The sequence below is a fragment of the Haemaphysalis longicornis genome, unplaced genomic scaffold (genome assembly GCF_048455015.1).
Source record: "Haemaphysalis longicornis isolate Haplotype H1 unplaced genomic scaffold, Haemaphysalis longicornis Haplotype H1 scaffold_12, whole genome shotgun sequence".
Classification (NCBI taxonomy): domain Eukaryota; kingdom Metazoa; phylum Arthropoda; class Arachnida; order Ixodida; family Ixodidae; genus Haemaphysalis; species Haemaphysalis longicornis.
Window position 1 is genome coordinate 54,771,936 of NW_027526225.1, and position 71,882 is coordinate 54,843,817.

Consider the following 71,882-nt stretch of genomic DNA (forward strand, 5'->3'; position numbering starts at 1 on the left):
CGGGCGAGAACCGCAACGAGGCGGCGGACCGGGCGGCGCGCGCGCTCACCAGCCGCGGCGCGAGCCCGAGACCCCGACCTGCGGAGGACGACGACGAAGCGGTGCCGATCGCCTCGTACAAGGACGTGTTGGACTGGTACCGGGAGGGCAGGCGGACGTACCCGCCGCCCCACCGTAAGCTCACGAGACAGGAGGCGGTGACGCTGCGGCAGCTACAGACGCGAGCGGTGTGGACACCGGTGGTGGCGAAACATGTGTGCCCAGAGGTGTACGCCAGTGACGTGTGTGCGGTGTGTGGCGAGGACCGAGCCACCATGGCGCACATGCTGTGGAAATGCAAAGTAGAGGACGGTGTCACAGACGCGTTGCCGCCGCGCCTAGCGAGTGCGGTGGCGAGTGTGGACTACGATGCCCAGCGCGAGGCCGTCCAGCAAGCGCTGGAGGCTCTCGAGCGCCAGCGGCCGACAGCACGTTCTCCTCGGAGGCTGGGTGCGAGTAGGTAGCGAGCGCCGGGTGGCCGTCCAGCGTGACGTTCAGGCCGCGTCTTTTTGCCGGACAATAAAAAACGTTGTTTCTCTCTCTCTCTCTGGAGCTCGTTCCCGAAGAAGCCCGACACTGTGGTGGAGCACCTGGCCATGTCGCCTACAATGCCCGCATGAAGGGCGCCTGCAGAGCCCTCTGCAGCAGCGGTCAGCTCCGAGCCACGCTGGCAAGTCAACAGGAGGCGGTCGCACGCCTCCCCCACCTCACTGTCAAAGTTGTCGGCCGAGGCCTTGGCCTCCTGGGCCCGGCAGAGCAGGGCCTCTGTGCCAGCAGAGACTGCCTGGGACACGTTGCCGACGCAGTCTGCAAGCCGGCTCTCGGCGCTGGCTTTCTGAATGGCCAGGGTCTGGAAAAATGCACAGGTGGAAGGCTAAAGGCTGCACGGCCCAATGCTTCTAAATTAAAATAAAGTTTCCAATTTATTCCAAATGTAATCTAATCTTTTCTAATCTAAAGTTCTAAATAAAAATAAACTAACTTTTCTAAAATAAAATAAGGGGTATGTCCATGATGTGAAGGTAAATGGTCCAAATTTTGATGGCCAGCATGAGTTGATGCTTTGTGGTGGCAAAATAGGGAACTAACTTGTGAAAGGCAACACTTGGCACATGCCATTACAAGTGCACCATGCACAGCTAGGTATGGGCATGCACGTTGCATGTCCATTAAAATGGCATGCAAGCGAGACTTTTTTTGCCTCTTGTTTACTCCACATTTGCGCACCACAGCTGAAAAGCAATTGGCTGTTACACGACTGAAAACAGTGGCAGTGGGGCAGGGGAGTGCACCAATGCTGAGCTTCACAAAAGTTAGCAAGCGCGTAAAGGCCCCATGTACTATCGCGACAAATTGAAATACAAACGGAGCGCGTGGCTTTCAGTACGTGCTACGCATTCTGGCGACAAGCCACATATGCGCAGTAGGAACTAGTTACGAGAGTTCGTGTCCAACCGTGATATTGAAAGACCATCATATTCCTACCATCCGTTGGGCGCTCAGCACGAAATAATAAATAAAGGAATATAGCTGCGTGTGCTGTTTTCACTCATTGCACCAACAAAGATAATGCTTGCGTTAGCAGGCACTGAATGCGATGGGAAGACAAACCAAACGCTAAGGCGCCGAACAATGGTGTTTCCATATCAATGTTGGACACAAGGTTGGGAGAGTCGCGACTGGTTTAAGGTGAAAAAAAAAAAAGTGACTAAAGAGAACGCAAGTTGTCTCTAGCCTTGTGCTCTTGTGTCACCTGCCAAGCAGACTTCTCAATTTTCAATCAGAAAGGTAAGGTAAATGTGACGTTACATAAGGAAGTTTCACTGCACTGATCACTTGCACAAAAAGACCTGTCATATCTTCAAATGAATGTACAACAACACACATTATATAGCAGCCCACTGGGGCTACAACAACAGCAGAGAGGGGATCGGGAATGTGGCAAAAACTAAGCAAAAACCACCTGCGAGAAGCGAGCCACTTCAGCAGTCACACTGTCTTCGACCATTGTTTGGATGCTGGAGAGGTCCTGGAGAGACCCCTCTGCCTGTAAAACAAGGATGGGAAGCACACCACAGTTCACACCACCACCACCGAACCCAGCTGTGTTCCTTGCGACCAAGAGGCTGGGAAGTTGCTCCCCAGCTGGTCGCTTCCCCATAAAACTAGCAGTAGTGTATGCTTTGGTACTTCATTAGCACACCTAAGCTGGGTACCAATTTGTTGTATAGAAACAGCAGAAAGCTCGCAATCACGCTGCAAACTTATCATTGTGCTTCTGCATCACAGAGCAAAAATCCCTGCTACTGGACAGGCTTTACCTGCATCTCCACTAATGCAGCGAAAGGGTCGTTTGCACACCATATGCACACACTCACAGCTGGATGCATAATTACAGACACAAAACAGCGTTGCTTGTCATTTTTTGCACTCATTTTTAGGGTAACCCATCACATGATTTCTATTTTTATCAACATTTTATTTATTTATTATTTATAAACTAACTATTTATTATTTTTATTTATTAGCTATTTTATTTATTTACATTTATTTAGTTAGTTATTGTTTATTTATTGCATACTGTAGAGGACCATTCAAGTTCCAGGCAGGGTGGGTGTTGACACAGTAATCAAAGCAAAGAATACAATGCAACCGATACATATATGCTCTTCAAGGGAATTCCATGCGGCTATTGTCCGAGGGAAGAAATAATTTAAGTGTGTCAGTTCTAGCGGAATACAATGTTAGGGAATGAGGGTGGTGATGGCGCGTTTGTCGAGTCATTAAAGGGGATAGATACTGTGCGAGGTCAATGTCCAATCGGTTGCTAACAAGTTGCTTTGTCACACAACGTGCACCAAGTTGGAGAGAGAATTTCCTCCACTGGTTGCAGACGTGCACGTCATGTCCAAACACAAATGCGCTATTACTTCGCTATTACTTCGGACACAGAAACAAGGACCATGCTTTCCCTATGCTTCTGGCCTCAATTGTGACAAGCTACTATGCACCGAACCTGTGTGTTCAGACACGCGCAGCGTCAGCGTTAGCACCACAGCTGTGCCTCCCAGCGCAAGAAAAGAACAAAAAGAGCGGCGCCACGACACTCGCCTTTCTGTTCGAGTCCTCGTAAATCTTGAGCCTCGAGGTGTCGTCGTGCGCGCTTAGCAGGTCGGAGAGCTCCTCGTTGTACAGCTCCAGAAAGGAAACCCGGATCGTAAACTCGAGGTCCCACGACTACAGCTCTTCGAACAGTTGCTGCAGCGTGCGCGGAATTATCCCCGCCGACGGGTCCTCCGCCCAGCAGAGGTTGGCGTTGGACCGCTCCCCTTCCATGGTGAACGTCTTGCCTGTGCTCGTCTGACCATAGCTGAAAAAAAAGAGGAAAAAGGAAAAAGTTGCTTCGGTCTCTTGGAAAAACTGCGACGCATGCCCGCGGGGGCGTACCCTGTCTTGTTACCACAACCAATGCACTCACGCGAACACGGTGCAGTTGTAGCCCATCATGACCCCGGCTATTGTTGGTCCCATGACCACCTGGTACACGTCAATCTGGGGAAGTCGTAGAGACGATAAGGACAGTGTTAATGGCGGGACAGTAACACGGCAAGGGCCAGTTGCGGGCTTTCCTGCTTCGCTTCAGGTCCGAACACCTTGTCAAAAGTAAACGACTTGCGCACGGCCCGCTCTTGCGCAAGCACGTCGTTGACAAGGATTTCCTTCTTGTCTGGAACGGCATCGACCGCCCTTGTAAAGCCCATCTTCATCTCCTGCGAGTTCGGAGGTCTGCAGAAATTGAGGAACAATTAAGCTACCGCACCTTCTCCCCTGTGAAGCCCCAATGGAGCGCACAAAGAAATGAGTCGTGAAATGCGACGCTGACAGGCCTGCGTACGCTCGATAACGCTTCAAGCATTATGACAAGTGTACCAACTCACCGGCATCGCACAAACACTTGGATTTATTGGTTTGCCAACTTTTTTGAAGCCATGGCGTTCGGGAAAAGAGGAAGCAATCCACTCTTGAAAATGGCCCGAAGAAATGCAGGGAAGGTCCGCACTTGATTCTGCCAGTGCCGCCACAGGTTCGCACGTGCCTCAAAGCTCAAAGCTGTTTCGAATTCTGCGCTTCTGCGTTCCGGTCCGGTGCTTTTGTTGCTTTTGCTGAAGGAACCGGAAGTTGAGAAATCATACTAAACATAATGTGATGAGCCAAAACAAACCCTCTCGCTTCCACCGTCACTACATGCTTGCTACGAAGTTCTAAACAGTCCTACAGTCCTGAGGAGTCTGTACAACTTCGTAAAAAACATTGAACTTCGCCTTATTACATAGCAAAAAAAAAAAAAAAAGAGCCAGAAGAAAAAAAATTAACGCCAATCCACTCTGTGAATGTGTTTGGAAAGCAAAGTGGTAAACGGTACCCAGAATGCTTACCAATGCGACGTCACATAATTCAATCACTTCGCTCCACAAATATTGAAACCAGAGAGAAGTGAAATTCACTTTGCATACCCTCTACCCTCTACTCCTTCAAATAGATATTCTTGGTAAGGTTAAATTGATGCATGAAGGATGAACGGTGGTTGGTTGAGTTGTATTGGTATAGCCCATGAGTGGAAGCTTCTTTCACGAAATTAAAGCTCAAACCCGGTGTTAGACGATCTCACTTCTCCGTCTCTGCCGTCGCGAACGGAGGCGACGAGATGAGCGGCAGAGACGGAGCAGGAGCCGAAGGAGGAGTAGGAGGTGCAGAAGGAGGAAATACTTCTATTCAGATTCCTGAAAGGCCCAGAGTGTGGTCCAGGGGAGTGGTTCCTCCTTCACTGTAGCCCATATTCAGTCCGCGCCAGCTGTGCTTTCTCTACCAGCTGAAGTTGGGTAGGCAGAAAGGGGCTGGACAGCAGCATCTCCCATGGCTCTTGTTCGATAGTTGACGGAAAGAGAGGAGGGTGGTCAGGGCTAAAGTCGCACACCCTGATTATGTGGCAGAGTGTTCCTACTTCTGAGCAAAATTTAAGTTTACATTCAGCGTCGTAGCGATTCGGGTGCATTAAGTGAAGACGCGTCGGGTGTGGGAAGGAGCCGTATTGCATGAGCCGTAGGGTAGGTTGTTGTTCTATGGAAAGGTCAGGGTAAGGCGAAGGTAGGGTCTGTCTCAGAAGGCGATAATGCTGGGTTACGTCCCTGAAGGAGGCAAGCGGGTGACTGCCATCATGCAGCTTCATAGCAGGGGGGCTAAAAGTACGGCTTGGTGGACGTATTCGTTGCCTTGCATGGAAGCATGAGCGGGCGTCCAGATGAGCTGAATTGAACCATTTGGGGAGTGGTTTTTAGCACACGCAGTGCGGGTCGGGACACCCAACTCGACAGGTAATTCCGGTAGGCTTGTTGGGAATTGGTGACTACTTTACGAACCCATGGTTGAGTGAGAGCCAAGGCGATGGCTGCCTCTTTTGCTGCCTTCATGTCTTCGGTCTTGAGTGAGGCACAAGCAAGGAAGTTGGTTCTGAAAGTAGCCACGATGATGGCGTACTGCTGCCCTCGATGTTGGGAGGCGTCTGTGTAGCTAACTGCATGATCCCCACCGAAGGTGGTGTTGAGTGCTTAAGCCCGTGCTTTTCGGCGACCCGCGTAGTCTGAGGGGTTCATATGTCTATGCAAAGGGAGCATCTTTGTTCCTTGTCGCCAAAAGTCCAGGAGTACATCAAGCGTAGTGACATTCTGTGCTGCCCAGCGAACCTCGTGAAAGATAAGGCGACCCGCCGCAGTTCTGCTCATTCGGAGCTTCTGGATAGAAAGATGGCCCTTTAACAGCTCTTCCACCGTGTTGTGGAGCCCCGTGCTAAGCAGGGTCTCTGTGGACGCACTCATTGGAAGACCAATGGCTTGCTAACCGCCTTTTTAATCATTATAGAAGGCATGTTTGCGTCCTCCTTGCCGAGAAGAAGAGAGGGGGTTGACGTAAGTGATTCTCGAAAGGACAAAAGCTTGAACTAATCGAACGGTATGGTATTCCTTGAGGCTTCGCTTCTTGGTGGCAACTCGCCTGATCATCTGTATGATTTATTGATGGTGTGTTTGAGGCGCTGCAAGGATACGTCACTCTTGGTGTTGGCCTGAAGATGGAGGCCCAGGATCTTGATGCTGGGGCTTGGAGTGATGGCCTGGCCATCAAGGAGTATTTTAATGTGTTCCTTGAGGTATCGATTGGCGTGAGGGGGCACGACAAGGAGCTGAGATTTTAACGTGAACACTGGAAGCCACAGGCCCATTGGCGTACTAGAAGTGAGATGCCATGGGTTGGTGTGAGCTTCGTGTAATCGCTTTCGCGTAACATTTAGCAAGAATGCAGGGGTTGTACCCCTAGATGTGCTTGGTGAGTGCACCACTTGTCTTCCCCGACTCCGCGTGGGCTCGTAGCTTAATCGGTAAGACAACGGGCCCTTGCTTTGTTGCTCTGTTAGTTCCAGGTTCGATCCGTGGCGGTGCAGTAAGTTCTTTTATTAAGTGCGAACACTTTATAAGCGACCCTGAATTCCGGTGACCGCCGTCCGTCCACATAGCAACAGCTGCGGGTGCGCGCGCTCCTCGTCTTCCTTGGCAACGGGGGGAGATGGGCGCGCGATGCCTGGCCGCTGACATGGCACATACCCACGTGGGGGATTGGCCAGGAATCGGGCGTGAGAAGGGCTAATGTACCCGCTTAAAGGAGTACTGACACGAAATTTCAAAGCTGAGATCCGCTCTAGCAATCAAGTACAACGACAACACAAATAGGTGTCTGTGAATAAATGCATCTTTCTTTCTTTGTAGTTGTGTGTGTGTGTGTGATCTCTCTTTCGCGAACATTACCGAACCGCGCAAATTCAACTCCTGCATTCGCACTTTCACATTCTTGCCCTCGGGGAAATGCGGGGAATTTTTTCTCCGCGTTTTCTGGTGACAGCAACGTGGAGTTTTCAGGTGACACCAACGGTAGCGAAAGAACTCTTGGGGGGTAGAGGTAGAAAGCTTTGCTTTAAAAACGATGCCAGTTCAACCAACGACATCGCTACCAACACTTTGTCACGTGCAATCTTCTGGCCAATCACAGCGGAAACAAAATTTTTTTCGCTCTTACCCGCGGCCAATCATCTTGCGACGAAAATTCAAAACGGCAGGGTACGTTTCTGTGCGGAGGAGCAGGTGGGAGCAGTTACAAACGGTGGTGCCACTTGCGAGAGCCGGTGAACGGAAGGTAAACATAAATGGTAGCGAAGCTTCGGGCGAGAAGCGGTTCAGTACCTATTGCCAGCGATATCAACAGGGGGGGGGGGGGGGGGGGGGTTATGGGAGTGGTGATTAAAGCGCGACTACGTGAGGAGGGAACAAACACTAATAACAAAAAAAACCAAGTTTTATTAAACAATAAAACAATATTCATATTTTACGAACGATATTTATTTCTCAGTCACATTTATTGAGGCACAGTGTGCAAATAATTGATGAAAATGTTGTTCATTCTCAAAAACCTTTTTTGTGGAGCCCTCTGAAGAACGGCACATGTCATTACTCTGTGATGCAGTCCTTTTAGCAAGTTTCGGTTTCAAAATTGGGGCGATCCTAGCGGCAGGGTGCTGCTGCTTTTAGCATGGAGCCCTTTAGTGTCCGGAAAGGCGCGCCTAAAGTTCGTCTGCTAGGAAACGCCCCTCACATGTTTTGGTGGTGCGCATTCGCATTCGTTTTTTCTTGTTAATTTGGTGCGCAATTAATTCTTGCTGTGCGTGCAGTTGCGAGGTGCGATGTATCATGGATGGACACGTTTAATACCGTGCCCGGCGGGCATGGTGTCTTACGGGACGATGCTGCCAACGAACGGTTGGAGCGGAGCGCTTTCCTCGGTACCTACGGAAACGATGTGCTGTACAAGGTTGCAACAGCAACTCCCGTACGCCTGGCGTTTCACTGCATCATTTTCCCCTCATTTCCACAGGTAGCGAGAAACTATACCACTGTTAATACGTGCACGGGCGGGTTGTGTAAGGGGACGCGGTGGTGCCTCGAAAAAAAAAAAAAATGGGTCTAAAACTTTGTTATATCACAGTTATCTCTTGATTTCACCTCAGGTTGGCTCGGAGCAAGTGGTGTCAATTACTCTAGGACTGCTCAGCGTATTCAAATAGCGCAAATATTGTGTGCCACTCGAATTCAAACGATTCGCTTTAATTGTCTATCTCAGTGCCTTCTCTATCGCATTACAACGCTTGTAGTGATCGCTGCTTCCCGCGCTTGTATGCGCAAGCAATATTTCCATCGCAGTACTGTGTTATGCTGCTTCGTGCTGCGCTGCTCCCAGATCTTTCCTGCTATGTGTTTTTACTTACTGCCGTCGCTTTCTTTTGCATTGATCCATTTGTTCTCTCTTTACTTATCTGTTGCGACACTTGCCTAAACAATGCAACCAGGAAATTGCAGGCGTGAATCTTTTGTGAAGCTCTGTAGAAACCCATGTCTAATTGATAAGACGCTGGGACAGCAGCGGTGTGCTCGCTGCACTTTCTTGAATCGGCATCCATGCGGCCCGGTTTTCTGCGTCAAGATGCAGTGCCTAGTTCTTTTCTCTTTTTTTGAAGTAGTTCTGCTGTTGAGGCTTTTATTGCTGATAATGCTATGCGTTACGGGTAAAGTCAATTTTTCGGCGCGTAAAGAAAATCCTAATGCATGTACTGCCCACGAACATTTTGTACTTATTTGTATATACGTGCTGATTTTGTACAGTGTGGTAAAGTTGTTTTATGTTTATCCTGGAATATAATTCAAATGTCTTGATTATAGCATGACTATGCGTTATATCTTCTCTTAAAACTGAAGTACACAAGCCGAACAAGCATTATATAACCTTGATCTATTCTTAAAGGCGCCCATGCAACCTGCGTATGTGCGACGCAGTTACACAACCCAGCAGTGGCGTTGGTAGAAATTTGTATCGCGGTGAAGAGAGGGCATGTTTTAAATGCAGAGCATTTCAGTAACTCACGATGTCACCCGCGTTGACGTCCGTAGTCCGCACCGTCGTTGTCCATATAAAAAAAAATACTATCCGGCGCCCGGTTTCGATCCCTCGACCCTGCGGGCGGAACGCTATGTACATGGTGCTCTACCCACTGCGCCACAAAGCCGACACAGAATGGGGCGCTACGAACGCGCCTTATATCGTTGACTCATTCAAATTACTGCTGACGAGCGCTCTCTCGTCAGCAGTTGCCACAAGTGCAACAACATTAACGTAACGCAAACTACTTAACGTCGTGCGCCGCCGGAAATGTTCTGCATTTGATCGTGCCCCTCGCGAGGGGGATGTTTCACTGCGTCTTCTCTCGGTCGCGGGACCCGTGGCGCCATCTGGCGGAGGCGCGGCACAACTCGTAGCACTTTGAAAAGATGCGGCGCCAGCCAGCTGTGTGTGTGTGCGTGCCGCACTTGTACAAATGGCGAGTGCATTGGCTGTCCACAGAGCAATGCATTCGTGCAAGTAAGCCGTTGCAGTCAGTCAGTCAGTCAGTTAGTTAGTTAACAACTCCGCAAGCATTTGCGTTTCTTTCTAAAATTAATTTTTTTGATATGAAGGGGGGGCCGTGCAGAGTGGAGTGTCATTTTGTGCTGTGTATCCCAGGGCAGAAATAAAATTCCGGGAGGAGGGGGGGGGGGGTACGTTCCTGGTTCCCGGTTTGCCACCCGCTGCAATCAAGGTAAACAACTGATTGTTTTTATACAGCAGTGGAAGTAATGAATACAGAATAATGTTTCAGAGAAAATGCAAGCCGTTTTTATCAAAACCGAGGCGAATCATACGACGGTATGCTTAAGTACGTTTCTCTAGTCACGAGTCTGTCCTGGGGCCCTAGGCTATTCTCGACTGCACAAATTGCCGGCAATTCAGGCAATTTTCCGGAAGTCTTTTCTGATTGGCTTTCAATTTTGGTCACGTGCTTCCGGTTGACAAAGCGGTTGTGTGTGCTGTCGTCATTTTGACGTTTCATGTCGTTTACGGACACCAGTTCTAAAGTTTGCCTTATTTCTCGTACTAAAGGCGCATAATTCTTGGCCGGGAATGAAAAACCAGACTAAATGCAGCGGACATGACAATGTAAGCCTGTCTTTGCTATTCAACAAAAGTACTGCTTGTAATACACACCCCCTCTGTGATTGGCTGAGAAGGCGTGACGTAATTTAAACAGTTGGCGGGAACGATTACGTCCTGCATTGGCAACTTCAGCCTGCGTAAAAGTGACGTAATGCTACGTAACAGCTTGAAAATGGCGGCTGTTTTTGTCGCAAAATACAAGCAAAATAGGGCACAATATTGCCCCGGCTTACGGCGCCGCGAAATGTGCGGCAATTTGCAGCAGGCGCAGTTTCGCATGCGCGCTGTTTAAAGCATGTTTCCTACCGAAACAAATTATAGTTTCAACTGCTTCCAAGTCAGCGATCATGGATCATACAAATAAAATGCAGTATTTTGCTTTTATGTTTGGCAATGAAATAAAAATTCTTTGTTTGGCGTAACCACAACATAAGAGGGCAGTACGGGCCTCTCCATGACAGAGCCTTCTATACGCTGCTCCATGACAAAGAGAACCCAATGCATGACATTTGTGCATACTTGTCCTAGTGAGCTGTTGTGTCACATGATCGAACTCAAGAGATAAATAACAATGAAAAGTGACTATTTAGTTCATTACAGCGCTGATTGCAGTCGAGCTTCACGAATGAGTGAATCGGCGACATCGGTGCGCTCCGCGGTTATCATGCGTAGCGCTTCGCTGTTCTTCTGTGTAATAAAAGCGATGGTCGCGGCCTTCTTTTTCTGTGATCACGCCACAAACTTGTAACATAGCAGCAGACGATGGCGTGGCAGCGGTGGCGGCAGGGAAGGTGATAACGCAACAAAGCTTGCATTGAAGCAGAGAGCCCAGCTATGTTAAAAAAAGCGATTGAAAGAAATAAATAGATACGGTAAAAAAATTGTGTGATGTTCTTTAGCTCGACATCCGCCTTTCGCTCGCTTTTGGATCAAAGTTACTCGATCGCCTTGTGGTGTTGGCGCCAAATTTGACCTCCAGAAATGTGTTTTTCTTGTCAGCCTCAGCTACCGCCTTAATTTTTATAGTACATGCCAAGTGTTTTTATATCTTTCTTGCACAATATTTGATACCTTCGTAGCGATCTTTATGAGTGATTCGTCAAATTACACTGCATGTCGTCATAGCTATAGGTGCAGCACGTCGATGATCGCTTACGTCGTGCTAGCGCAAAAAAAAAAAAAAAAAACATGGCGAATTGCCGGCAATTTGTGCAGTCGAGAATAGGGCCCCTGGTTAAGCTAGCGTTGACTTGAAGCACACACGCCAAAAGCTCGCCAACTTGCGTCAGATGGCAATGACATAAGCCCTCAGAGATCAAAGGCTTGGTAAAGCTATTTTGAAGTCAAATTTTCGTACTAATGCCACCACAATGACGACACTTTTTGACCGGATCTTGCGTCACGTCTGGTTTACTTTTTGTTCCGCGCAGGAAGTGTTCCCTCCTCACACAGATGGCGTTAAGCCCCATGAGCAGCTTAAAAGCCGCCATTTTCTGAACGTATGGGCTTCTATGGAAGCTTCGCTACCAGTTACATTTACCTTGGTGAACGTTTGATGCATGTTTGATGGTTCTTTTGTTTTAGTTTCCTGAAAGCATTTTAAAGGGTCGGTGGCGTTCTGTTTCTCCGGCGTCATGGGTTCAAAAAAGTCCGGAAACCAACATATTCAAGTGTTCGTGCGATGCCGGTGAGTGGCAACCGTAATGTGTACGAACGAACGTTATCTCATGATAACAACGTCCGCAACAGTCAACGGCGCTCTTCTTTTCCAGCAGCGTGCCGTACTCACGGAACTTACACGCGCTTTATTGTTCATGTTTCTTGACCGCATTTTGGCACGCGTAATAGGTTTTGGCCGCCTGTCACTCTTTTTACATTGCAATATATTGTATTTCGGCAGGCCGCAAAACGCGCTGGAGAAAAAAACGGGCTTCGCGAAAGCGGTCGAAGTCGTCCCGGATAGAAAGGAGATCCTTATCAACGACCGACTTATGCCAGAGCGGTCGATGCGCAAGTCATTTACGTTTGACAAGGTGTTTGGCCCAGATACGAAGGAGGTAAGCTTGCTTTGTCTTCGTTTTTAGCACTGTCCTTATCGTCTTCTCGACTGCGTGTCTGCAGATTGATATGTACCAGGCGGTCATGGGACCCACAATAGCTGAGGTCATGATGGGCTACAACTGCACCGTGTTCGCGTGAGTTCAACAAGGCGAAACTTCTGTTTGAACTCTCCGCCTGTAATGCTATTGTAGCAGGAAAGACTGTTGTCGACGTTTCATCTTTTCTCCAGGTATGGTCAGACAGGTACGGGCAAGACGTTCACTATGGAAAAGGAGCGCTCCAACGCCAACCTCGCCTGGGCGGAGGACCCTTCGGCGGGGACAATTCCGCGCACGCTGCAGCAGCTGTTCGAAGAGCTCCATTCGCAGGACCTCGAGTTTACGATCCGGGTCTCCTTTCTGGAGCTGTACAACGAGGAGCTCTTCGACCTGCTCAGCGCGCACGAGGACACCTCGAGGCTCAAGATTTACGAGGACTCGACCAGAAAGGCAAGTGTCGCACGGCCGTTCTATTTGTTTTTTTCTTGCACTGGAAGGCACAACTTGAGTCAAGGGTGGAAGTTCTGCGCCAATCCGCTTTTCCTGTGCCATCCTCCTCCAAACAACACTGTTGCGTCAAAACTGCTCCCAAGCGGTACCACTAGATATGAGGCATGCTGCGAGATGATTTCCAGTGCCAGTTGCTTTGCGCAGGGAGCAGTAAATGTGCTCCGAAGGTCTGTGACTCGGAGTCGCTCGTAGCGATTTACTGGTCTCTGGGAGGCTGTGCTGTTTCACGGGGCTTGGGGGCCCGCTTGGGGTGCGGGCAAATGCACAAACTTTTGCCCCTAAATGCAGCTGCATGGCACAGCGCACTGCACCGTGAAGCCTGCGTCGTCACCAGCAGTCGTTGCAGTCATCCATCTTATTGTAAAAGAAAAAGTTTTGATGTTGCGTCGGACCCCCGCCATTTTATTTTGTCGCGAGTGCGCGCGCCAGTGCAAAGCTTGGATGCTGCCGTGCGGAGTCTAACAAGGTGAGATGACAAGCGCAGCCCTGGCATAAGCGAGAGGGGAGATTCTGTTAAGCGAGCAGCTATCTGCAAAGTGATCAGCTCGGTAGGTGTATCTTGCCGTACGGTGCGTGCCAGGCTTGTCTACGGCAAAGCGAGCGCGCAGCTTTGGAGCATGCTGGTGACGTCTGCTGATAGCGGCTGGGTTGGAGATAGCTTGCTATTGCATGTGTGTGGATCTTGGACAGACTCGGGCTGGTTGCCGTTTAGCATGGGCCACTCAAACTTCGATGCCACGCCCCACAAGGAACGCTTGTGTTCTGCAGTGCCAGCCGTAGGCGGTGACACGGGGGTGAACACGCAATTTGATGCAGTGCATTATCAGCGCTGCAGTGCATTCTTGTTGCGTGCAATTCGTTTCCTAACCGTGAGATTCAGAAGATTAGCGCAGGTCGTTCTGTGTGATTGCATAACTGTTTGCGGGGATAGTGCACTGCGTCGAACGGCGCGTCTATCTGGCCTGTCAACGCTCACGGCTGGCACTTTGGATGACAAGTGCCACCCGAGGGAGGTGGCGCGCAATTTAGAGTGGCACATGCGAAACGACGACCGGCCGGAGCCTGTCCGAGATCCACGCACGTGCAATGGCAAGCTATCTCAAACCCAGCCACTATCAGCAGATGTCGCCAGCATGCTCCGAAGCCGCGCGCTCGGTTGCCCTAGACAAGGCTGACGCGCACTGTACAGCCTCCCAAATTTTTGATAGAATTTGATAGATAGCGGGAGCGACAACCGACCGGCATGTCAGCGCCTTATCACGTTGTTCAGCAGCAAAATGGGCACGAGTACGCGCACGCGCATAGGGCTATCTACTGTATGAGTGTCGTCTGCTATGCTGTTTCCTTCAGAGTGGTACATCTCCTGCCACTGCATCTGAATGACTTTGTGCCCCACGCTGCTTAGCTAACTTCGGCGGTAGCGAAACGGCCTTGCAAGATAAGAAAAACGGGGGGTGCGTTGCACTGAGAAGAAAAGCAGAGCAGACGACGATGCCACAACAGATAGCTCTAGGCGCGTGCGCGTACCCTCGCCTATTTTGCCGGTGAACAGCGTGATAAGGCGCTGACATGCCGATCGGGCGTCGCTCCCGCTATATTAAAAATTTGGGAGGCTGTACAGCAGTGCTTCTTTTGTTTATTTTTAGAGGGGGAGAGGATGCGTCCCCCACCCTCCCTCTGGTAAGCTTGCTGTTCTTGCTCGCAAAAAATTTACTAGTATGTTCGTTATTTAAGTAAACACGACAAAGTTGCACGTATTTTTTACTTAGATAAAGGCACGCATTACTCCGTCGATGCATTGCTTCATCGCTAAGGTATTTTTTCTCTTGCAATTTAAGAGCATAAACATTTATTGATTTCATTAGAGTGTAGGCTTGGTTATGCAATGCATCGAATTATCCCTTGTTTCTTAGTTTCATCTTGTTTTAATTTCATTCTCCCTTAGTTTCTCTCTTTTTTTCTTCTAAAATTTGTGTAGTCTCGTTAGGCCGGGTAGAATGAAGTTAAAATTGTGACTGCTCAGGTGTAAAAGGGGCCATTTTGCCAACCTGTGGTCTCCTGTGAGTAGTTTCTCACGTTTCTGGTGTTATTGTGATATCGCGAATATGTTTATTTTTCATTTTGTCTGAAGTCTTTGTAATAAGCTATTCAAGTAATTGCTTACCTCTGCTTTTCTCTTAGGTGTTGCTCTGTCAGCTGTTATGACAGCTAACAGAGCAAAATATAATTAAAACGTTTTTATTATGGGAACATATATTTTCTGACTTATTGGAAAATTAGTCGGCTCAGTATTGATTGAATGGTGAGGAAGAACAATTGGAATTTTTGTTTTTTGTGCTTGTGAGAAATAAAAAAAGCGCGAATAAATGATGCAAATAAATTATTTGCACTGCTCCAAAACTCATACTTTGGGGCTCCAAAGCTGCTCCGAAACAGCATTATTCGTGCTCCCTGAGCTGCTCCGGAAGGCTCAAGCCCAGTTCCACCGGTATCGCCCTTATTTAGCCTAAAAGAAGCTATCAGACTTGCGTCGCCCGACGACACAAGCCGCGGCAGTTGGGCCGGGACGTGTTTCGCTTGCTGCTTGAGCTGTCAGAATCGCGCGGATTTCACTTGTTTCAACCTCATATTTCTTAAACGATTTCATATTTACAATCCGTTCGACTAGGCGTGAGCCAATCGTACGTCTCCCAAACTCTTCCAAAGCGGCCGCTCGCTTTCGAACCCCGGACACGCTATACGTCTCGGTACCGTCCGGCCAAGTCGCTCCGGTATACGGTAGGGCTCTGCGCATGCGCGGTGGCGTCCAGACGGCAGACGTTACCGTACCGGAACTGTTTTTCCGATCTGCTATAACTCTCTGATATTGTCGTTTCGATGAGTGGGTACATACTTGAGAACATCTAAAAACGCTGCAGAAACGCGAAGAATCAAAACACGCGTTGCACCGTGTGTCTTTCCGCTTCCACGCTTTGCAATCCTTGCAAAAAAAGGAAGCGGAAAAAGAACAATAAAACTGATTTTGTCACACGCAACAAAAAAAAAATTCAATATTACTAAGGGAGACAAAAGAACGTAGTCCAGCGAACAAAAATTATTTTTTTTGCGCTGCGATGTGCGGCACACGGAGGAAACAGAATATTACCACGTAGCCAAGAACGACGCAAAGCTTTTCTGAACGACGTTTATTAAAGCGACCTCCTGCTCTACAAAAGACTAGAATGAAACACAAACGTCGAAGAAGCAGTCCGCAGTGGGACGTGCACAGATGAACGTCGATAAAGTGAGTTGCGCGGCGTTTGCTATGCATGCATTACTCTCGGAACGTTATTAATTTCACATCCACGGAAATTGGATCGAGAACACTGTCGAAAACAAAAAAATCAAGTTAGCGACAAGGTGACACCCTTTCCATATCAAACAATATTGCCCGACGGGACGTACGACAAAAAGAGCAAACGAGCGCTCCGGTTGAAACGCCAGATGAGAAAACCAGAAGCGGCCACGCGCGGTTACAAAACAAACAAAACTAACCCTAGCGTAAATATGACAAGTCAATCACAAGGACGTCCCAAAGCTTCTTTTACATGTGAGCCTGAGCGCAATGTACTACAATTTTGCAAACAAGTAATGAAGCACCGCTACAACCTGACTGATCTGACAAAAATCCGGCTTTAAGTTAGCCTTGTGCAATTCTAGGTCTAGGATGCTCTCAAAAGGGTACATTGCTTTTTCCATTCTCACATACAGTGCATTTCCACACACTGTCACACACTTATAATCGAAGCTGAAATCTCCCGTTTCTTGCCTTGGAATGGCGCGCCTCCATTTCTCACGCAGCTCCCCGTCGCGGTAAACAGAACAAGGAAATATTTTCTGTTGTATCGTTGTACAAGGAACGACATCCCGGGAAGCAACACGTGTTCAGCATCGTCGTTGCACCACTTAAGTCGCATCACAGCAGTGCGAGATGCACGTTACATTTTCTTCCGACAAACACAACTCGCTGCGTCTCCGCCGTTCAAGCTAGCGCAACGCCGCCCGAGGAGTGACGTCAGTGAGATGGTGGCGCCACCGCCCGGCGGCCAAACGCAGCATATTAAGCTCTCCCATTGAGTTACGGAGCAGTTTCGTGACCAGTAAAGCATTGAAGGACTAAGGACTCTGGTGAAACACTCGGTCATACTGGGGTAAGTATCCAAACTAAATATGGGCGAAGCCAGCTATAATTACGTCAGGGACTTCCTCACGGATCGAATGGTGGAACTCCATGCGGGGGACCTCAAACTCAAGGAGAAGCTCGGTGGTATAGGAACACCGCAGGGGTCGGTTGTCTCGCCACTGCTCTTCAACCTCGTCATGATCGGAGTGGTGGAGGCGCTGGCAGAGACGAACGTCCGTCACACAATCTACGCCGACGACATCACCCTGTGGGTTGCCGGTGGTAGCGATGCCTATATCGAGAACCAGCTGCAGACAGCGGTCACCGCCATCGAGCAGCATCTCAAGGGCACGGGCTTGGTCTGCTCGCCAAGTAAGTCCGAGCTTCTAGTGATATCACCGAGACGCAAAGGCAACATCCCCCAAAGAGACTGCGACCGTATCAAGATCGTCACCGCGTCGTGACAGCGAATTCCCGAGGTGGCAAGAATCCGGGTCTTGGGTATGCTAATCAGCAGGAACAGCTGCAACGGCGAAACCCTGGCCAAGCTCAGCGGCAAGGCAGCGGAGGCAACCCGAGTCTCCACGCGTAGAGCGGGCATGAAAGAGGACAGCCTCGTGCGCGAAATCCACTCATTTGTCATAAGTCATATAATGTACGTGGCTGCCTACGACAACTGGTGGGTCACGGAACGCAACAAGATCAACGCTCTAATACGCAAGTTTCACAGCACGGTGCTGGGCCTCACGGAGATCACGAGCTCGGCACGCTTACTTCAACTCAGCTTGCACAACAACCTCGAAGAGATCGAGGCGGCGCAGCTGACTGCACAGCTAGAGCGCCTCTCAACAACCAAGACGGGACGCCAGATACTCAAGACCCTGGGTTACAACCCCGAGCACCGGACCGGCAGTCGAGCGACATCGGCGAGGATGCACGGGCCCACATACGAGTGGACCCGATCCCCAAGAACGTCCACCCAAAATACAACAAGGAGCGGCGCGGGCTAAGTCCCTCGTCGAACAACGCGGCAAAGACGAGCACGCGCTTACGTCGACGCGGCGGAGTACCAACGAGAAGATTTCGTCGCGGTGACCGTCAAGGCTACCACGGGTACCACGACAGCGGCGCGAGCGTGCGGTGCACGGGCGCCACGGACGCCGAGGAGGTCGCCATCGCTCCGGCGATCTCCGAGGCTCAGCGACTCAAGAACCGCCGTGTGCAACTTCGCCAAGGGTCGAGTGTGCGCCCAGGCGGCCGCCATTATCGGAAAGACCAAGCTTCAAGACAGAGAAGTCCGCATCAAAATGTTCCCGGAGCACATGGGCGAGTGCGCAACTACGTCCAACCACAACGAGACGACTACTGTGCCCGGTATCACGAGGAAGGAGTATATTCCGGCTCCCGCACTAAAGTTCCTCGCCCTGGACTACATGTCGCCGATATACAGAGACCACACTCATGTGTACACTGATGGGTCGGTGTCATCAACATCATCCACTATAGGGGTGTGGATACCGTCATCCCGTACTACCATCAGTGTCATGCTCAGTCACAGAACGTCAACTACGGCTACCGAACTTGCAGGTCTGAGGGTGGCTTTTGCTCATATCGTCAAGCAACCCGCTCGAGAGTGGGCCATCTTCACAGACTCAAGGGCTGCCCTTCAATGTCCAGCGTCTTTTCCAAAAGACCAGCTTGTGTCTTACATACACGCTTTACAACTCCAAGCTCTACAAGCGCACCATCACATTGCAGTTCAGTGGATTCCAGCCCATTGTGGGATAACTGGCCATGTGAAGGCGGACATTGCTGCATCCGTTGCGCATAAGCATCGTGCATCGGCAATAGCTATATCATCCTCCAGGAAAGATGCATCTATACTTGCATCCAGCGTGGCATGGTAAATGCAGCGTGCAGCCTGGGATGACGTATCACGTCATTACGCGCCGCTATCTTTCATCGATCCCAACTGCAAATTTAAAATGCCACCAGGACTCTCCAAGTGGGTAGAAACAATTCTACATCGCATGCGGTTGAATGGCGAATACACGCGCAACTTCCTCTTCAAGATAAAACAGGCTACGTCGCCACTCTGACCACACTGTGATGTGCGAGAAACCCTGCAGCACCTGCTCTGTGAATGTGCTCGATTCAGTGCTCAAAGAGTATCCCTCGCAGTGGCTTCGGGACTGCCGCTTTCCTTGGACATGCAGCTAAAGGACGTTTTAGGACCATGGGCTTGTCCCAAATGTGCTTTACGGGCTACCAAAGCTCTGATAAAGTACCTGCAACACACAGGTCTAGACCAGTCACTGTGAATAACTCGCCGTATCTGTACGCATCAACTTCTTGAACATCATCGCCATCATCTTTATCACTTCATCAACTGGCGTAGCAAGTTAGGAATTTTAGCCCAGCTAACATCTCCAGAGTTCATTAAAGATCTCTCTCTCTCCCCCCCTCCCTCCCTCTCTCTCCCTCCCTCTCTCTCTCTCTCTCTCTCTCTCTCTCTCTCTCTCTCTCTCTCTCTCTCTCTCTCTCTCTCTCTCCAAAAAATGGAAAGATTCATGCGGTTTACAAACAAAGCGAAGTTAGAACTCCCATGCTGTAAAGAAAGAAAGTGAGTTGGAATGTGAATTGGGGGGTGAGTGGGTGGGGGGCGAGTGTGGGGGATGGGAGTGGCGAATGCGTGTGAGTGGAGGAAGCGAGTGCTGATTGTGAGTGAGTGTGAATGCGAGTGGTGGCACCGAGTGGTGAGCGTGAGCACGGGTGAGTGTGATTGGTGACGACGACCGGTGAGCGTGAGTGAGTGCGAGTGGTGAGGGCGGAGTGGCGAGCGTGAGTGCGAGTGAGTGGGAGTGGTGACGACGAGTGGTGATCGTGAGCGGGAGTGTGTGCGAGTAGCGAGACCCGAGTGGTGTGCATGAGTGCGAGTGGTGACGACGAGTGGTGAGCGGGAGCGGGAGTGCGTGCAAGTAGTGAGACTCAAGTGGTGAGCATGAGTGCGAGTGAGGGCGGAGTGGTGTGCGTGAGCGCGAGTGAGTGCGAGTGGTGGAGACGAGTGGCGAGCGTGAGCCCGAGCGAGTGTGAGTAGTGAGGGTGGAGTGGCGAGCGTGAGTGCGAGTGAGTGCGTTAGGATAAATATATTTTTTCAGTGAGTGTGAGTGAGTGGCGTACAGTTTTGCCGAGCTATGGTGGCACAGACTTCAAACAGCAACCGGGCGGTCGTCAACAGAGGCGGTAGCCGGGCGGTCATCAACTGTTTTTTTTTGTTTTCATTTCAAAGTTTCAGAAGGAATCTAATGACCGTATTATTAGTATGTCCTCCACTTAATGTGTTTTCTCGGCTCGGCTGAGTGGAGGATACCGCAATGCCTTTACGGGCAAAAATCGCTTTCAGGATTATCCTCGAGTGCACGCTGCAGTGGAGGAGGAATTCATAACACCAGGGCAAGATTCTAGGCGGTCGCTACGCACCAAAATAGGAAGACAGCTTGAATGGGACTACAGAACGAAGCCACGAGCGAAATGGCTTGAGTCATAGCCATTTGAGTCAGTTGGACGAATTGGCTTGAGCTATGGCTTAGTATTTCTGTCCTTTTTAAACCTCGGGCGCTTTAAAAGACAAGCGGTTGCGTGAATAGACTGGGGGTTCTACGACCGCCATTGTAGTCTCTAAAAGCGCGGTCACAGCTCCGCCGCGACACTGCGAGAATCGCCGGCATCGGTAAGCCGCAAAGCAGAGGCCGTCCTTCCAGACGCGGCGATGAATTAAGCTTCTGCGTCGGACGATACAAGACAGCGCCACCGGCTAAAGTGTACCCCCCAGAGGCTCCCCCGCTGCGTGAAAGCGCGCTACAATGCCTGGGGAAAGAACAAACGCACAATGGAAGAGTAAACAGGCGAGCGGTTATCTCGCATATTCATAGGTAGCCGGGAATTAGCCATTGGTGGGCACTGCAGGCGGGGGGGGGGGGGGGGGGGGGAAGGGGGGTGGGGGGGGCTACCGGAATGGGACAGAACAAATGCTTTCGCCTCTGTAGCTGCTTTCTTATGCAGGCGTCATGGAGGTGAGAAGGGGGAGGGTTCTGGGGATTTGGAAAATTGGATCTAAAGCGGGCGTAATGAGCCCCTCTACCAGCCTCGACTCTGCTTCGCCCTTGCAAAGCCCACTTCTCCTCCTCTTGCCCTATTTGCTTCCAAACGAGGAGGCGGCCCTCTCGCCCTGGACGTGCAATCCAGCTCCCTTCGGCGACGCTCTCCGCTGACGCGTTGCTATTCCGCGAACCGGCAGACGACCGCGCGTCATCTGCTACGCGAATATGAGCGCAGGCGGTAAGGCGCCGATTGAAATTACCTAATGTGTTTCTCTTCTTTCGCTTTTCTCTTTTTCGCTCCCTCGCGCAGCAGTGCTGTGGTTGGTCTCTCTCCGCGACTGCCGAAGCGCGCTGGCCCCCCCCCCGTTCATTGTTCCATTGCTGGCTTCGCGGTTCCCTGAGGCTTTGTGCTCGCTAAGCCTATTTCCGCTCGCTGCGGAGCCGTTAAGTGGATATATCCTTCCTCCTTTCTTTGTTCTTTGCTCATTGTCTGTGCGGCGTGCGTTGGGGGATTTGTTCCGAGCCACTCGTGCGGAATTCCCGGGCAGTAAAAAAAAATAGTCGCGCGAATTCTTTTGTTATTGCATATCGTTCGCGTTTTTAAAAGCGTCGCATCTCACTTATATCACGCGAATCATCACATTTAGTAACACCTGTAAACGCAGGTGTTACCATTTTGCAATTGTGAAGGCGTTCTCGGGTTTCCCCGGTTCTACTGGCCCGGTAATATATTTGTATTGAAATTTGTAATGTCTGACAAACTCGGCTGCGGCGATTTCACGGGCACACACAATTGAGGTTTATGCCGCAATCGGAAGTAACGGCCGTTATTTTGAGAGATTTTATTATATATCACCTGGGCCTGCATGTGGGGTTTCGGCTTTTTTTTTTTGCTCATGTTGTATCAATGGCCGGGTCTTTACTAAATGCATGTGCCCACCCCTTCTCCGAGCCGGCTTGTTTTTCAAAGGTGAATGCCGACGTTATGAAAATGAACCCTTGGCGGAACGTTCTGCGGTGTTATTACTGCACACTCTTTAGATCCGCCGTACCATCCACTCATACCGTGAGAGGAGTCTGGAGCCCCTCTTTTTTCGCCCATGGAGACTTCTTACGCGGTGAGGTCTTTCTCTAGCTGGCTTTAATATTTGTAATAGCGTCCATTGCCATTAAAGAAGGAAGCGCCGTTGTAGTGGGAACTAGCCAGGTCATACTTGCCGTGTTTTGTGCATGTAACAGGAGAACATCTATGGAACAGAAATGCCTTTTTAAGCCTGTGGACCTGTTTCGAACGGGTACTGCTGGTTTGCCTGATGTAAGTGGTGTCAAAAACAGCATGGCTGAAGAGATCTCGTTTTAGAGCAATATTTCGGGAATGCACGGGAGAAAGGAATATTTTTAATTGCCTTAATTACGTTTAGGTTACACGAACTTAATATATATTTCGTCGATAATTTTTGCTGTTGCCTGTATTTTTATTCCATTCATTTTTGCTCATTGTTGTCTGCGCCTAACCGCCACTGTATATGTTTGCGTCAGTGATCTTGCGCGTATGCGTTAACCACAAAAATATTTATCTCCGCAGCCCAAAGTATCTGTGAATAAACATAAGAATAAACATACATAAGTAACTACGCGAGAAACCAAGCGGAAGCATTCAACGCAACTGCGGCTTTTTTTCGCTCTTTGCAACCGCGACAGTTTTGACATGGCGGTGTAGCTGTAGACGGTAGCAGCTAGGCGTTTCAACACGACAGCATGCAAGCGGGGGCTGCTCGCTTTTTCTTACAACCCTGTACCCACGAAATCCAAAGGCGCTACACAGCTCTGTCTCGTAACCAGCGGAAGCACGCGCGCACTTGAATTAAAGATGTCGGCTCATTTCCCGTTAAAGAGCCCGCGGCTGTTCGCATCAATTAGGGCTTCTTGCGCGGGAGAGTTTCGGTTACTCCGTATTGCGCCGCAGGGCCGCTCTCATTTAAAAGCGCGCGAAAAAAGTGCGCGCACACAGAAAAGCGCGCACTTTTTCCGTAACCCTTGCGAGAATTGATTGCTGCCGCTGCTTCCTGCTGCTATTGAGACGACTATACGCGCGGTTCATATAGAGCCGAGAGGAGAGAGTTTCGAGAAAGAGCGAGGGCTAAAAAAAAATACAAGAAATGGAGACGCAAAGAAAACAAAATTTCACCATCTTCCCGTAGGGGAACCCAGAGTAATATGCGAAGCAGCCATGGTGACGACTCAAGTTCCCATTAGTTTTCTGTTCGAATCGCGGCGTTGCGGGAGGAGAATGAGGGGAGCGGAGCGCGCGCGCGCGTCATTTATACCGCGGAGCTACAGTGCGCCCCCAGCGGAGTATGCAGTGGCTACACTGTAAAAAAAATGGCCAATTTTATGGAGAAAGCTGCTGGTAAAATGTTGCCGGACACATTTCCGTAATTTAGACAACGGAAAGAATTTTGAGAACGGACATTCCGAAGTACAGAAAGGCCGTAACAAAACAAACACTCCGTTTCAAAAAGCACGTTTTTCCGTAATTGATAGAACCTTGAGAAAAGAAAAAAAATACTCCGACGAGGAATCGAACCGGTGGCGTTGATCGAATGGGCATGATGCTCGAGACCACTGCACCACCGCACTTTTTTTTTTGTCTTTATTTCCTTTTTTTTAAACATTTTTACAAGTCAGCGATTTAATAAAAAGCGCCTGCCATGTTTTGGCTGGCGGAAACTATTGTAAACATCAAATGATGTCAATTTTTGAAGCACTGGCAAAATTCCCGCGTCAGGATTTTCCACTTCGTACAACTCGCACAGATAGTTCACTTTTTCCCTGAAATATGCGCTCACAGTTTGCGCATTGACATCCGCATGGCGCACCGCCATTCGAGAGCGCCAGATACTATACAATCCTAAAAGCATGATCATATCATGCGGTACATCGTCTTCATTGTTTACACTGAGGAACCTGATTCCATAGGGTGTCACCGGATACTCCTTCTTTAGGGTTCTCATGAGGACGTCCCAAAAGAAAATGGCATCCCAACAGTCTATAAACACATGTTCTGTAGTTTCAGGTTTTTGACAAAGAACGCACAAGTTGTTCCAAGCAACAAAAAGACCTCGCTCTTCCATCCACGTTTTCACAGGGAGTGTGTTGGTGTGCAATTTAAAAAAGAAGGTTTTCACAGAGGCTGGGATTACCATAGCTTTCACCCTGGACAACACATCCTGTCCTCGGCCTGCAGAGTACACTGCTCGGTACAGAGGTACAGGAAAGAGAATTTCATTCAGATCTTTTTTCAAACCCTTCCTGGAAACATTTGAGAGATAATCCAAAGAAAAACGCACAGAAAGGAATCTAACTGCGTCAACTACTTCTTTCAGATAACCTCTAATTGTAGGCCGTTACTCGTTGCATGAAGAAACGATGAACTGCGGTAAAGCATTGGCAAGTGCAACTTGGAAAAAACTTCGCAAGAAAGGGTCATTTGAGTCCCTGAAGAACATAAAACGGTTAACAATTTGTCTTACGTATATATGCGATAGCCCGAGCCCTCCCAGCTTCACTCTTCGAAAAAGAGAACTTCGGCTCGTGCGTTCCCATGTTGAATTCCAAATAAAGACAGCAAAAATACGATGCAACTTATTCACATGAACACGGGAACAGTGAATAGCTTGCATAACGAACCACACTTTCGCCAGAAAAAACAAGTTGCAGACAGTGGCCCTTGCAAAGACGGACAATGCACGGCCTCCCCACTTTGTGGCTTTGTCACGCAGTCTCTGGGTTTCGCCTTGCCAGTACTGATTGCTGTCCAAATAACTCTCCATCGGTACTCCCAGGTACCGCCCAGGCGTGGTGGTCCAGTTTACATGTTCAAATACAGTCGGTGTTGATTCCCAGGTTCCGTGCCAAAACCCGGCACATTTCTGCCAATTGACTGAGCTTTGGGTGACGTCACAAAATTTTTTGGTTATCATGACAGCTCTACTCACACTTTGTTCGTCTGTGCATAATATGGCCACATCATCAGCATACGTTAGCAGCTTGACTTCGCTTGCATGCAACACAAAACCTCGTACATAACTATCATTGATAATCTTTAAACAAAAGGGTTCTAGAAAAATACAAAACAACAATGGGGAAGCAGGGCACCCTTGCCTCACTGATGACAACACTGGAATGTACTCGGTAACACTTTTGTTAATTATCAGCTGCGTGAAACAATCATGATACGCCATCTTAACGCCCTTTAAAATAACATCTCCAACGTTTATATGCTTCAAAACTGAAAAAAGGATCCCATGACAGACGCGATCAAAGGCTTTCTCAAAATCTACTTGTAACATGGCTACTTTACGAAAAAACATGTCACAGCACTGCAAGACACTTCGCGCTACGTGAATGTTTGTTACAATACTGCGACCTTTAATGCCACATGTCTGATGTGGCCCGACAATCATACTGATCACACTCTGAAGTCTTTTGGCAATAATCTTCATTAATATTTTATAGTCTGTGTTGGCCAAAGTAATGGGTCGATATCCTGTTACAGACTGCCTTTTCAAAAGATCCTCAGATTTTGGAATAAGAATGGTGTGCGTGCGGGTGAAAGTTTTTGGCAGCGCACCATTTTTGAAAGCTTCCTCGAATACAAGAAACAAAAAAGGGGCAACCTTATTTTTATACATCCTATACAAGTCGGAACCCAGACCATCCGGACCCGGCGCTTTCCCATGTTTTAACTCATCAATTGCTGTTTCCACTTCTTTCAAACAAATGGGTTCTTCGAGTATTTTCCTAGTCTCTTCATCTAACACTGGTAACAGTGAAAGAAACTCTCGCTCAAAAACATCTACTTTGGGACTTGCAGGGCTGAAAAGTTCTGTGTAAAACCGCACAAACTCTCTTTTTATTTGTTCCTCCTCGCGCATAGCAACACCCTGACATGTTATTTGTTCAATTTTGTTGGCCTTCACATAACGCATCTCATCTTCTAAAGCGCGCTTTGTGGGCGCCTCCCCTGCCAGCAACCTTTCTGCACGTGCTCAAATTGTTGCCCCCCTGTAGCGTTCCTGATCGATCGCCTCAAGCCTGCTTTTGATGGTTGCGATATCGTCGCCGAACAATCCTGGCATCTGGCACTCTAGCTTCACCATACGACTGAGATTGCGACGGAGGGTATCCTCTCCCTCCTTTTCAGTTCTTTTAATGCAGACCGCTCTTTCAATGGCCTTCATTTTTATGTCCTGCTTGAAAAGCTCCCATTTTGCTCCCCACCCAATTTCAACTTCATCTCTGCACTTAACGAAAATCTCCTCCACTGTTTTATTGAAAGTGTTGTCCTTTAGTAACTTAGCATTTAATTTCCACAACTCCCAACTAAATTTCTTGCACCCCTTCCCCTTCCCCCCTAGAAAAAGGGAGACAAGACAATGATCACTAAATGATACGTGGTCGACTGCATAATTATTGCACGTCGACAAGAGCTCCAGGGAGACGTATATCCGATCTAGGCGCGCATGGCTGCTTCCTTGAAAGTGCGTGTAGCACACCGTGCTCGTGTTACCCGAGCAGTGGGCCACATCTGACACGTCAGACTCATTTAGCATACGAATAAGGGTCTCTACACTCTTATCGTTCCAAGTCCCCGATCCTACGCGGTCTTCCCGTGCGCACACGCAATTAAAATCACCCAAAAGAATGATATTCCTATCACACTTCAGATGGTTAGAAATACTTTAAAAAAACTGATTCCTGTCGTTCACAGGATTAGGGGCGTAAATGCACATTACTCTAAATTTACCACCAGAAAAAGAAAAATCACAAAGAACTAGCCTGCCATTGTCGCTGGACATGACACTTTCAATTTCAATGCCTATGGCGTTTTTAACAAAAATACAGCACCCTGCCGATGAAGCGACCGAGTGACTGACACACACACTGAAAAGATTTGCGAAGGCGCGCACCATGCCATCAGTACCTTCCTCAGTCCCAATTTTGGTCTCCTGCACAGCCAAAATATCTAGTTCCTTTTCATTTATCAGGCGATTCAGCTGGTACTGTTTTCGCCGACTACCAAGGCCTCTTACATTTAAGGTGCCAATATGAAGTGGCCATTCAAGTTTAACCATTTTTTTAAATTGGTACTACTCCGAAGGCGTGGCAGTAGACCTCCAATAGCGCTCACATTGTTCATTTTCGTCATTACCGAGTCCCTTGGACGGGGTACACGAGGGCACGCTGCATTGCGCTCTCCAGAATGCGGTGTAGTAGCTCCCGGGCGGTAGCTTGGTACAGCCTTCATGCTTTAGCAGGTACACCAAACGCGCGTTGCCCCGCCATCACGCCACCACCACACACACTTTAGGGACACTCAAGTCAGCTGAACGGTTCCTTTGTGCCGCTCAGTCTCAACGCTGGACTTGAGCTTTGTCGTCTGCCGTCGCTGAGCGGCCGCCTTTGAAGGCGGTTCTCCCAGCCCCGGCGTTCCGTTGCCGTCCCCGTTGCCGTCGCTGTCACGCAGACGCTTGCTCACGCCCGCTGATTTCGCATCCATGGCGTCTGTGTCATCCTCAAACTTGGTGACAGGGGTTGAGCTGACGTCTCCCCCGTGGCCTTGCCCCGGGTCCGAAACACCAGCTACGCCTGGACGTTCCTCCTTATTTTCTGGTGGCCCTTGGTCCTCTTGCCGTTGGAGATTCTCTGTTGGCTCCGGCAGCACCGGAGGACGCGTCTCTTCCTCCATGGCGTTCTCCGTGCCCCTGGCCGCGTCCTCGGCGTCAGCTTCATCCATAATGAACTCGGACGCTATCTCTCCTTGAGACGCTGGTCCCGTGACCTTGGCGTACGTACGCACGCAATCGCTGGCCTCGTGACCAAAGCGGCGGCAGGACGTACACCGCGGAACTTTGCATTCGCGCCGGACATGCCCGGTCGAGCCACAGCGCAGGCACTGTGGTGCGCGTCCCGGGACTACTAATAGGGCTAGCTCTCCAGCTACTCTCAACTGGTGAGGCAAGTCATCCACCTTCAGCCCAGCCTTGAGCGTTATGTTGACCGTCCTGGTTGTCGAGCTTTTCTCCTGAACTCCAGTGACTCGCCACCTCTCTTTGCACACTTCCCCCACTTTCCCGTAGGGAGCGAGGGCGACGCGGACATCTTCGTCAGCTGCGTTGTAAAGTAACCAGTGCAGCTTCAGTCGTACCTTTTGGTTTGACGGGTCGACGACAATGCACCGGTGCCCCTTCACCTTGACTTCCGGGTTTTCCAAAATCTTCTTCATTCCGTCCGGGTTCTTGAAAGTAACCGCCCATAAGTGGCTCATTTGATAAGCCCCAAGGGCGACTACTTCGGAAAGCAGTCCCAGTTGCGCCAGCGTATCGCGAAAATCTTCGACGCGATACGGGCGGGCACGCAGATCGCCATGCAAAAACACGGTGTTCAACACACTTCGTCCTGTGGGCAGCGTGGGCAGCAAAACCTGATACTCGTTGTCATGCTCAATAAACCTGTTACCGCGGGCCGGCTGGCCCGCTGAAACCGCTCTAAAAGAGCCCGTCATCTCACGTCCGCTCACTACGGTGGCCGGAAGTGGACTTCGCGGAGGGAGCACCACCGCACGAACGCTGCACTTGTGCCGAACAACCTGTATACTACATGGATGCCCACCCTGCGTGCGGCATACATCGGTGTTTACTAGCTGGCTTACAGATTTCCTGGCTGATAAAGTGCGATTTCTTAAATAGCGCTTCCGCAGTAAGGTTCCGCGAAGCCCCCACAATAGTTGATCGCCATCAATTCCGCTGTTTCGCGAAAGCGCTCGCAAAAATGTGTGTTACTGGCTGCGACTGCGATTTAGCACTGCATGAATAGTGCTTGCTGTGTTTTGGTTTTAAGCTTTAGGCTAAATACCTCGGCAGATATCGATTCCTTAAGAACTAAGTTACCTTCCGCAACTCTGCTTCTGCACGCAAATGACCTTATATTTTCTACAAGTGTGCCGGTCACACACGCATGTGCAGTTTGCAGGTCCGGGGCAGCGACGTCGCCGGAGCGTCGTAAAGACAAGATACAGCGCTCGTGTTGAGCGGTATGGGCCTCATCGTCCTCACTAAGTTTCTACACTTTAGACACCAACGAAACAGAGCCGCATTCATTACGCCACGAATGTTGTCGGGGCGCAGTTAGCGCTTCACGATCGATTCCCGACGATCGACACGACAATATATTTCTTGCAGTTATTAATAAACTGATCTGTTTCTGTTCTGCGTCATACAGAGGAAACGTCCGTATTTTGCAAAGCAGAAAAAGATTCCGTTTGACATGTAGCGGAGACAGCATCCGTATACTGAGGGACGGAGCGCATTTCCGTTAAATTACGGGTGTTTTCTTTGTTCTGCATCAAACGGAACTCGGCTCTGTTTTATTACGGCCATCTGGTCCGTAATTTGTTCGTGAAATAACGGATCGTTTTTACAGTGTACCGTCGCGTTTGTAACCCTAAGCTGCTTCGCATTATCGCGCGCGGAGTCGCAGGTGTTGCCATCCGTTGTGCAATCCCGGAGAGGAGAGGAGGAATGCCGGAGAGAAGAGGACCGTCGGAGAGGAGATGAGGAATGCCTCGCATACTACTCAGGGTTCCCCTACGGGAAGATGACGGCGGTGGTTGAACGCGAAGCTATCTCGTGATGGATTCTTTGGTTGGCCAGTCCCTAGGGGCATCCTGCCACAATCATCATCAGCGGTGCCTGGCCAGGCATTGGCAGTGGGGGTGCGGACGCCGCACAACGGCGCCCACACAACGGCGGAGGGAACAGGCTCGACCATAAGCTACTTCGCATCTAAAATTGCAACTTGTCCTAGTGGTGCAAGGCTTGAGAAACAGCAGAGCTAGCGACCCTTCGACCCGGCTGTTGCATCTAACATGTATCCCCGAACTTGCCGCTGAAAGTTCTCCGTGACTAGCAGGCCCGGATCGTTTCGTCCGCAGGCTTTCACATCTATCGCAAAGTGGGCCGCGTTAGCACGCGCTATAACCCTCGACCAAGTCCGAATTAAGCCAGCGCCCGCGCTATGAACCCAAAGGAAATGCTGCGCGCCCGGAATGCGATGATGGCTCAATTGGACAGACGCCGGTTTCACAACCACATGGGGACCCAGGTTGGATTTAGACCACGGGGAGCAACATTCCCCGCCCCTGCGAATCCCTCACCTCTCGGGCTCAGTGCTTTGGTGGCCGGCTTCGCCACGTGGAGGCCCCGGGTTCGCTTCCCGGGACCTCCCTCACCATTTCCTGTTCTTTGAGCTGCGCAATCCCAACGTGCCATTGGCCTCTTCATGCTATAGACCCTCAGTGCGATTTCCTGTATCCACGGGGTCTGCCAAAGCGCACCGCGTGCTACACCGGCTGCGACTTAATGTTGCACACACCCGAAGCTTCTTGTTTAAGCTGGGCTGGGTAGAGTCGTCATTGTGTACAGTGTGCTCTACTACAGACAACATCAGACACATTTTAAGCCACTGCTCGCGACATGCCAGTCAGCGGGCAACAGCATCGAAGGCACTTGTGCGACTACGACGCGGATGTCCTCTAGAACCCTCACACTTCCTTGGACCCTGGCGAAATCGTGAGGAGGCAGTGCTGGGTACAAAAACACTGCTTACTTTTCTTGCGGAAACAGGGCCTGAAGAGGTTCTGTGGACCCTCTGAGCATGTACATTTTGTATATGTGTGCATTTCGCCTCTTAGTCCCCTTTCTTTCTTTTCTTTTTCTCTGTCTCTATTTCACCCCGTCACCTCACTGTATTCACCCCATCTGGAGTAGCAAGCCCTACCGTTAGTTGGGCTGACCTCTTCAGCTTTCATTAAAGGCGTTCTCTCTCTCTCTCTCTCTCTCTCTCTCTCTCTCTCTCTCTCTCTCTCTCTCTCTCTCTCTCTCTCTCTCTCTCTCTCTCTCTCTCTCCCCCCCAACGTGGCCTCCTTGCCTGCTCGCCACCTTCCCTCACACTTTGGCGTTTCTGGACTCGACGGGCGGATATCGCTCAGCCTAAACAGCTCCACTGTTAAAAAAAATCATTTACGCGAAAATTTGATCGTTGTCCCCAAGCGCGTAAAACCTGACGGCAATCGAACGGCACAAGTCCTCTTTTAGCGCACCGACCACTCGTCTCTTTTATTGCGTGGACGCTGCTTCATGCTAGCCAACTGTTTTTTGAGTCGGCTGACCTTAGTACTCCGCACTACTATAATGTTCTCATCTTCTTCATCTGCCTCTGCCTCTTCCCATCCTCTTCAAAGCGCTCGCACATGCCTGAGTGACCGCCATTCTGTCTCCCGCTGTTCTCCCACGCGCATGACTATGCGGCATTTTCACCCGTTTGGCTCTGGATTTTTTTGTTCGTGCGCGTGTGTCTTCGCTTCCACCCTTATTGTCCTTTTTTTCCCGGGACTGTCCGAACGTCCTTTATTCGCACGCCACGCGAGATAATGCAGTCACTAGTAGCTGCTTTATTTTCTTCCCCGACTGGCGCCGTGGTGGTCGATTCCGTATATAACAGTGTCCAACCTGCCCTCTTATTCGGTTAAGCGAATTAGTTTCGCCCGTTTGTTTCGTTTCATTCCGTCGTCACGGAACGAGTGCATTGTTCCTAGTTTTTGTGTGCATTTATGTCCCCCCACGTTCCTATCGTTCGTAAGTTCTCGTTCCGACAGTCGTGAGTGCTTTTCTCGTTTTCCGACGCACCGATTACTTCATTAGCGTTGTTGACCTCCTTCTCAAAGAGTCCTTTTGGTGACGTTATGACATTACGGCTGATGACAGCCTTACCGTTCTTTTGCTTGCCGGAATTTATGACAATGTCACTACGTCGTTACTCAGACATCAAATCACATGGCGAAGAGTGCTCTGGTTTGAAAGGCGGTGCATGGCCTGTCTGTTATCTCGGCGGTGTTTTTCTGTTCGCGCATCTTCCTTTTTCCGGACCCGTGTCCACTGTGGTGAGCGCGCGCCGTCGGCTTTTTATTGTGGGGCATCGCTGGGGGTCGGGCCCCGCAAAAACGCCCTCAAGAGAAGAAGGTAGTCACCGCCCTACGTCACGATATTCGGCTAACGACGGGCCTTTTGCTCCTCATGTTGACTGAGATTAAAACGATACATATCGCTACAGTGAGATACGTTGCACCCACTCACGTTGCGAGAGAACAGAATGGCGGTCGCGGAGGCGGTCGCGGAGGCGGAGACTTATCTAAGAGGCGTTGTTCGCAGTCGCTGATGGCGACGACGACATTTACTGCGTCGGTGCGCCTAGCAGCCCGCCCAGGTTCCGAGCAGGCTGAAAGCAGGCTCTTCGCAAGCGACGGACTGGGTCTTTGTTTTTTAAAGACGATAGTCTTTCTTGGGCTACTTAAACCCAGAAATTTTGGTCTGTCTGTATGTCTGTCTGTCTGTCTGTCTGTCCGTCTGTCTGTGACTCGATTCAGCCACCCAGCCAAAGTAAAACAATGCCTGCGCAATAGTCTTATATTTATTGTTTTCTCTGTATTTATTTCCCTACACGGGTGCCCTTTACACAGAGCAGCCGGCTCTGCTGACTGGACGGCTCACTTTTGTTTGTTTTCTCGCAGCAACGCGGCTTACGTGTGAGCTTTGAAAGCGAAAGCTTCGTTTGTCGTTTGACGTTCCAAAGGGCATGCGCGGCAACTTCTCGCAGCACCGTGTTTTGATCAGCTTGCGGTGCATGCTAATAGCCCCACTTTTTTTCTGATTCGAACTTCTTGCTCTACGGCGACACCGTGGATGCGAGGCTAGTTCGGTTTCTCAGCGTTCAACGACCGACAAATAAAACATTCTGTAAAGGGTACTTTGCTGCAGCTATACCTTCATCGATGGAAAGCCAACTTTGTGAAGGGGGTAGCCCTTCGATATGATTTGATTGATTGTAGTTTTTAACGCTCCGACGCAACACAGGCGATGAGGTGCGCCGTAGTGGAGGGCTCCAGATTAATTTTGACCACATGGGGATCTTTAACGTGCGCCGAAATCTCGTCAACAGGGGCGTTTCCGCTTTTCCTCTCCATCAGAAAAGCGGCCGCCACGGCCGGGAATCGAAGCCGCGTCCTTGGGCTCAGCAGCATAGCGCCTTAGCCACTGAGCCACCCAGGTGGGTGGCTCAGTGGCTATAAATATGATTGATAAGGCACACATCATCGTTTCGATTTCGAGGAGATGTCTCAATCAATCAATCAATCAATCAATCAATCAATCAATCAATCAATCAATCAATCAATCAATCAATCAATCAATCAATCAATCAATCAATGAAAATGTCATATGCCTGCATTTTAAATGACCAAAACCTTAGTGACGGCATTTCAACGAATCAATCAATCAATCAATCAATCAATCAATCAATCAATCAATCAATCAATCAATCAATCGATGAACTTTTCATGCCTGCATTTTAAATGACCAAAACCTTAGTGACGGCATTTCAACGCAGCTACCTGTCGGTGTTGATGTTCGTAAACAGGGCATTTATGTTCGGTGTTTGTTTTCGTAAGGCCTCAAGTGGCCAGTGGCTTGCCACATAATGCGCGTGAACGAGTTGGAAGCGACAGGCTTTCCTGTTATGGTCGTTTTCGCGTCAACTAGCTATTTCAGCTTGTGAGGTGGCAGACGGTGGTTCGTGGTTTGTGAACTGTTCTTGGTCGAAAAATCTTCCCGTGCAAAGCAGTTTTAAATAACTAAAACGCGATCTTTTACGTTAGTTACGGATAAATTTCAACTTCAACGTTAGGGTCGAATCACATTCGCCATGGAATACCCAAGGGCAGCACGACACTCGTTCAAGACGTGAAGCTCAGATGTGTCATTAGTCATGTTATGAATGTGCTTCACAGGACCACAACTTACGGAACGAGGTTTTTTAACTTTGGAAGCAACTTTCTTCTGTACTTTTCTCTTCTCTGTCCTAGTCCTCGATTACACTGCTGACCGCTTTTGTAGCGTAAGCTGCGGGCCTCCTCGATTATCAGTCCCGAATCGTCCGCGGACTGCCCGAGGCGCTATCCGGCGCTCGATTTTCCCATGTATTCCTATGGGACTTCCGGTCGGAACACAGTCCTCGGACTGTACGCGGATCGTCCAGGACCGGTAAATCGAGGATGCCCTGCACTGGCCGAGGTTGAGCAGTTTCGCGTGTGCCGTGAAGGGCCGTTCTGCGCAAGCGCGAGGAGCATTGGATTGGTTTGGATCGGATCGGATTGGCTTAGTTTGGATTGGATTTAATTGGATTTGGATTGAATTGGATTAAATTTGATTGTGTTGGATTGAAATCCAATCCAATTGGAGTACGGGTGTGTAGAGAAATGAGTCTGCACATTCGCCGGTCTACGCATTCCAGAGGAGTGACGTCATAGCCGCGGCAGACGCACTGGCGTCTGCGCGAGCCTAGCGGTGCGCCTCCGTTGCGCAGTAGCCAAGTCTGACGCTGCGCCGGAGCCGCTTGATAGCCGTTTCGTGAGGCTCCTGGAGAGCCGTGCTGCGGGAGGAGCCATGGGCGAGGAGCAACGACAGGACTGGACTGGACTGGATTGGATTAGAACCCGCCGCGGTGGCTCAGTGGCTAAGGCGTTGCGCTGCTGAGCACGAGGTCGCGGGTTCGATTCCCGGCCGCGGCGGCCGCTTTTCTGATGGAGGCGAAAAGCAAAAACGCCCGTGTGTACGAGATTTCGGCGCACGTTAAAGATCCCCAGGTGGTCGAAATTAATCCGGAGCCCTCTACTACGGCGCGCCTCATTGCCTGCGTTGCGTCGGCGCGTTAAACCCTACAATCAGATCTGGATTGGATTAGATTGGATTTGTTTAGAAATCGCTTTAGCAACAGTAACCACGATAGTCAGTTAATCCCAGACAATCAGGAAACCTAAGAATAACCAGCTGAGCCTTAGCTCACGCTACGTATATCCTGGTAAGCCGCTGCTAATTTTTTACTAAGAATTTCAGGCTCCTTGCATAACGCTTCTCTGCATTTGTATATTCTTTTCCCGCACGTACTCTTAACCCCTGACGTAAAGTTTGTATTTCCCTAATATTATTAATGTTTAAGCATCGCTCAATCATTCCTTGGCTCAGCCTGCGATAAACGCGTCGTCCCCAGATCCCTGAAAACCACAACGTGAGCGCGAAACGAACGCGGGTTTGTGCTGGTCTAGCGTCCCCATTGGATGCAACACGCCGTGTGTGTGAAGTAAAAAAAGTAGACGAAAATGTGCTAACAGTATAACCAGCCACATATACAACCAAATATGGTGTCGTTAAGTATTTCCCTCTGGTTTATCGTGACTAGGACAGCACTTCGCGAATTCGGGCCCCACTGCGCAAGTGTAAGCACACAAAGTGTGAAGAGAGTTTTAAGTGCAATGCACTTTATAAGCGACCCCAAACCATCCACCGCCGGCGGCGGCGGCGTCGGCGGCGTCCGCAGTGCTCTTCAAAGAAGAAACAGCATCCGGCGCCAGGTTTCGATCCGAGAACTTTGCGGCCGCAGCGCGACGCTCTACCGACCAAGCTACGGACGCGACGGTGATATCAGTGTTAGACGCGCCTTATATCTTTAACGCATTCAAACTACGTCGTCAGCGGCGTGCGTTGGCGACTCAGCGGCGTTATAGCGGCTTGATAACTGCGTGGTGTACACGTGATACTACAAACCCGATGGAAGAGATGGAAGAGAAGGCGGTGGGCTGCGGGGGCCGAGCGCAAGCGCCGCAAGCGGGCCGACAACCGTGCATTCGCACTTTCACATTCTCCCCCTCGGGGAAATGCGGGGGAATTTTTTTCCCTCCTAGTTCTTTTTTTTTTTTTTGCAAGGTTTCCGGCTAATTAGCCTCGCGTACGCACTACAACACTCATAAACACCTATCCCCCCTTTTTTTCTTTTTCCAACTTGCGCAGCGTGCCAGAAAAAATCAAGGAGTAAAAAAGGGATTAATGTCGTGTTGGTTGTTTCACTAGGGACCGTGGTTCCCTCATCATCTCCAGGTCTTTATCTAATTACAGCTCACTATTCAGCGGCGCGTCGCTTGCAAACGACGTAGTTGCTCACTCAACAGAGTGTCGTTTGTCAAACGCGCTTGTCGCCTCACATTTTGTTGTTGCCAACTTGTTGGCCGCTGTTTCACTTTCGCCTGTTGTCTGTGCGTTGTGGAGTATAGCGGTCCGTCGTGCCGCGCCAAAACTAGTTCCGTACGCAACGGGAGACTACAGGCTGTTTTGTTCTCTTAGCTTTCAGTGCAGGTGGGCGACTGCTTTTAAGACGCGGAAGGAAGGCTCTAAGGTCCCTCATGATTGCGTATTTAAATTTTGAGTGGTCACTTCTGTTCTTTACTCAGAGAACAACTCAAGCGGTCACATTTCAGCCACTTCCCCGCATTTTAGGGAGACAGCGTCAGATTGACTGATGGAGGAGGTTTGGTTGAATTGCACCGGATTAGATTGAATTGGATGGATGGAAGGATGGATGCATACATAGATATGGACTGAGAGAGCGAGATACGCAGTGCGAGATTACTTTCGTTGTGAAGCCTGTTATTTCACAGGCCTTTTATACCGAAAAGCAAAAACTACAAAAAGACAAGAAAAAAAGAGGGTGCAGGCGGCTATGTGTCGTCATTCTTTACGCATACAAAAAAACGTATATACGCTACATAATGACGTGCTTTTATGACGAAAAAAAATTGATTTTGTGTTCAACGGTGGAAGCATGCATTCATGGCTTGACAAACGGGGATGAGCCTCTGCCTTGGGAGTAATTTTGTCCTCCGGGCGACTCTTTAAAACATGCCGCTAAACGGGCGTCCCTTGAGTGGCGGAAGAGCTTCAGAAACTGGGGAGAGAGAAAGCTTGAGTGTGAGCAGTTTAAGACGCTTTTGTGGATGCGTAAAAAGAAAAAAAAAACAGCACGTGCACATAACTTTGTCGTGCGTGTGCTTCTTTGCTGTTTTTCCCTGCAGTTTTTTATTCCGTTACTTGATATTCATTAGAAGCTTAGAAGTTACGAAGGCAGAGAGACTTGGAAGCAGCGCGTGGGGTTTGCTTGAGCAGTTTCGGAACTTCCAGTCGCGGTCAGCTCAGCAGTATAATATTATATCGCTCATGTGGAGGCTAAACTATAATATTGAACATGGGTGGGTGATAAACTCCGCGGATAAACTGAAGTCTTAAAGTCGACAGTTGAACTTGACTGCTTGGTTTGACTTCTGAGCTTCAATGGTGAGCTTCTCTCCGGAGCTTCATTTCTGAGCTTAACCGCTGAGCTTCAAGCATTGCTTCACTATTGAGCTTCACTCGTGAGCTTTACTGATGAGTTTCACTCTTTCGCTTCACAGCTGAATTTCACTCCTGGGCTTCACCGATGAATTTCACTGCTGAGTTTCACCGATGAATTTCACTGCCAAGTTTTACTGCCGAGCTTCACGCCTGAGTTTCACTGATGAGCTTCACTGCTGAGTTTCGAAGAGGAAGAGTTACCGCTGAGTTATCATCTCTCTCCGCTATTTTCGTATTACTGAGCATGTCATGCAATTACGTAGTATTTCAAGCGTCGGATATGCTCCCTGCGACGGGCGCGGCTTTATGTTTGCCGCCGTCAACTTCGATCACGGGACAACCGCTCGATGGACCACCAGGCTCAGGCGTGGAGTGGGGATCCCCGGCCGCTTCGCTGTTCGCACCCTCTTCTGGACCACCTGCAGCTACAACAAGCCCCCTGCAGCACCCATCTTGGGTCCTCCGGGTCCTCGCTGCCCCCGGCACAAGTGAGTCCTGTAATGAATCCCTCTGACTAACCTCTGCCGCATGACATGGATGACATGTCAGAACTCACCGACTCTGCCTCCGAAACTGTCATCTACTTTAATGACTTCACTTCATTAGCTGAGAAAACGGAGCCATTTCAGCCTGTGCAACCCCCGAAGCACCGCCGTGCCTCTAAACGTTCATACAGGCCTCTCGATCTCAGCACAATCGCGAACCCCTGGAGACATGGCGTCGTCGTAGTCATAAAGCCAGTCGATGCCTCCAAAATCATTACGCGGTACAATCCCCTTGCTGTCAAAGACGGATAGAATATCTGGCTCCAAATGGCGTGCTGCAAGTGCGTCCAAACTATCGCCTCAACCTTCTCGCAATAGACCCACGCAATGCCGACGCCACCGAGCGTCTGTTGAAAAGCTCTTCTGTTCCTGGAATTTCCATGAAGGCATATAGGAGCCACGGCCCAGCAACTGCGGTGTGGGTGTGATCAGGCGACTCGCCAAGGGCCTTTTGGATCCTGAGATTCTCAACGCGTTGCGCCTCAAAGTGCCAGTTAAGTCCACTCGAAAACTGGGAAAAGCTTCAGAGAGTGTCCAAATCGTGTTCTCCACAGAAACTATACCTGAATACTTCGTCATCGGTTACACGTGCTACCATGTGTAGGATTACGTGGAAACACCTCGGCAATGCAAAAAAAAAAAAAATGCCGGCTCTTCGGACACGTGGCAGAAGTATGCAATTTTTCGCTTCAGTGTTCCAAGTGCGGTGACAGTCACGATCGTGCATCCTGTTCTGCTGACAAGCTAAAATGCCCTAACTGAAGCAAAACGCACGAATCGACATGTCTTCACTGCTCCGTCCACCGCGATCTGAAGGCGATTTTGAAATTTAAGGCCGCAGACCATGCTGTCTACAAGTCAGCAAAATCCACCCTGCTAGAGCGGCGTCACGATGGTCGCAACGAAGACGCGGCATCCAGAACAGACACCTGCATGCGAGTCTCATCTCCATGAACGTCGAGAAGGAGTTCCCGGAGTTGGCGGTCTTACAGCTCGAGCCGCAGCAGCAGCATCCTGCTGCAGAAGCTCTGTCAGAGCGGGATCCTAGGGCAACCCACGAGTCTTCCCCAAAACTGCGGCATCGCCTCCATCGACACCTTCGCCTGATCCGTCACCAGCTAGGACTCCTACTCCCGTTGCACGGTCTTCAAACTACGTTCGTCGAGCCGCGCCTGATTCGTCACCAGCTAAAACTCTTACTCCAGCTGCACGGTCTTCGAACTCTGATCGTCGGGCGTCTATGCCAGCGCAGGGTGCGAATAATTGAAGCACCGAGGGCTGGCGATCTGTGCGGTCCTCTCTTGTGGAGGCGGTTCGCATTTTTCTCGTCCCCCTCACTTCCCCAGTAGCCGTGGCGCTCTTAACTCTCCTGAACTTTGTCTCTCCTTTCTTTGCACAATGACGGTAGCTGCTACGACTTGAATCAGCGTCTAAAGGTCCAACGAGAGGAAAGATGCAACGAGACGAAAGGTCCAACAGTGGATATTCCGTCTCGATGGACCTTGCATCTCGTTGGACATTCAGGCTCGATTGGACCTTCCGACTCAGTGGATCTTTCGTCTCGTTGGACATTTAGGCTCTTACTATTAAATGAGTGTTCGGAGCACTCTAAAGTTACCTTGAATGCTCTCTACCGAAATATAGTTGTGGGACCTTCTGCATTTTCACATGCAACAACTTTTACACGATAATTTGAAGTTAAATGTCCGCCTGGCACCTCTGATTTCCGTCGTAAAATTTCAGTCTGCCTGCAACGCTATTGATGAAAGCAAGCTTGGTAGCGAGTACGTTGCCGAGAGTGCCTAAATAGGACTTCAGTTTTCTCATTCGGACCTGTTTTATCATTCGGACAAACCGTAAGGGTTTTTCTGGTTTTTTTTTTTGTGTGCACTAATACATTTAAGCGAAAAAATAATGTTCCCGAGCTTCATGCGCATGCAGGCGCGTGAGCGCTAAGCAAACAAGCAAACAGTCACGTGCTCTTGAGTGAGTGAGTGAAAGCACTTTATCAGAGGCCCGGCGATGACGCGAGCTCGACGCGCACCCGGCTAGTTCCACGTCGGGACCGGCAGCTCCAGCCCACAGGTCCGGTCGCGGGCACGCCGGATTGCCACGATTGGCTTGTCTAGAGCAGGGCTACGCAGAAGAGTCCCACTCCTCCTTGCTGAACTGGTGTATGCGGACCCGCACTCCCATAGCATGTGAGCTAGAGCAGAGGTCTCTCCGCAGGACGGGCAGGCGTCGTCACGATATACGCCGGGGTAAACTTCGTGTAGAACTGCTGCAGACACGGATATGTGCCGGTCTGTAATAGTCTAAGAGAAACGGCTTGCGCCCTATTCAACTTGGGTTGAGGGGGTGGAAAGACCCTTCTAGACGTGTAGAAGAATTTTGTGACCTCGCTATAAGTAGCGGGAGCGTCCCTGTGGCCGTAAGGGGGAGGGGAGTCAGCTCTCCTTACAGAGGAAGCGCGGTCAGTGAGGTCGCGCGCAGCCCCGTGAGCGGACTCATTGAGGTTCGGGGGAGCACCCGCGATAGATCCTACATGAGCGGGAAACCAGTGAATTGAATGATGCGAGAGAGCATCTGTACTCCAAACGCTAAGAAGGCGAGCAGCTTGCTCAGCTATGCGGCCATTATGAAAAGCCCTGACTTCTGTCTGAAAATTAATATGCGGAAAATTAAAGGAATCATCAATAACCTCGGGAGAGCGCAGCGGTTTGAGATGGGTGGCGAGGCAGTGGAAGTGGTAAGCGAACATATCTACTTAGGCCAAGTTGTGACCCCGGATCCCAACCATGAGGGTTCAACTTAACGTGAGGATAAGTCAGCGCGCAATGGAACGGAAGATGATACGTGTATCATTAAGGGACAAGAAGTCAGCGGAGTGGGTCAGGGAACAATATGTGTTAAGGGCATATTAGTGGAAATTAAGAAGAGGAAATGGGCGTGGGCAGGGCATGTAATGCAAAGGCAAGAAACCATTGGTCATTAAAGGGACCCTGCAACACTTACCATCGAGTACTCGGAATGTATTTTGGGGTAAAGTCTATTGTCCCAGCAATCTCCCCCCGCAAGAATTATGAAAATCCGTTCACTATCCCAGAAACTACGCGCGATGAAAAATCGCGCATACATGTCGCGACGAAATCTGCGCTCTCTCTCCCGGAGAGGGGGGCGGCCATGGGCGGCGCGCGGCGTTCTGTTCGGCGGCCTTCGATATGTCACAGGCCGGGGAGTTTCGTCCTTTTCCCCGCAACGTGGACGGGTCTATTTCCGGTCTGGTGCCACAAAAAAGCAGTCATGGCGGCCTGCTCGCAAGCAAACGCTGAGGCTGGTAGGGCGTTTTTGAAGCAATAAACGTTTGTTGTCGAGTGGGCTCGTTGAAAGTGGAATATTTAGTTCGTCACTCAAACTCCGCGCGCACTCAAAACAAAAGAAACACCAAAAAGCACGCTGACAGGTTCAGACATAGAAGAGGTTGATACACAGCACCGACGACGGCGGATCGTCACAGGAAATGCCAGAATTTTGCCGCGAAGTTGACCAGCGACAGCCAATAGGACAGCCAGGACAGCCATGGCCCGATTGACGTCGCAGAGGCCATGCCAGGGGTGCAAATGAGGAGAATTGAAGAGAGCGCGGTTGGTTTTTCCGCGTCTTTCCGGCGATTTGCGCGCTTACCGCTTCCCGTGCACATGTAATATTTGGCTCGGGTGTTCCTGGCAGTGTAATCTAAACGTCGCGCAGGTTTACTTGCACTGCACAAAGAGTGTTGCAGGGTCCATTTTAGGGTAACAGAGTAGATCTCTAGAGAAGGCAAGCGTTGCAGGGGGTGGCAGAAAGTTCTATGGGTAGATGAGATCAAGAAGTTTGCGGAGATAAATTGGTCGCAGTTGGCACAGGTCCGGGATAATTGGAGATGAATGGGAGAGGCCTTTGCCCTGCAGTGGGCGTAGATAGGCTGGTGATGATGATGATGGTGATGATATCAGCATATGGAGGCCATGGGGCCTTTATTACTAAATACTGCATAAAGCACCGCGTATACGTGCTCACGTGATTCCGTCTCGCTGTGGACGGAAGCCACGAAGTTCCGGTGACGTCACCAGCAAACAAAACACCAAAATAAAACAAAAGCTATGCAATCAGGAAAGTTTTCAAGTCAGGTTTATTTGTAAACGTAAAATGTAAGCTGATTAAAAACGTTTCAATAAATAAAACCTTCCTGTCTGCAAGTACCTTCAGAGGTCGTTTATGCGTGTTGCGCCATCTGTTAATACACGCAGAAAAAAAGGGTCGAATGTCGGCTTTGTCGGCTGCATTGCTGTCACGGGCGTCGGACGACAAAATCGACGAAACGTATGGCATCGAGCATACCATTTCATTCCTTTTAGTCAGTTGCGTAAGCATTGTTGGTATGCCGGTGGCACAATTTGGGTGTTTGTAGCCGTGCCGTAGCGCTTGACCCCCTCGGAGGCGCTTTCTGCGCTTGCAATGTCGACATCTCTCTGTGGCAATGCAGTCAAGGCTACGGAGCCAAACCACACCTTTTTGCTGCGCACCTGGAAGTAGTTCAACAAAAATAATTGGCTGGTGGTAACCTCAGCAGTTCAAGAATATATAATCCTCCTGTTGTAGACTTGGATTGATAATGCCACTAAATGACTAGCCAGAATATATGAAACAGATAGCATTAATTTTTAAATTTCGGATTTTTTTGGTTGAGGCTGTCGCCGGTGGCGAAATGGCGTCTTTGTCGACGGCTTTCGGCAGCACGCCACTTCATTTCCCGCATAGGATTTTCAAGAATCTTCGCCGTCCATACAAACGAAGCGAGTGGTTTGCAAAGTGTACGCCCAGGTGCGACTGATGGGACCGGGGTTCTCCGCCATTACCGCAATCCGTTCGGTTAGCCAGTTTGCCGGCGTAAGCGAGCATGTGCGTAAGCATGTGTGCACGCTGGTCTTTCGGTGTACCGCGCCTGCGCTATGTAAGCACGGTACACATGCCGGTGGTGCTGCCCCGTTTTGAGGTCCAGAAGAGTTTACAAATCGGTGCATACTGCCAAAACTGCAGCGCTTAAAAAATTCACTTCTCCTCTAAACGGTCGGAGTTCTCCAGTGAAACCGTTGGTTCGTGTTTACACACAAATCAAGCGTGGGGAAGGAGACGCCAATATGCCTGCATGCTTGGTGATCGTGGTTCAGCGCACTCACCACGGAGCTCATGCGAAGAAATGAACTATCAAATGCCTATCTGTCACGCTGAAACTGACACCGAAACCAGTTTATTGGGAACTATTTTTGCGCACTATCACAGAGCAGTTGGCTCCCCTTCCCCCTCCCCCCATAGCTTTCGCTCCAGTGCCACAGAAAGTTGTCCGCGTACTCCTTTACTCCGTCAGAAAAAAAGTGGACCATCGCACAGTAAAAGAACCCTTTGTAACGAGCAAATCCGGAAGAAGAAAAATGGCGCGTTCGAAGGGAAATCTTGCTGCGGCAGGGAAGAAGACCGGCTACCTCGCTAACTCATTAAGCGGAGCTATGGTGGGCGGAGCTCTCTTTCGGTTTTCATTTTTTTCCTGTTTTTCATCGTTTTATCTAGCGTTCAACAGATGGCGAAACTTGCGTAAACGACGTCCACAGGTACTTGCAAAATGAAAGAATTTATTCAATGAAAAGTTTTTATTGCTTTCCATTTGAGGTTCGCGAATAAATCTGGCTTGCAAACTTTCCTGATTGCGTAGCTTTTATATTGGTGCTTTGTTGGTGACGTCACCGGAACTTCCTGGCTTCCGTCCACAGCGAGACGGAATCCCGCTACGTGCGCATACGCATGGGGCGCATTGTCTCACCGGTTATAGAACGGTGGGGAAGTGTTTCAGGCAACCAGACTAAAAATGCTTACGCATGAAGAGGAATGTCACAATAAAAGGAATGACAGATGTGGTATGTACGAACGCTGGTTGTGCGTTCTTCTTCACCGTTCGGCACCTGTTAACCACATATCGCGCGATCGCGTGTATTCAGAGGTGTATCGATCTTGGTGTTGTAGCCTTTCGTCTATAGCAGCACACCCTGTACCTGCTTGTTTTTAAAGTGAAGCTTTCTTTGTCTCATTGATGGCGTATGCCACATTGAGAACGCACTGCAGGAAAGCCAACTTTCTCTGGCGATGATTGTGTTCGGGGGGAAGGGAAAAAAAAAAAAGAGCTTCCCGTGATCGGAACCGGGTCCCTGGCGTTATGAAGCCGACGTCTATCCCATTGCGCCGTTTCTCGCGGTCGAAGCAGTTGTAATTTGAAGACTGGTGCATGTGCGTGCAGCATTAGACCGGAAAATCACGCACCCCTAAGTCTAACGACAATGATGCTTGAACGCGGAGATATGTTTGGGCTAAATCAAGCGGAGGAGGGTCAAAGTCAAAGCCACTGCGATGAACAGTCATAACTGCGGGCTAGACAAAGTCAAAGCTCAACTAGTCAAGGACCAAACTCAGACGACAGCCTAGAAATCTCTCACAAGAAAGATCGTGGCCGCTAGAAGAAGGGGTGCATGATTTTTGTATTGCGTCTTCTTCTTGTGTTCCTCACATCCTGACTTGGGTGCGTTTCTATGAATACATATAAATCGGATAATGTTGATGAGCTGTTTTTGTGGGGCTTACGTAAGCTAAAAAGCGGTAGTTGAAAGAAGTTTGCGTTTGCCAAAGTTTTGTCTGCGCATTGGAAAATTTGAACTGACTGTTTTGTTCAATAAAATCCGCCGATTGAACGTACAAAGATTATAAAGAGCTGCACATCGCCTTTGATATCGAACTAAATGGTAGCTGTCACAGTTGGTCCTCATTATGAATTATCCATGCGTTGTGAGGTCCCAATTTGACGTATTTGCGACGCAAGGTGGTTTAGAACGCTGGCTACGTATTTCGGATGGCTGGACGAATACCAGAAGAGTAAGCCCTCGCCCTCCAAATTTATACCATTCAATAATCCCGGCTCGCTCTCTACAAATTAAGCCACTTTTCAACCGCTTTCGTTTTCTTTCTTTGGTTTCGGGTTGTGGCTCGACAGATCGGCTCACTTAATTCCCTTGCAGCCATCAAAATAGCTCGCTTGACGGCATTATGCGCTTGTAAAGTAGCGCAAAGAGGGGAGAGCTACGTGTCTCGGGCGTTATCGTTCGCAGTTTAATTTCTTCCCTCCTCCTCGTTCTTTCTTTCCCGTTATTTTACTTCTGTTCCGTCGGCCGCCGGGATCGTTTCCGAAGTAACGTCATCCGGCTTCTGATGTTTTCATCGGCCCGTGTTTAACCGCCGCGGCTCATCAGAGACGACGTGGTGACGTTTGCCATGCTTACTCGTGCTTTTCTTTCTCTTTTTTCATCTCGACATGAAAAGAATGCTAAATTTTCGTCTCCCTCCTCCACATCCCCCCGCTTCCCGGTTCGTCCTCCTCTTCTTTCCTGTTTTTCCCCCCTTTGTTCTGGCTGTCCGATAAGTCGCGTACACGGTGTAACGAAAGAAGACCAGCGTCTGGCTTCCGATACGGTGATGGAGTCGATTGGCTAGGCAGTCAGCGCCCTCCGATCCTCCTCTTCCTCTTCTTCTACTCCCCCTACTGTTGCCCCCCGCCTGCCCATCTTTATTTCTTAACATACTCCCGCCGCCGCCAACTTGGTTAGGGACTAGCAGGGGTACTAGCCAAGTCCGTGTCCCACTACGACCACTTGTCCGACTTCCGTAGCGGTGCATGATTCCACCACAGCAATGCTCGAGCGTAAGCTGGCTGGGGGATCCCGTGGAGCATTTGGCAGGGTGCCTCGGTGCCGTCGATCTCTGTAGAGAGCGTTGTCAATTGAGTGAGGCAGTACAAATCCATAGCCAGCATCATGGGCAACGAGCGCTTGCTGGGTTGCTGGACCAAAGTGACGTAGGCCTAAAAGACTGGGAATGTTCATACGGTCACCCGGGGCCATGCTCTAGGTTTTCGGCCAGAAAGCAGCCGCCGGGATCGAATGGGAACAGCTGATTCGGACGGTCAAATTTGCAGATATCATGTGGCGAGCGTAGTGGCATCGCCGTTGCGTCCACATCTGATTCGCCTTCCGTGAAGTTATTGTTGTGTTCCAGCGGCGTTTCCGTTATCTCTGCGAACCATAGGACCTCGCTCTCGCCGGACCCAACACAGCACAAAGGCTCGCTCAGAATCAAGTTGCGCTTGCTAAATAAGGGGTCGTCACCATAGAAGCATTTGTTCTGCTTCGCCACGAGGATGCCTCCACACTGAGCCTTGACGAGCGCGGCCGAAGCTCGCTTCCGGCGTCGAAGCTCGCTCATGGAGCGTCGGAAAAGTAGGGGCTTCGTTATCCCCTGAAGCGAGTCCATCTTCTGCACGAACCACGTTTTCGTTGCTGGACCCAATACAAATATATTCGACTTGAAACCGGGTTGCTGAACTGCTTGCGAAACGAGAGGTGCGTCACCGACGCAACGGTCGCAACTGGGAAGCTCGGAGTTCTCCAAAGCAAGAGTCGCATCATAGACGCTAAGACCGGGGCAGAACGGGTCCGACGTCTCCAGAGTGGTAGTCAAGTCTTCGAAGCGAGGGTTGCGGAAGGGCTGTAGCGACGTCTGTGACTTGAGAGCCGTGTCGGCGACGCCAGCGCTGCGGCAAGGCCGGTCAGACGTATCGGAAACGATAGTCGCGTCAGCGACGGCGAGGTCTCGGCAGGGTCCCTGAGATTTCTTCACAACGGCAAACATGGCAACACCAGGGATGGGAGGTCGCTGGAGCCGCTCTCCCGGGCTGAGCCCCTCGGGGTCTTGCTTGGCGTCCTGAAAGGCTGCAGTGCCTCCGTCGTCGTTGTTCTGTTCTACCGCCGCACCAGCTATTTCCCGGATGGGCGGCACGTCAGCCGGGACTATTGTCCGCCGGGCCTCCTTGGGGAGCGAGAAAATAGTTGAGGTTGCGATGCGGGTGGTGAACAGGGCCGCCTGACGTTGAAGGACGGGGCTTGCGGCAGTGTCTTGGAATGCAGAGAAGCGTACACGCGTTCCCAGGGCGCAAATACGCTCGTCGTAATCGATAGCTTCCAAAACGTCAGCATCAACTTCTTCATCCGTCAGGTTTTCCTGAACTTGAGCGTCGAGTTGGTGAAGGCTCACCTGGTCACGCAAGATGAGGTCGATGACATTTTGTCTGTCAAGGGCCGTTGCTGCCTGGCTCCGCAGCAAGGCGTCGAGGACTGTCATGGTCCCGGAGATGGTCGCTCGCAGGAAATCTCGGCGAATACGAGGATCATCCATGGCACCAGCCGATGAAGCAAGATGCTAGGGTTTCGAATACTAGGGGTCAAGGGCGGGCTCGGGCACGAGCCGAAAGGGGTGGCGGCCGAGGGCAAGGCTCCCAGGATAAAGCAGTACGAAGGTATCCAAGCCTCGCGTGCCTCGGAGCCGCTGCGCCGTCGAACGTGGGTCCGCTCGTGCCTCGTTTCCCGGGTTTCACGGCGCCAGAAAATGTGTGACGAAAGAAGACCAGCGTCTGGCTTCCGATACGGCGATGGAGTCGATTGGCTAGGCAGTCAGCGCCCTCCGATCCTCCTCTTTCTCTTCTTCTACTCCCCCTACTGTCGCCCCCTGCCTGCCCATCTTTATTTCTTAAAGGAGTACTGACACCAAATTTTGATACCTAAAAAATGATATAATTGGCTTTAGTAGTTTGTACAGATGCCTCACAGAAATTTTTGCAGCGATCCGAGGCCGGAATCACATCTAAAATCGATTTTGATTGTCCAGGCCGCGAGCTTCCACAAATCGGCAGCACTAGCGCAATCGCTTTCGGCGTGACGAAACATTGGCCTACGTGTCTGGCCGGTTCTGGGTGACGTCATATAGTCGTTTTCAGAACCGGAAACGATATCCTGCGCTGCTGTCGTCGGTGGTATTCGTTTGGGCAGGAGACGTGGGCGTAGCTGTGTGAGCAATGCTTGTAAACGTTGCGTGTTCGACGTCTTTGCTCTTCAGTTCGTTGCCGGCGCATGGTGTTCGACACTGGTGCCGAAAACGGCGTGGTGCGCGATGTCGACGGGCACCGCGGCGACGCGGCGGTGCGCGTCGCCGAGCTCGCCCAAGTTGTGCTATGTCAAGCTCGCGGTATGCGAAGTACTGCTCGTGGAAGCCTGCCCGAGCAAATCGACGACGACGCCAAGATGCATTATTTTCCACGCGACGACATGCAGCGCTAAATGTGGACTTCGTGGAGTTCGTGCACGCCGGCGGCCGCAAGAACTGTCGCCCAAGCCAGCGGGCTCGGGGTTGCACGGGTCACCTTGGGTGTTGGGAACTTAGTATCGTGGCGACTATTTGATCGCTGGTATCTGTACAACTGCGAATGACCATCCCTTACACAACTTTTCACCACACTATCACCCCCTTTTTCGCATATGAAGCTTTATTTAGGCAATAATTTCCGTTTCTGCGATCGGTGACCAAGATATCTGCCGCGGCCTGTTTTGATTCTAGCGCGCAGGTGGCGCCATCTTTCGGCCGCTCGCCGCACCGTGGTGCCGACAGTGCTGGGTCGGAGCGCCGAACCTCCGCTTCCGGTCAGCGTAGGCTTACCATCGCGGCAAATATCTGAACGCCACTTTTAAATTCAGCGCTGATAACAACTCCTAGCACAATTTTCAACACACTAACATCTAGTTTCTCGCATGTAGAGCTTCTTTTTCGTGATCAGATTGATTAGAAGAGTGGCGACAAGCTGTTGCTATCACGGTCTGCGCCGGTTCGACCCGCAGTGATATTAAAAAACGGACGACGGCAAAGACATCGCCGGCCTAATCGCCTGGCCAAATAAAGTTGTTCTGTCTGTCGGGTGGCAGTGACTCATCCGAGTCTGAAGATTCAGACGACATGTCGACTGCGCGGGCGAGTCGCGGACCATGTACAATCGTAGCAGACGATGCGGTGAACGCATGGAGGCAAGAAAAACGTCCCTGACGTCACGGGTGAGACCGTGACGTAAGGCTGCCCGCTTGCAGGCTGGTCTTCGAACGGCCATTTTCCCGCGCGGCGACCAAATTTGAAACTGGTTGCAATAAACGTGCTATAATCAATTCTGTGTTGGCGGCTGACGGCTTTCGGTTCGATTTTCGTAATTACTGGGCCAATAGGTATTCTTTACAGCATAAAAACTGAAAGCGAGAAATTTCGTGTCAGTACTCCTTTAACACACGGTGTAGGTTTTGCTTGTAATGCATTGCTCGACCAGCGACCCATGGTGCCGTCTGAAACACGCGGACTGTTTGGGGAGGACGTCTCGAAGACGGGGATGTGGAATGCCAGACGCAGGGGAAGAACGAGAGAAAGGGAGCGCGTTCTGGGAAAAGGCGGGAACGGGGCGAGGGAAGAATCGGAGGTGGAGGATCAATTAGGAAGATGAGGCAGCACCTCGGAGATGAGAATGAAGCTTGCTTGGAGGAGTCATCATCACTTTGAATGGCTTTGAAGTTTTTGAAGTTTGAAGTGAAATCACTTTGAAGGTTTTTTTTTTTGTTCAGAATAGTTAGAGTGCGTCACCGTGTAGAGGACGTGGCAAGGTGATTTTATCCGATCGCATGCTGTGACTTTAGGTATTGGCCATAGTGGCTAGGCAGGCCTTCTTGCGGACGTGGGTGGTGTTCGCTCAAACCACCCCCTTCAGAACCGCCCAGTTCGGGGATCGCGGGCGCAAAAGCAGAACCGAATGGGGCGCAGTTTTGGATTCCAGCAAGATAAGACGACTGTGTTCTGGAACATGTCGCCTTGAGAACGCGCCGGGATTCTCCGAGAAAAATGGGGCCAGTGCATCTCTATCGCTTCCATCTTCCCTCTTGTCATTTCTTCTGTCCTTCGGATCATATCCCCCTTTCTTTATCGGCGTCGGGCCGTCTGTCTTCGCTCCGCTGTCTTCGCGCAATGGCGGACATCATCAGCACTGATGGCGTTTGGTTTCGCCCTCCTTGTTCTCTCGAAGGATCGGAGTTCAGGGGGAGGGGGAAAGATTAGTGGCGCCACCTCTCGGTCCATCAAGCAGGCGTTGTGTGCATTATACCGCCACTTGGTTCGTTCTCTCGGCGCTGTTGGGCTGATCCCGAGTATCGTAGTATCCTGCAGAGGAACCCGTCGAGCCGCCACGTTGGATTCGCTTGCCTACAGATGGCGGTTCGCCACTTGGACAGAAATGAGCATTGCCGCAAAAGGCATCTTCGCCGTAGGGCTCGTAAGAAGGGTGCTGCGTTGAACCGGATCGCAAAGCTTCCTTGTTCGGCCTTCACGGCGTCAGCTGGGCGGAGGTGTTTCAGCTTTCTGGTGAGGAACGGACATGTATCGGTAATGGAGGGGCAAAAATTGTAGTTCTTTTTCTTGGAGGGCTTCCCTTGAAGGGCTTCTCACTTCGTGCAGATTAGCCTAAGGAAAGTGTGGACAAGAAAACAGCCACGACGACACGTACCATCGCGTACTGTAGGTTAGAATGAGCCCCTATTTAGCAGTTTTAAGTTAATGTCAGGCATTTCCTACCAAACAGCTTCATCCATCTAGATTTTTGGATATATGTGTTGGTTTGCTTACGTTCACCATTCTTAAGCGATGGGATTCCCGCGTGGCACAGGGAAGGATGGTGTTCCTAGGCGTAGGATGAGGAGACGTTTTCTACGTTTTTTGGAGAGGGGAGTGTGTTGGTTGTAGTCAAAAGTGCATGGCATGCTAGTTCGAGCGGGTCTTGGTTGGCTGCGTCACTCCCTTCCAGACCCTTGTGTCTGTGTGTCAATGTATTATACACTTTTTATCATTGTGGATTGGAGAATCTTTCTGAATCCTTTAGGTACTCTGCCTGTATACCCAAGAGACCAATGCGTATTGAGCGTGTGTAATGATGTTTAAGCTTCTATTCGATGGTTCCGCTAAGGGGATCGAGAAGATTATTCAATTCCCGTGTGTAGGAACGTAGTGCAATTACAGCGATTTCCACGGTACTTCAGTACGACAATTGTGTTGATTTCGTTCTTTGTGCACTGCTGTTTCCATGGTTTTGGAACTTTCCTAAAATCCTGGCTTGTCACCTGTCCTCGCGTAGGTTTGGATCTATGTTTTTCAGTAGGGAGAGGGCTTTTATTAAAAGTGGATGGATCGATGACATCATTCGTGTCATTCAACCTTTTTATTCAGCAGGCGTGCCTATATCTTCAAGAATGACCTGTCCCCGTTTTGTTTTTCCCAGACATTCCTTTTGCACTAGGATAGTGGACTCTCTGATTTGTTGAAAGGTATTATAAGACACAGCTTAAAGACCCTTGCGGTGATTGTGAAAGCAGCAAGGATGCGGGCTGCGCTATATGCTGCCCTGGTGATGTTCACGTGGCCTTCAGTGCGGGTACGTAGTTTCGGGTACTACAGGCTGTATATAACGATATCCAGCTCATGATTAGTCTCTCATGATTTTGTCGCTTCCAAGGAAAACATTGCACCGGACGCTCGTCAGCTGCCTAGGAACGTCTGGATTTGCCGGCTACGCGTACCACAATCGCACCAACTCAGTATCAGTATGGGTGTCGCCTCTGGAGGCTGTCCAGCGATTGTGCTCCCTGGATTGTATTCCTCTTACGCCCGAAAGGAAGCTGTGTATACAAGCGTACCTTCTATCCAAAACTGACATCAGGCGCTACGTCGTTTTCGGTGTGGACCCCGGAGAAAGCCCAGAAGACCTCCGGTGTGGCACCCGGTGCGCCACCCATCAGGTGCGCCTGGTTCGGTACATGGGCTCCGGGCGTACGTGCCTTGCTACTCTACGAGGCCCGCTGGAACCGCCTGACCATTTCATGTACAACGTGTGCGTACTTCGGCCACGTCCATTCAAAGCCGGAGTGGTGCACTGTTATCGAGGCTTTCGTCAGGGACACATGCGCAATTCGTGCCCATTCCCTGAACCAGAACCACCGACTACCGCTGCATCGGCTGCATCGGCTGCATTGCCGGTTGCATTGCCGGCTGAATCCGCACAGACCGAGTTTCGGTATGGTCTGTGCCGTGCAGATGACCATGGGATCACGGATAAAAAATGTTTCACTAAATGCAAAGCTATTCGCGCTAAGCGACGCATGTGGCGAAGCCAGTCTGGTCCGAGCGGAATCCCTACGACAAACTGGTTTGGTTGCTTGGAGGATGCGGAGCAGTACACAATGGAGAAAGACAATATGAAGCCTCCGGAGAGCGCCCAGTCCGTCACTACAACATTGTCTTAGCCGACGTACCGTGACGTGATCAGCCGTTCCCGCCGCCAGCGGAATAAGCAAAGCCAAGGTGGAAAGGAACCTCTTGACATGGACGAACTGGTTGAGTTAGACCATCAGTTGGCCCTCCTGCAAGCTGAGGTCACGAACCTCACCCAGCGCCGTGCTCGGCTAATTCGTCGCCCGCAGCCCAGCAGCCTCAACAAGGTCATTCCAATCAGAGCCGTTTCTCGTCCTACTGCCTGACCACGTCAAAGCCAGTCTCCTCTGCCCCTAACCACCAAGAACTCACACTTTGTGGGGCAGTGGCTACAGCACTTGGTGTCGGTGTTAGCAGCCCAACTCTATTATGCCTGAACCACAATGCAGTGGAAATGTCGCGGGCTCACAACGAAAATTCGAGTGTTTCGGGACTTTGCTAGGGCAAAATTAGTGCTTGGGCTTTCTTTTCCCCTTAGAAGATACTAGTTGCCTGTCTCGCCTTCCCAATTTCATCGCTTACGCTGAACCATCCATACCTGAGCGGCGCTGTGGCTCCACCAGCTCTCTGCCAGGCTAAGCCGCCATTTATGTACTTGCGTCTTTACCACAAACTCCTATGCCCTTACACACGTGGTGCACGTGGTTGCGGTTAAGGTGCAACTGCCACAGTGCGCTGTGATTTTTGTGTTTTATTATGTGCACCCACACAGCGGACGTGCACCTCGGCTACGATTGGGCTGGCTATCCTCTCTGCGCCGTTCGAACGCAGCCTGTCCCATACTTGTGACTGGGGACCTTAATGCTCCTCATTGTGACTGGGGTGCAGCACCTCAAGGGAACGCGGGTGTGCGCTACTAGACAACTTTAGTGATGCTAACTTTACTCCACTTAATGACATTTCGTGCCCTACGGCCCGATGTATTCATCTTCGGGTGCCACCGTACTCACCTGACTTAACATGGTGGCTTGGGGGTAATACGGTATCATGGCAGCGAGAAGCAGGCTGCTGGGTCAGTGACCATCACCCCTTAGGATTGGCATTACCCCGAGCTCGACGCGCCCTCTTCAGCGTAGCTGCACGGTTGTGAATTGGGATGACTTTTGGGGTAAAACCAACACCAACCTTCCGGTGTTCAGCCCAGATCCAATCGCTCTTATTAAGCAAGCTATGAATGACGCCTCTCAGAAAACATGGGTACAGGAGTCCCGGCCAAAACCTGACCTCCGACGTTTGCAGCTATGGACCCAGCGCAAGCAAGCTGAAGTGGCTGCCTCACGAGATCCATCGTCTGTGGAGTCTCGAATACGCTTACAACGTTTGACCCGGCTTCACGAGAAACGCCTGTCAAGGCACCGATGGCTGAGCTGGTGTGAATCGCTCGGCACATCGGCGACTACATCATTTAATTGGCGCACCTTTCGGCAGATGGAAAGTCGAGGCCGCACTTTGGATGCGGCAGCCACTGCATGTCTGGCATCGGGCAAGACTCCCGACCAATTTGCCACCGATGTTGCCCGCGCCTTGTACCCTGCCTATGACATCCTTCCAACCAGCAGACCGTGTCCGTTTCCTTTATCACACCAGGTTGGTTCACCGCCATATGACGACGCGGCTCATGGAATTCAATCAGCTTTCACCATGGCTGAGTTCCAGGCTGCGCTTGACCACGCGAAACTTCGGACGGCTCCGGGACTGGACGGCATTACATATGAGGTGTACAGGAACCTCGATGAACCAGCGCTTAGCCATCTCATCAACTACATCAACGAGGTTTGTCTCTCTGCCCAAATACGAGAGTCGTGGCTTCAGGCAGTTATTTTGCCTATACCGAAGCCAGGGAAGCCACCCGACCATCTTCCCAGTTTGCGCCCAATCGCCTCGACGTCCACGCTTTGCAAGATTTCTAAGAGCATGCTGGCAGCCCGTCTTCAATGGACACCGTTCTACGGTACCACCCGGCCAAGATTGGGTTTAGACCTCGTATGGGTACAGATGATGGCGTTGGTCATTTGTCGTCAGTGGTGTTACTATTCGCTCGTTCACACAAAGTGCGGACAGTGCTTGCCATGGACATCCACAAGGCTTACGATAACGTCAGTTTCGGGGCTATCCTGGAAACTCTCCGAAGCCTTTGTCTCCCAGACAAGCTGTGCTCTTTCACCCAAACATTTCTTACTAAAGCATCTTTTTCTATACGAATTGGCGGGGCGAGATATGGCCACTTCACACCAGTTTGCGGAGAACCTCAGGAGTCAGTTATTTCACCCCTCCTTTTTAATTTTATGATGTTGCCGCTTGCCTGGAATCTGGGCTGCACACCAGACCTGCATTTCCTCGTCTACGAGGACGACATAACGGTATGGACCATCCACCCAGACCTGCATCGCCAAAACGTGTGCCTTCAACAAGCCTTGACAGACACGCGGACATGGTGTCAATACGCTGAACGAACACTTTCAGCGGATAAAACAGGCGTTCTGCCTGTGGCTAGTGCTTGGGGACGTCGCAAACAAGCGATTTCTCCCCTCATACTGCAACTTTACGGCCAACCCGTACGCACTGCCACATCTCTTAGCGAGCTAGGGTTGGAAATTTCTCCGTCTGGGTCCGCTGCCATGTGGCTTCGATCTGCCCGACAAGAAGCAGGGCAGATGCTTCACCTGATTCGACGCATCTCGCAGAAGTCTGGTGGTTCCTTCTCCAAGATGGCTCGCCTCCTGGTGAGGTCAGTACTGCAGCCTCGACTGGTTTATCAGGCCCAATTCCAGTACATGACTCAGACGGAGTGGGCCCGACTTGAGGCTATTAACAGGGCCGCAATGCGCACCATCACCTGCCTCCCTACAATGACCCCGATACCATCGCTCCAAGCTGAGGCTCAGCTGAACACCCTTGACGAACTGTTCGAACAACGTCGCTCAGGCCGTATGCACAAACGTACTTTTGTTGCGGAAGCAGCGGCCTTAGCTAGTTATATGGGCTGTTCCCTACCTGCTTTACCAGATCGCTCTGTAACCAGGCCGCCATGGCTGTATCACCAGGTTACCAACAATCGACCACTGACTCGACTTCACACTCGATCTACCGGAAAAGCTTGTGTGAGAGGATCCCTACTGACGGCTGCGACCCATGTGCGAGGCGGTACAGGCCTTCGTGGACGCTGGGGCCCAGGATGGCGTTTTATCTACTGTGATACAGTGTTCCGTCTATCCTGACGCTTCTCAAACGTGCCTTTACCAAACCATCCACACCCTGCCATCTCTACTGGCGGAGCTCATAGCCATCCGGGATGGCCTACAGGCACTAACACCGGCCCTACAGCGCGCCCCCGTGGGTTACATCCTACATCTTTATACGGACTCCACGGCGGCGATACGGGATTTACGCGAGTATCCAACAATTGTACTATTTCAAGGGACATCCACACACTACTAGACACGTACCCCTGCCCTCTCGGGATGTTGTGGGTTCGGCGGAATACGCTCCCCGCTCATATTGCAGTGGATGGGCTTGTCACCCTACGTATATATTCCTCGGCCACTGCCAATGCTAACAACTGGTCCAATAGAGAACTTTGTCCAACGGAAGGACGATCTGCGTCGCGTCACAAGTGCCCTCATCCCACCATGTGTAACGGACCTCCCCAGTAGACTTGCTCTTGGGAAGAGGTTTTGCTGCGCTTTCAACTGCTGTGACCCGGGCGTGGCCACCACGCTACCATGTCCCATTCGATGACACCTGCCCCTTCTGCACAGCTCCTGCCGAGCAAGCTGATGCGGACCATCTCATATGGGCGTGTCCTTCACTGGACTCAGCCAGAAAGCGACACCTGAGAGGCACAGGCCTCCATCCTGGAAGACCCCCTGACTTCCAGCGGTGGCTCTGGGGACCCCACCACAGCTCCCTTCTCTACGGGTGCCCATCTCTACTTGTAAATAGTTTTTTTATTCCAACGGGCATTCTATCGCAAATTAAACAAAATAGTGTCTGCACAAGCCTTCACAATTTTTCGGTCATACCACAGTACAGGCGTTTTCAAAAGCAGACAAAATGGTCAAATATTTCCTGCATTTTGGCGATTGGAGATCGGTCGCGCCGTATCTCTATTCCATGCCGAGGGTTCTTACATGACTTCTTTCGGATCACATCCTGGCCGATTTTTAAGGTCTCTTAGATTTGCTGCGCGGTGTCATTCATCGTTGGGCAGAGCTTGCAGCGGTGGCATGAGCACGGAAATAAAAATTCCCGCGCTGATTCAAGTCATTTTGAAAGTCGGGCCGTATATATTTGGTTTTGTTTCGCATTAATTGGGACGCATTTTAGTTCGTTTCTGTTTATACAATGTAGGCTTTCGTTGGCTTTTGAGAGCCTGGCGTTAATCTTTTGCCCCATTGTCCCTAGGGGACACATTGTTGGCGCCGGCATCATTTCAGGTCATCGGAGAGGCGCTTTGGTGGTGGCGCAAATTTCAGCCACAGCTGGCGACTGTCAGCTCAGCAACAAACGCCAGCGCGCCGGCGCGGCGCCGGCTAAAATCACGTGTCTTTTTTAGATGCGACGCATCTCTTTAACTCGCCTTGTCCCGCGTCGTTGTCGCGGCGTAGTGCGCATCCTCGGCGCGGAAGCTGTGCGCTCCGCCGCTCTCACCGCAGCGCCATCTGTGCGTCAGCGCGGTCAGCTCGCTCCCGTCGCCGTGCCAGCTGTGCGTTAGCGCGCAGCTTGCGCTCGCGCTTGCGCTCGGTTAAGGCATGCGCTGCTATGCGCTGCTCTGCGCTGCTCTCTCTCATTCCGCTGCATATAAACGCGGTAAGTGCGCCGCTCCGCTCAGTCAATCCGCCGCCGGCGCTCCGATGACATCGTCCGATGATTTGAATAACGCAACGGCAACCCCCGATGCGTCGCATCTACCCCATGGTTCCCCTCGCGGGAAGATGGTGTAAATTTTCTTTGGCCTATGCCGTAGTATCATTGTACTTCTTTCCACACTGTAATCGACGCTGCTCGGCATTCTAGATTCCGCCGAGCCCTCATATCTTGGTGCCTCCGTTTTAGTTAGCACCGATGACGTACTTCCGCGGACGCTCCATGAGCACGTCTTATAGCGGACGGCTAGAGGGCATGGTAAAATCGAAAAAATGGGCCTAATAACGCGAATGCTTTAAAATAAATGAAACGAACGTGGATACCCGAGAAGCTAAGGATGTCTTCTGGAACGGAAGCAAGCGGGGACGTCAGTTCTTGGTATCGACTTTCACTTCCGGCAGGGCGCGGCTCTAATTTCCCGGCGTGTTCCCTTGAACGAGACGTTTTAAGAGCCGACACACCCCCCGCGAATTTCCTCAAAGGGGAAATTCTCGTCACGCACGAATTAAAAAAAAAAAACGGGTGGAACGAAAAGCAAAAAAGACCAAAAAGCGAGGAATGGTTGCATACCGTACGTTTACAAAAAATTGGCCCGCTACAAGGCTAACCTGGAACAAGTGCGCTGCACACAGAGCGGCAAATTTGCGTGCAGCTTTAAGAACGGGAGTGTATGGTGCTCACGTCGCAAAGGCACGCTTCGGTGCAAAGAGATAAAAGGGGACGTCATTAGGGAGAGCTGCTTCTTTATAAATTTGTATCATCTTTGTGCTTCCCCGCTCACATTAAATTTGTGCGCGGAGTTGGGGTCACAGATAAGCTCAGCTTTCAGCGCCAATTTTTGCTCCGTTCAAGCGCTGATGTTTCTGAGTACGTGTTAGTTTTGTTATTATTCGGGGCGATGCAATCCGACCGTGCCGAACGCTTCCTCTCAGCCGAGCGCGCGACCTCTGATCCGCGATCTGGGCGCGCCATTGTCGGACACTGCAGTCGTCCTCGCGATGTTACGAGGGCTTCGTATTATTTGATTACCTTGCTTCCTTCCCAGGCGAATCATTTTCCAAGCGAAACGCATTGTTCGAAGGCGCTCGGAGCCAGAGCCCCGCGTTTATATTTATTTATTTATTTATTTATTTATTTATTTATTTATTTATTTATTTATTTATTTATTTATTTATTTCCAATAATATTAGCCCTTGCGGGCTGTTACAGGGGTTGGGACGGATATGTGCGACAACATGTATGGCCAGTTCCGCACTAAATAAACAATGTATTCAGGAAATACATAATGGCAGTTTGTGCTGGAATGTTTGGGTTGTGGGTGTGTCAGTAAATACATCCAAGTCAATGTTGTTCCCGTTAACTATGATTTTCACAAGAAAAAGTTTGAAGGCATCAACACGTGGTACATATGGCATCACAGAATGGGGGACCTGTTCGTGGGGATACTCGTCCCGGGGGACGCAAGTATAGCCTGCAGTCCAAATAAAATTTATTGTTATACAGTTGATACAAGAATTTCAACCTGGCAGTTTTTCTGACCATTACGGGTTTGGGCAAACCTGCTCGAGATAATAAGGTAGTTGGCGCTGGATAACGGAAGCAGACCGGGCAGCGCCCCGTGCACAAGGCAGCCAGGAATAGGGGGCTCGGGATTGGCGAAAACAAAGGGACCATGTTTTTAAGCGTAAAGCTTCACGGAAGGGCTTTAGCTGCCCACAGCGTAGGCGCACTGTTCAACAAAATACTGTGAAGAATTTTGAGGCACCTGTTAACGCCATTATTTCGTGTGCGCGCCTGCAGGGGCACCTTGTGAGTTGAAGGTGACAGTAGTGGCGACACCGCAGACCCCGAGCCCATGTGGGTTGGACCCACCCACGCCCCAGCTGTGCGTGGCTTAGCCGTGTCCAAGGAAAAGGGAATCCTGGTTGCTGAGTTGACGCTGAGGTTGTTTGTGGACCTTTACGGCCCCTCAGCTGAAACAACACGCAACTTCGGCCCCTGCTTCTTGCAGACGGCACCCCAGGACTGACCCGCCCTGGGGAAATCAGCTAGTCGCCTTTTCCTATCCCTCCTGTCTCTCCTTTCTCTTTTCCGTCACCTTTCCATCCCTGTCCTGTCACCTATTCTTTTCCTGAACTTCCTTTTTTCCCCCTCAGGCGGCAAGGGTTAACCCTGTGGTTATAATCAGCCTTGATTAGATGTCATGGGGTTATAGTAGAGCTGTATGGTTAGCGTGACAAAGTCACGTTCCCTTGTTGGGCTCCGTGGTGGGCGACCAGCACCGCTGCCGAACATTTCACTTCTCATGGATAAGAAGAAAAAGCTTGACCCTGATCGCCCTCCTAAACGGGGGCGCACCGAAGTTAATGCCTCGCAAAGTACGAACAGCAATTGTTCACTGACTGAGACGACCTTCCCGAAATTTCTGGTGATGCAATCTGACGACCCTCAGAAGCCCTTGAGGAAAGTGTCGCCGTTTGCCGTAGCCAGAGAGCTGAGAAATTTACTTGGACCAAGTTACAGTGTTAAAAAGCTGCCAACCGGGGATCTCCTTGTGGAGTTCCAAGCAAAATTTCAGTCAGATGCCCTGCTGTCAATGAAAGAACTAGCAACACACAAGGTTCACGTAACTGCCCACCGCACCTTAAATACTAGGTTGGGGGTAGTGTCGGATGAAGACTTGATTGATGTGTCTGAAGATGAGATTCTGGAGGGGTTTAAAGAAGAACAGACAAATTTTATTGCAGTGCGAAGAATAAAGATCCGCAGGAAAGATGAGGAAATTGCCACAAAACATTTGGTTCTAACCTTCAACTCCACCACCTTACCCGACAACGTACACCTAGGCTACCTGAATCTACGTGTGAGACCGTACGTACCAAACCCCAGGCGCTGCTTCCGCTGCCAGAGGTACGGGCACACACAGCAGTCATGCCGTGGAAAACCGACCTGTGCACTGTGCGCTAGCACCGAACATGGAAATGACGCCTGTGATGTAGAAAAAGTCAAATGTGTGAATTGCAGTGGTGAACACCCCGCGTACTCCAGGAAGTGCCCACGCTTCCGACAGGAGAAAGAGCTGCTAGCGATCAAGGTGAAAGAGAATGTGTCCTTCCAGGAGGCCAAACGACGCCTGGCCTTCAGTCAGAAAGGGTCCTTTGCTGAGGTAGCCCGTCAGGGGGCGGGGCTGCCTCAATTTCCGGCACTGGCGCAGTCCACTCAGGGGTACTCCGTAGAGCCACAGCCCCCTAAACGAGTCAAGCCGGCAGCCAAGCTCCTGGCAACCAAAGAAACTGGTGTGGCTTCTAAGCCACCAAAAGACTGTGCAGGCCCCACCCCTGCCACACCATCGACCTCCTCTCCTCGGGTGACGGTCGACGCACCTCAGAGGAAGGCGCTTTCAGGAAGTGGCACTGCTGCAGGTGCTGCTCCTGGGCGGCAACGACCTGGGGACCCCCCCGACCCTCGGCAGAAGCCAAAGGGCCGGGGAAAACCACCTGGTCCCCCTAATGGTATTCATGGAACTGAAGACAGTGCAAGAGAGGTAGAGGAGGAGATGGAGGTGTGCCCTAGTGCCTCTGGGAGCATGTCTTCATCCACACCTACTTGACCTCGAAAGCGAAAACTCTAGAAGACACCCATATGGTGCAAATGGTCCAGTGGAACTGCCGTGGATTATTGCACAATATAGATGATATTCATGCAATTATACACAAATATGAACCCAAAATAATAGCCTTGCAGGAGACAAATCTAACGAAAAGACATGACAACATCTTTCGCAACTTTCACCTCCTTCGAAATGACAGAGAAGACTGCACCCGTGCCTCGGGTGGTGTGGCCTTGGCTGTGGCACCAGGCACAATTCTCAAGTCGATACAACTTAACACTACGCTGGAGGGTGTTGCAGCACAAGTCTATATTAACAAGCTTGTCACTGTTGTGTCATTGTACTTGCCACCATCAGATCATGTGTCCTTACAGGAACTTAATGACCTCGTTGAATAACTTCCAGCTCCAATAATTATTATGGGAGATTTCAATGCTCATCACTACTTGTGGGGAGGTGAAAGAATAGATAGCCGGGGAAAACTAATTGAACAGTGGGTAACTACCAACAGCTTAGTTGTTTTCAATAATGGAGATAAGACGCATTTTTCTGCAGGTAATGGAAGCTTCTCTGATCTAGACCTTTGTGTTGGGTCGCCGGACCTCCAGATGGATTATGAGTCGAGTGCTGTGAATGATCCATATGGAAGTGATCACTTTCCTGCCTTGCTGCGCGAAGTGCAGACCCTTCCTTCCCTCAAGAGCTGTTCACCCCGATGGAAGCTCGAGAGGGCAGATTGGGAAAGATTTAAGGAGTTAGTTTCCTTTGATCAATTTGACAGCAGCATGTCCATTGATGAGGCAAATACCTACATCTGTGAGGAACTTCTTACAGCTGCAAAAGTTGCGATCCCCCAGACATCTGGACGGATTCCCAAGCAACCAAAGCCGTGGTGGAATGATGCGTGTCGCGAATCCCGGAAAAAGCAGAACAAGGCATGGGGTGTATTTAGACGGTACCCCACCTTAGAGAACTGTCTGAGCTTTAAAGCAGCCCGTGCTGCCGCCCGGAAAATCAGAAAAGTGGCCAAAAGGAATTCATGGCAAAGCTTTGTAAGTACAATAAATACTGCCACTCCCACAAAAAAGGTCTGGGACCATTTGCGTAAAATTAAAGGCAGCTACAGACGGTTCAGCATACCACTTTTCTCTACAGACGGTGCGTGCAACTTACTGGAAACACAAGCAGATGTTTTAGTTGCCCACTTTGCAGAAGTCTCTAGTGATAAAAATTATACAAAAGAATTCTTGGCACATAAAAATAATGCTGAAAAGTTCAAGATTAAAAACTATAGCAATAACACAGAGGAATATAATAAAGAATTCACTTTGTATGAACTGAAACGAGCATTAGCTCAGTGCAAGGCTACCTCCGTCGGCCCCGATCTTATTCACTATGCGTTTCTGCAGCACTTAAGTGATGGGTGTTTAGAAGTGATTTTGGAGTTCTTTAACAAAATCTGGAAAACAGGTAGGCTGCCTAAAGCATGGAAAAAGGCTATCGTAATACCATTACTGAAAGACGGCAAGCCCCCAGAGTGTCCATCAAGCTACCGACCCATAACTTTGACCAGCTGTTTGTGCAAGACCTTTGAGAGGATGTTGAATTTTAGGTTGGTTTTTATTCTTGAAAGTTCTGGTTATCTAGATAGGTTTCAATGTGGGTTTCGGCAGTTTCGGTCTACGACTGACCACCTGGTGAGGCTTGAAACGACGATACGAGATGCCTTTGTTAATAATCAGTTCTGCCTTGCCATATTTTTTGATATGGCAAAGGCCTATGATACAACCTGGCGTTATGGAATTCTCAAGGATTTAGCAGCAATGGGAATCAGAGGGCGAATGTTTTCATGTATTGAAGATTTTCTCCAGGAACGAACCTTCAATGTAAGACTTGGCAATACACTATCCCGTACATTCCTTCAGGAAAATGGAGTTCCTCAGGGCAGTGTACTGAGTGTGGCCCTTTTTGCCATCAAGATAAATTCTTTGGCAAAGGTTATTCCCCGGCCAGTCATGTACTCCCTTTATGTGGATGACTTGCAGATCGCTTTTCGCTCGTGTAACCTCTCGATCTGTGAAAGGCAGGTCCAAACTGCGGTAAATCGGTTACAACGATGGGCGTATGAAAATGGTTTTCGTTTTTCTCCAGAGAAGTGTGCATGTGTGTGCTTTACGCGAAAACGAGGTATGCATCCCAGCCCTGATATAAAAATTAAGGATGTACCCGTTCCAGTACACTGCGAGCACAAATTCTTAGGTGTCACATTTGACTCGAAATTGACATTTGGAGCTCATATAAAGAAGCTCAAAATGACCTGCATGAAAACGTTGAACATACTGAAAATTTTGTCGCACAAGTAATGGGGTGCAGACCGCACATGTATGCTAAGAATTTATGGCTCGGTGGTTCGGTCTCGTCTTGATTATGGCTGTATCGTGTATGGGTCAGCCCGCCAGTCTGTCCTCACCTCACTCGACCCAGTACACAATCTGGGCCTCAGACTTGCCTCAGGTGCATATCGCACCTCCCCCATCGACAGTCTCTACGTTGAGTGCAATGAATGGCCCCTGGAGTACCGTCGAGTATACTTAAGTGGAGTATATGTAGCCAAAACAGCATGTATAAAGGACCATCCCTGTGCTGGTGAAGTGTTTGAGAATAGGTACAAGAAACTGTATGCAAACAAGCCCAGAGTGGTCCGCCCTCTTGCCCTTCGTTTGGAGGGATACACGTCTCGGTATTCGTTCAAGATGTGCCCGTCAAAGCTTCTGAGTTTTTCGGACACTGTGGCCCCCTGGGACCACAGGGCCGTCGAATGTGATCTATCCTTGTTAAAATACGACAAAAAGATGTTTCCACACCAAATTTTGCGCCAAGAATTTCACGAACTTAAAGACAAGTACAGTAACTATTGTCACTACTTTACTGATGGCTCAAAAACCTCCTGTCATGCAGGTTTTGCTGTTTTCAATCCACCGGTGACAGTAGCAAAGAGGATTGCTGATGAGAGTAGCGTTTTTACTGCGGAAATTCTTGGTATAACCTCAGCTGTTGAAGATGTAGTAGCAAAGGGAGTACAAAAAGTGGCCATTTTTACAGATTCTTTGAGTGCCATACATGCTGTAACCTCCCTTGTCCCTTCAAAGAATGCAGCTGTAGGTGAGCTAAAAAACCGACTGTGCTGCCTTACATTAGCAGGGGTCAGAGTTGTCCTTTGTTGGGTACCAAGCCATATCGGCATCCCAGAAAATGAAACCGCTGATAAAGCAGCATATGAGACCAAGCATCTTGAAATAACAGAGTTAAAGCTTCCCTACCAGGACCTTCGAAACAGCATACGAACGTCAATGAAGTTGTACTGGCAGTCTGAATGGGATAAACAAACCAGAAATAAATTACATCTAGTCAAACCTTACGTGTCTGAATGGAAAAGTTGTAGACACCGAGATCGTTTCTTCGAGGTTATTTTGTGCCGGCTGCGTATAGGTCACACCGTGCTGACGCATGGCTTCCTGTTGAAAAAGGAGCAGGAACCCATTTGCGAGCACTGCGGAGAACCTCTTACTGTACTACATATACTAATAAGTTGTCCATACCTGGAAGCGGCCCGCATTAGACATTTTAAAGCTTTATACACTTTTTGTATACCCTTACACCCAATGCTTTTACTTGGTGATGAACCAATGGTACCTTTGACTAAAGTTTTTGAATTTTTCAGAGACACTGGCTTTTTACACCAGTTTTAGCTACTTCATCTCACGGAACTGTTTTTAAAAATAATAATTTCTATATTTATGATACTTTGAGCAAAACTTTTAACTTACATTGATATCTTCTTACCTTGTGTTTGGCGCATTATAACCGAAAGGTTGCTGCGCCATTAAACCTCAACTTCATCATCATCATCATTTCGTGTGCGCGCTAGAATCGGCGCGAGGTTGTTTTTGTAGTTTCCGATGGTCGAATTCTAGCGCGTGTTAGAATCGGGGGCGCGTTAGAATCGTGCAAATACGGTATCTGTGCTGCAAGTGGTATTCGACAGAACGGGAACTCAGGCGTTGTGTAGCGGTACCCGTCATAGCCTTTATATGCCTACTCTTCGTTTCTAAACAAATGTAAAGGGGGTTGGCGCGGACACTGCATTCGCCCACAGAATGCGTTCAAGTAGCCGTTTATTTATTTATTTATTTATTTATTTATTTATTACAGCACCCACATAGCCAGTTTGGCATTGCAGTTGGGGGGGGGGGGGGGGGCAGTACATATTTCATTTATAAATGAAAGCAGTTAGTACAGCACACGTGTAGACAACAATCAACAATTACAGTTCAGGGCAAATTTCTGACACAAGCGAAGAGCATGAAAAAAAAAAAAACATACATGCGTGAAGCAAAACACAGCGGTTCTGAAGAGCAAAAAAAAAAAAAAAATTAGCAGCGGCCTAGCTCGGCTATGCCAGGATATACGTAGCGTGAGGTAAGGTTCACCTGGCTATTCTTACCTTTCCTGGTTGTCTAGGATTAGCTTGATTATCATGCGTACTGCTGCTTCGATGACACACACATGGCATGCGTGTGTGTCCCCAGAGCTAAGCTGGTTCCACAGGTGCATGCACGCCGGTGTTGCTGCGAGGCACGGGCCATCGGTTCCACACCCGGCCACCCCTTGCATGATAATCAAGTGGACCGAGCCACCACGTGCGGAACGGAGGTCGGCGAAGACGCTAGGCGCGTGGGGTGTGTGAGAGATACCGGGCAGCGAGCAACGTTCTGTGCGCCGTGTGACGTCGCTGCTCCTCGCGCATCCGCTGCACGGCTCTCCAGGAGCCACGCGAAACTGCCCAACCTCAGCCAGTGTAGCTCACGCTACAAAAAATCAAACGGCTGAAGCAAAGGCATCGCTTGAAGACAACAATACGACATCACGGGGCAATTTGTTCCACTCACTGACCGCCTTAGGAAAAAAAAGACATCCCAAAAAACTCAGTTTCGCACTATACTCTATAATCTTAAGTGCGTGGTCACGCCTTGCAGAAGTGTAATCTGGTGCTTTTATGTAGGCATCACCATTGAGGCTATTTGTAGCATGGCATATTTTGTGCAAAAATTTTAGTCTGAGTGTCTTTCTACGATTTTGTAGTGTATTCCAACCTACGTTCTCCTTTGTTTGTAATGCGCTAAAATACCGTGTACAGTCAAACCTCGTTATATCGAACAGTGCGCGAACCGTGAAATAGTTCGATATAACCGAAATTCGATATATAAAATTGGATAAAAAACGCGTCAAAATGCAGCGCGATTCAATCACTAAAAAGGCAACGACAAGAATGACTACTCACATGAAGCGTTAAAGTGAACTATTTATTCCCAGGGGAAAAAAAACTGCAGCAGCGTTGACTGTTTCCTTGAGTTGACCATCACTACGCCGCACGCGGCTGACCCAGCGCCTTGCAAACACAGTCACGTAACTGCGCGAACAGTGTCCACTAGTTTAAACTACGCACGACGCTGAAGAGTTCGTTAAGGCGTTGAGGCTTGAGCTTATCGACTGAAACAAGGCAAGGCGATGACTGAAGCTGATGAACAACGACTGAACCAACTGGTGAACCGGCTGAGCCTGAGTCAGCCAACTGCGTATGCCGCCTAGCCTGAATGGCGCTACCGGCGCCTCAGGCATGCGTTTGAGTCGCAAACGCCTGCTGCGCCACCGCTATTCTCCCCTGCGTTGCGGGAAGGCCTGCCGCCTGTCTCCGGAGCGCGGGCTTTCGGCCGGCGCTGAGTTCGATATATCCATTTCTTAACCGACCGAGTTCGATACAGAAAATTAAAAATGCATGTAATTCTTTTAAAAAACTGACAATGGTTCGATATAAGCAATAATTCGATATACCCGTGTTCGATATAACGAGGTTCGACTGTATAATTATGAACTACAAAACCGGCTGCTAAGCTTTGTACTCTCTCTAGTTTTTTTGTCTGTCATGGTCCAGGGGTACCATATGGTACAAGCATATTCTAGTATTGGCCTTATGTTAGTTTTGTAGAGTAAATTGCTTGTTTCTATAGAAAATCGCTTCGCATTTCTACGTAACATCCCAAGGACTCTACACGCCTTAGCAATTATATAGTCGACATGACGGGGCCAGCATAGTTTAGAGGTCAAGTACACACCAAGGTAGTTACATTCGCACGCAGATGCAAGATTAGTCCCGTTAATGCTATACGTGTATATGTGTGGTGACCTTTGTCTAGTAAAGCACATCTGCACAGTTTCGTCGAGATTCATACCCATAACCCCACTCTGCAACCCTGTTTAAATATTTCTGTAGTTCACGGTAATCGTCGGGACCTTTTATAACACGATACCAAACGCAATCGTCCGCGAACAATCGTATGCTAGTTGATATACCAACGGTAATACCTTCATATATAACAGAAGCAATAGTGGACCTAAAACCGAACCTTGAGGCACGCCTAATGACACATCAACACCATGCGACCGTTTGCCACCAACGACTACGCGTTTAGTCCGACAATTTATGTATGCTTTTATCCATTCCAGAACCGTGTTATTTATGTTGTACCACGACAAGTTTTTAGCAGCAAGGAATGTCGAACAACATCAAAAGCCTTCCTTAAATCTGAGAAGGTGCAATTTACACAACCCCCTTTGCCAAGGGTTGATGCTGAATCGTGCGTTCATTCTGTAAGTTAAGTGACACAAGAAAAACCACTTCGAAATCCGTGTTGCTGGGGGATCAATAAGGAAAACAAGTTTAAGTGGTTCATGATGTTTCTGAAAAGGACATGTTCAAATATCTTGCAAAGTACACCAGTCAAGAACACAGGCCAGTAATTAAACAAAATTTTTGAGGCGATTTCGGAATAGGCACAACATTGGCAATTTTCCAATCTGCAGGCAATTATCCGCATGTCAAGGACTTAGTAAAGAGCACATAAAGGTATTTAGACAACGAGCCAGCACAAGCGGAGAGCAGAAAGTTAGGCAAGTCATCGGACCTCCAGCACTAGTGGTACTTAACCACTCAAGTTGTAATTGAATGACCCTCCTGTCGAAGACGATGTCATTCATCGGTTCCCCTCCGATAAGCCCGTACTCAAACATTACATGAGTGTTAGGTGCGCGCGCGCAAAAAAAAAAAAAAAACACAGCTGAAAAAGGAGCTAAAACATTCTGCCTTATCGAGGCTATCATGAACAAGAGACCCGTTGTGTTCGAGCACAGGAATTGATACCTCGTCTTCTCTGTTCCTCTTGATAAATTGACAGACTTCCCTAGGGTTACTCCTTAACCTAGAGAAAAGAAACATAAAAAATATCTTTCGCGTGTGATATTGCGTACTTCGCTACTTCGCTTCCTTTAAAGCGTGTTGCAAATGTTGCTTTTTCTGGGTTGTCGGGTTCTTTCTGTACGCCGCGTACACTCGATTTCTTTTAGGTGTGGAGCACCTTAGGACCGCACAATGTCCGTCCGCGTCTGTGCGAATAGCATTTACAATCGCAAAAAAATCACAGGCACCGGCGGGATTCGAGCCTGTGTCTGGTAGACCAGACAGAGTTAGCGTCAGTGAGTCTTACCCATTGTGCTATGACCGTGAGTTAGAACCCGAGTGTCAAACGGCTTACTCCCTCCCCTGTGACGGTGCGGACTACTTTGGGGACTCCCAATGTCCGGTCCGCGTCCATCCGCGCGCACACCGCCATCAAGCGAGAATCAAGCGAAATTTGATTTGGGCCGGGAGTTGCAGTTTCATTTAGGGAATAATCAAGGTGAAACTCACGGCTTAAATAGAATGGCGGTCGGGGGCAAATAGTATGTCCTTCGGGGCGCAACTTGGAGGTCATTTCGAGTCCCCGTACTCCGCACCCTCGCCATCATCCACGGAGTGAAGATGCTGCCATTTTTTTTTTGTAGCGTGAGCTACACGGCCGAGGTTGAGCAGTTACGCGTGGCTCCTGGAGAGCCGTTCTGCGCATGCGCGAGGAGCAGTGGCGTCTAACGGCGCACAGCTGGCTCGCCGGAGCCGCCGCCGCCGCGACTGGATTGGATTGGATTGGATTGGAAAGGATTAAATTGGATTGGATTGAAAAATGGTTTTAGCAGCAGTAACCATGATAATCAGCTAATCCTAGACAACTAGAAAACCTAAGAATAACCAGCTGAACCTTACTGATTCTGATTGCACGGTTTAACGCACCGACGCAGCGCAGGCGATGAGGCGCGCCGTAGTGGAGGGCTCCGGATTAATTTTGACCACCTGGGGATCTTTAACGTGCGCCGAAATCTCGTACACACGGGCGTTTTTGCTTTTCGCCTCCATCAGAAAAGCGGCCGCCGCGGCCGGGAATCGAACCCGCAACCTTGTGCTCAGCAGCGCAACGCCTTAGCCACTGAGCCACCGCGGCGGGTCCAGCTGAACCTTAGCTCACGCAAGGTATATCCTGGCAGAGCTGAGCTAAGGCACTGCTAATTTTTCCAGTGCCCTATGAGCTTCCCTCGTGAACCATGGCTTACTTCTACCTCTCCTTGCCGTCATTATCCATGACGGGACGAATTCGTCACGCAACTCGAAAACCTTATTTTTGAGTAAGCACCACACTTCTACGTTCATCGACTCTGACAAAGTTTCAAAGACGTCGTAATACGAGTCAGGTGCGAACAAAATTTCATTGACTCGAGCGTTTTGGTAGCTGTATATTTGTCTACATGTGCTATTAGCGACCTTAATGTACTTCAATTTTACTTTGCACAAAACAGCGCTATGGTGGTCACTTATGCCTGCCAAGATGAGCACAGGTTGCGAATCCGCAGGCACATTAGTAAAAAATAAGTCTAACACATTACTTCCACGCGTAGGTTGGCACACCGCCTGCGATAGCGCAAATGCGTTAATTTCATCAATTCATTTGCCAACGCACTAGACGCATTAGGTGTTGCGCTATTTGGCGTCCAATTAATTTCGGATAACTTGAAATCACCATCCATTACTAAAGAATCAGAATTTATTATTTCTACATCTTCCACTAGCTTAGTTAGAACCTGTACTTTACTTCGGGGGTATGCAACATTAAATTACAGCCGGTGTAGCACGGCTTCAGTGCGCTTTGGCAGACCCCTTCTTGTTTAAGCTGGGCTGGGTAGAGTCGCCATTGTGTACAGTGTGCTTTACTACAGACAACATCAGGCGCATTTCAAGCCACTGCTCGCGATATGCCAGTCAGCGGGCTACAGCATCGAAGGTACTTGTGCGACTACGACGCAGATGTCCTCTAGAACCCTCACACTTCCTTGGACCCTGGCGACATCGTGAGGAGGCAGTGCTGGGTACAAAAACACTGCTTACTTTTCTTGCGGAAACAGGGCTAGAAGAGGCTCTGCGAACCCTCTGAGCATGCACATTTTGTATATGTGTGCATTTCCCCTCTTACTCCCCTTTCTTACTTTCCTTTTCTTTTTCTCTGTCTCTATTTCACCCCGTCACCTCACTGTATTCACCCCATCTGGAGTAGCAAGCCCTACCGTTAGTGGGGCTGACCTCTTCAGCTTTCATTAAAGACGTTTTCTCTCTCTCTCTCTCTCTCTCTCTCTCTCTCTCTCTCTCTCTCTCTCTCTCTCTCTCTCTCTCTCTCTCTCTCTGTACTTTACTGCCAGGTGGTCTGTAAAATGAACAGACCGCCAGCGATTTACTATTTTTTAAACGAAGTTGTGCCCAGACAGCCTTAGTAGAATCATTTGAAATTGTTAACATCTGCGACTGTATTTTTTGATCGACAAGAATAAAAACCCCACCCCCGTGACAGTTGCTAGGGAAGACATCACAATCCCTATCGTTAGTATGTAACCACGACTCAGTGCCCTAAATCACAGATGGCTTACTCACGTCAATCAAGCCAAGAAATTCATCTGTTTTGTTTCTGAGGCTCCTGCAGTTGACGACAAAGAACGATAACAACGCGCATTTCTCTCGACTTTGTCGATCAGCTCGCGCCACCTTACCCACGGATTCATCGTAAACATACTTAACTTTATGCAAGTAGAGTACTTCACGCCTAACGAATCCTTTATCTGTCTCAGTCTGGTGTTCCTTCGCATATTCTAGAAGTATTTTCCTTTTCTTTCGTAACGGCTCAGAAAAATCTTCCGAAATTGAAATTCCGGTACCTTTCAATTTCTTCGCCGCCAAGAAAACTTTGCTTGTCCTTATATGTACGCAATTTGGCAATTATTTGGCGTTTCTTTTCAGCGATATAAATTTACCAAGTCGGTGTGCCCTTCCTATTTCTACATGGTCGACTTGCAATACTGAAGTGCACAAACTGACGACCTTCTCTTTAGGTTTGGCGTATGGCTTCCGTGCGTAATCTCCATCGACACCGAAAAAATTATGCTACACTTCCGCCTACGGTTTTCAAGATCATCTACGTTGTGTACCAACGATGCTCGCAGCTCGACGTACACTTAGCAACGCTAGTGTGTAATTCTTCTAACCTGGTAACAGTTGTTTTAATCTTGGTTATACGCACACCCAGATTAGCCATGGCAGCCTGATTATCTGCCTGGTTATCTGATTATCTGCTTTTCAATAGCGGTAGGCTTCTGTTCGATTCCTGTTTTACCATCCAAAAGTTGCTGCAGTAGCGTGTAATCGGCCCCAGGGTTTTGTTCTGATTCGCCACATAACAGCAACACAAGGAGGTAAAATGCAGCACGACGAAGCAGCAAAAATTGCGACTTCCTACTATGATTAGGTCGCCTAGCCTGTGATCGCGAACATACACTCGCGAAAAGCACAGGTGGTGAAACCGGCAAGGCATAAACACACTGCGCAGGTTTGAAAACATTTGGACCAACCTGCATGAACAGCAGCAAAGACGTAAATGACGCAGCCATAGCAGCGCTGTTTTCAAGCCTCCAATCCAGACTGAAGCTCGCCGACTTTTGTACATGGAAGTGGTTCTCGCTGACAGCCCATGGTAGCTCGACTGGAGTTGCGCAGGGTCTAAAAGTAGCGCACTGCAGTATTCCTAGGGAATGTTGACGTCGGTGATTTCGAAAAAAGGCGTCCGCTGAGCACGACGAGTTTTTAACTTGCGACGAAGGCCCTTGAACGATGTCCCCTTCAGTGATGACGGGGTAGCTTCTGGTTAGTGAGAGAGCACCAACCTGCATGAAGAGCAGCAAAGACGTGAATAGCACAGCCATAGCAGCGCCGGTT

General features: G+C 49.8%; 1 protein-coding gene across 1 annotated transcript; it reads left to right on the forward strand.

The window, feature by feature from the left end:
* Positions 1–11,722: 11,722 nt before the first annotated feature.
* LOC144161975 (kinesin-like protein KLP2) lies at positions 11,723–13,091 on the forward strand. Its single transcript, XM_077692518.1, has 4 exons — positions 11,723–11,851; positions 12,065–12,221; positions 12,286–12,359; positions 12,455–13,091. The coding sequence occupies exons 1-4, from the start codon at positions 11,799–11,801 to the stop codon at positions 12,963–12,965; spliced, it is 795 nt and encodes a 264-aa protein (XP_077548644.1). The 5' UTR covers positions 11,723–11,798; the 3' UTR covers positions 12,966–13,091.
* Positions 13,092–71,882: the final 58,791 nt, after the last annotated feature.

Coding starts and splice junctions, on each gene's coding strand:
- LOC144161975 (XM_077692518.1), top strand. CDS start 11,799: ATGGGTTCAAAAAAGTCCGGAAACCAACATATTCAAGTGTTCGTGCGA. Junction 11,852..12,064: donor CAAGTGTTCGTGCGATGCCG/GTGAGTGGCAAC, acceptor GTATTTCGGCAG/GCCGCAAAACGCGCTGGAGA. Junction 12,222..12,285: donor TTGGCCCAGATACGAAGGAG/GTAAGCTTGCTT, acceptor GCGTGTCTGCAG/ATTGATATGTACCAGGCGGT.